General features: G+C 45.6%; 2 protein-coding genes across 3 annotated transcripts; one reads left to right on the top strand and one right to left on the bottom strand.

Annotated features, from left to right (window-relative positions):
- Window positions 1-22,638: 22,638 nt before the first annotated feature.
- On the top strand, window positions 22,639-31,889 carry LOC103629211 (uncharacterized). Of its 2 annotated transcripts, XM_020539721.2 has the most exons (12): window positions 22,639-28,403; window positions 28,521-28,676; window positions 28,857-28,916; window positions 29,013-29,370; window positions 29,486-29,568; window positions 29,789-29,902; window positions 29,987-30,067; window positions 30,457-30,581; window positions 30,666-30,846; window positions 30,935-31,060; window positions 31,172-31,546; window positions 31,637-31,889. In XM_020539721.2, the coding sequence occupies exons 1-11, from the start codon at window positions 28,272-28,274 to the stop codon at window positions 31,289-31,291; spliced, it is 1,536 nt and encodes a 511-aa protein (XP_020395310.2). In that variant the 5' UTR covers window positions 22,639-28,271; the 3' UTR covers window positions 31,292-31,546; window positions 31,637-31,889. The 2 variants fall into 2 exon arrangements, with proteins under 2 accessions (XP_020395310.2, XP_008648607.3); XM_008650385.3 differs by lacking the exon at window positions 29,987-30,067.
- Window positions 31,890-32,383: 494 nt separating this feature from the next.
- Window positions 32,384-33,719, bottom strand: LOC103640546 (uncharacterized). Its single transcript, XM_020539906.1, has 5 exons — window positions 33,611-33,719; window positions 33,164-33,504; window positions 33,023-33,088; window positions 32,806-32,940; window positions 32,384-32,734 (listed from the first exon to the last, which is right to left on the bottom strand). Exons 2-5 carry the CDS (start codon window positions 33,470-33,472, stop codon window positions 32,384-32,386), a joined length of 861 nt encoding a protein of 286 aa, XP_020395495.1. The 5' UTR covers window positions 33,473-33,504; window positions 33,611-33,719.
- Window positions 33,720-72,089: the final 38,370 nt, after the last annotated feature.

Here is a 72,089-nt window from a genome sequence, read left to right on the forward strand (position 1 = left end):
TTGCCGTCGGCAGGCAAGCGTGTCGCCGATTTCGCCACCGACATTTGTGTGGAGGACTATCTTGGTGGTAAGTCGCTGGCTTGTTTTTTTTTAATTCGTTGATGCGTTGCAGGGTCGGACGAGGGCCAGCTTGCTATAGTTGCGCCTGCCGCGGCGATCGCGACGGCTGCCATAGTGCCGAAGGCGAGGGGCGAGGCTCTTGGCTCCGGAGGCGAGGTGTCGGCCCTCGCGGTTGTCAGGGATGAGGCGGGCGCAGCGAACCGCCGGCTGAAGGAGGTGACGGAGGCGCTGAGTCAGGTCCGCTGAGCTATACTCTCCCCCCCCTTTTTTTTTGAGGCACGGCCTTACATGTGCTCTGCAGGTGGCTGACTTCGCCAGCCGTACTGCGTCGGGGGCCCTCACGGCAGCTGTGTCTGCCGAAGTCGAGAGACTTCGGACGCAACATGCCGACGCTGTCCGTGAGAAATCAGCCTCCGACAGCAAGTGCCGTAAACTGACGGACAAGGTGGCCGCACTGGAGAGGGAGAAGGCTGACCTCCGGCGCCAACTGGCGGTGGAGAGGAGGGAGGCCAATGAGGCCATCGCCAAGGAGCAGGCTGCGCAGGCGGAGGCCAAACTGGCGCGGGCGGAGGGCAATCTTGCCAAGGAGCTCGCCGAACATCTACAGGAGCGGCTCACCGCCCTGGAGAGCCGCGCGAAGGGGGCCGAGGCCGCGATGCGTGCGGAGGCCGAACAGACGCGCACGCAGCTTATGGATACATATCGTGAGCTGGGTGCGCGGACCGGTGACTTCGAGGTGCCGGACCGAGAGCCCGGGCTTCGTTGTCTGCAATGGGTGCAGGAGGAGCTGCAGGAACTCCCCGCTGTCGTGGGGGGGTTTATGTCGTACGCCTCCCTGGTTACCTGCGAGGGGGCGATGAACGCGCTCTCCCGCGAAGGGTGCCGGCACTTCGAGGTCTTCGACCAGGCGGATGAAGATTTTGATCGAGATGTCTATAAGGTTGAAGACCTCGTGGTGAAGGATTCTGCCGGGGCCCTCTACGACCGGACGTGGGGTCCGCACGGTCACGAGGTGGTCAGGGAGCGGGCGGAGACGGCGATGGCTCAGGTAACATTTTCGTTTGTTTGGCGTTTGTTGGATGTGGGGTGTGCGTGTGTTTGCTGAATTTTGCGTGTTTTGTCTTAGGCGTTGCGTGGCGAGCGGGTGGACGACTTCGGAGCGTTGAACAGCGCGCTGCCTGACCCGGAGCCGACCCCTGCGGAGGCCGTGTCCGGGGTCGCCCTGGAGCCAGTCCCGGAGACCGCGGAAGACGCGCCGGATGCCCCCACATCCGCAGCGGCCGGCGAAGACCTGCCCCCGAAGGTGGCCGAAGACGCACCTGATGCCCCCGCGGAGGCAGCGGCGGAGCCAATGGCGGAGGCTTCCGCAGCGCCAGGGCCCTCACAGGTGGCGTAGTGGGTGTATAGGGTTGGGGAATTTTGGATATGTTGCTGAACTTTGGTTGCTGCGCAGGTTCAAGATTTTGGGCCTGCGCACGCAACCGCTACTACTGAATTTTTGGCGGCTTCGACCGCGGAAGGTGATAATGAATATGGTGGATCTGCATCTGAGTTTGCTGATTTTACTGACTCTGAGAGCTCGGTTGAGTGGACTGAGGAGTCGTCGGAGGAGGACTTGGACTATTTTGCGGCCTTGGACGTGGCTGCGGCGGAGGCCTCGCCACATGCCGCGGACGCGCGAGGTGTGCCAGGTCCTAGCAACGGGCGCCGACGGCGAAGGGCGGTTGCAAAGCGTAGGGTTAGTACGGAGGAAAGGGCTCGGCTTCGTGTGAGTAGGGCTGGTCGGCAGGAACTGTTGTCTTTGCCCGCCGCCGCGAGTACAGGGGAAGGGGAACTGCGAAGTCTTTTTGCGGGTGAGGAGCTTAGGATAATGTTATTTAATTATAGGGAGATGGGAATTATTCCTAAGGTTGAGCCGATGTAGAGTGTGGCGCCCTCGCTTGTATATGTGTAAAGGCTTGTATGATGAAGTCGTGTGCCCTCGCTTGCCTGTGCCTGCGAAGGCGTTGTGTACTTTGTCTGGTTTGTTATGCTGTGCTGGTGTGATTATAGTCGGTCTTAGCGCGGACGGTTTGATGCTGCCGTTTCTGCTTTTGTTGTACTAGTTCGGCTGCGCCCTTAGGCGGCTTCTGCGTGGATAGTCTTCGAGGTAGACTTCGGTTTTTTCGCACTTGTTGTGCTAGTCCGGCTGCACCCTTAGGCGACTTTTGCTCGGATAGTCTTTGCGATAGACTTCGGGTTTTTTCGCACTTGTTGTGCTAGTCCGGCTGCACCCTTAGGCGACTTCTGCGCGGATAGTCTTTGCGATAGACTTCGGGTTTTTTTTTCGCACTTGTTGTGCTAGTCCGGCTGCACCCTTAGGCGACTTCTGCGCGGATAGTCTTCGCGATAGACATTGGATTTTTTTCGCACTTGTTGTGCTAGTCCGGCTGCACCCTTAGGCGACTTCTGCGCGGATAGTCTTCGCGATAGACATTGGATTTTTTCGCACTTGTTGTGCTAGTCCGGCTGCACCCTTAGGCGACTTCTGCGCGGATTTGTCGCACGCGAGGGTGGCTAGCGCTTAGCCTCGTGGTGACCTCGAATTGGTCGAATGTCGAAGGCCGTCGTCGCTGTCTTTTTTCGACGCATGTTTTTGCGGGGGATTTTTCACACATATATTACATGGCTCCGCCTCGTTAAAAACCTCACCCCCCAGGAGGAAAAGAGTGCGGGCCGGTACAAGATTGTTTTTGGCGAATTACAAGGGCAGAATGAGCCCCGATGAGTCAAACAAAAAATTTGCGGAGGTTGTCGATGTTCCAGGAGTGCTCCAGGTCCTCGCCGTTTGGCGTTGTGAGCCTGTAGGCGCTGGGGGAAGCTTTTGTCTTGACTATAAAGGGGCCCTCCCACTTGGGCTCCAGCTTGCCCCTGGACTCCGTCCGAGCTGTTCGGACGAGTACGAGGTCCCCTTCGCTGAACTCCCTCAGGATGACTGCGTGGTCGCGCCATGCTTTGGTCTGGGCTTGGTATTTGTTTAGGGCCTGTAGGGCGAAGACCCGGTCTCCGTCAATGAGATCTTTTGAAGTTGGCTCGTCCACGTCGGGGACGGCTGACGGAACTGTACGCGGGGACCCATGCTTTATTTCTTGCGGGGTCATGGCCTCCGATCCGTATAGAAGGCGGAAAGGAGTGAACCCAGTCGCCCTGCACTCAGTTGTGTTTAGCGCCCAGACTGCCTCCGGTAACAAATCGGTCCATCTGCCTTTTTTTCATCGAGGAGCATCTTCTTGACAGCTGTGAAGATTTTCCCATTGGCGCGCTCCACGACCCCGTTGGACTGCGGATGATAGACTGAAGCGAAGGCAAGCTTGGTGCCGATGGAGAAACAAAAATCCTTGAAATCTTGGCTGTCAAACTGCTTGCCGTTGTCAACTGTTAGCTCGGACGGTACTCCGAAGCGGCAAACAATGTTTTGCCAGAAGAATTTTTGGGCAGTCTTTGATGTTATTGTAGAAACAGCCCTCGCTTCGATCCATTTGGTGAAGTATTCGACGGCTACGAAGGCAAACTTGAGGTTCCCCTGAGCGGTGGGCAGGGGCCCGACGATGTCCAGGCCCCAGCGCTGGAGAGGCCATGTATGGGCAATCAGCTTTGTGTACTGCGAGGGGCTGCCTGACCGAGGAGAAAACTTCTGGCAGGCTTCGCAGGACCTCGTGACCCGATTTGCGGCGTAGATCATTGCGGGCCAGTAAAACCCTTGGCGGATCACCTTAGCAGCTAGGGCCCTTGGCCCTGCGTGCGAGCCGCATGTGCCACTGTGGACTTCACGTAGGATCTGCATGCCTTCGGTTTCGGTGACGCACTTAAGCATTGGCTGACTGACCCCTTTCTTGTAGAGTTGGCCCTCAATCAGTGCGAAGTCCCGGCTTCGATGTCTGAGGCGCTTGGCCTCACTGACGTCGGTTGGATGATAGTACCCCTGTAGGAACAGGGTTATTGGTGCCCGCCAGTCTTCGGTCATGATTAGGTTCACTATGCGGTGGCCCTCGCTATCATTAGTTATTTGGAGCCCTTCGGGGCTCCGGACGGCTGGCGTGCCGATGGTGTGAAAGAACACGTCGGAGGGCAAGGGCTCGCCCCTGGCGGCAGCCTTGGCCAATGCATCGGCCTCCTCATTCTTGGCCCTGTCCACATGCTGTAAGGTGAATCCCTTGAACTGTCTCTCGAGACTTCGGATGGCCACGAGGTATTGCATGAGCACGGGGTCTTTTGCTGCATAGTCTTTCTCGACCTGGCTGGCAACTATCTTGGAGTCTATTTTGATGATACATGTGGTGACTCCGAGGGCCCTTAGCTTGCGGAGGCCGAGGATAACCGCTTCATACTCTGCTATATTGTTTGTGCATCTGTCGGATTCCAGAGCGAAGCTGAGGCGTGCTGCATATCTGTGTTTGACTCCGGCCGGTGAGGTGACGACTGCAGCGACACCTGCCCCCGCATGGCACCATGAGCCGTCGCAATGGATAGTCCAAACCTTCTCTGTGGACGGGTCTGGCTGTGTTATTGGCCCAGTCCAGTCGACGACGAAGTCTGCCAGGACTTGTGACTTGATGGTTGTTCTGGGCTCGAAGCTGATATGGTAGCCGGATAGTTCGGCTGCCCACTTGGCAATCCTCACCGATGCCTCCGGGTTTCTGAAGAGTTCGCCGAGTCCTCTGTCTGAGGTGACTCGGACCTTGAATGCTTCAAAGTAATGGCGTAGTTTGCGCGAGGACATAACGACTGTGTAGGCGATCTTCTCCAGCTCTGTCATGTTGCACTTGGACGGTGTCAGTACCTCGGAGACATAGTAAACAGGGCACTGTCTGACCGCACCCTCAACTGTCTGCTCCTGCACTAGTGCCGCGCTGACCGCGTGCGGCGAAGCCGCGACATAGAGCAGTAGGGGGAGCGAGGAGTCGGGGCTTGTGAGGATGGCTAGCTCCGACAGGTACTGTTTTAGTGAGGCGAAGGCCGCTGCTTGCTCCGGTCCCCAGGCGAAGTCTTTTGCACCGCGGAGTGTTTTGAGGAAGGGGAGACTTCGCTCGGCGGACCTGGAGATGAATCTGTTGAGAGCGGCCAATCTGCCTGTCAGACGCTGGACGTCCCTGGCGGACTTCGGAGGCGACATGTCTACGATGGCCTGGATCTTGGTTGGGTTGGCCTCGATGCCGCGGTGTGACACCAGGTAGCCCAATATCTTGCCCTGGCGAACACCGAAGACAGTCCGGTGAATTATAGCCGTACGCTGCCGACGAATTCCCGAGAGCAGCCTTTTCACCAGAGCCAGCCTGGCGCACCGGACACTGTCCGGTGCACCACCGGACTGTCCGGTGCTCCCAGACTGAACAGCAGTTGGCTGTACACAGCCAACTCTTTTTCCTTTTGTCTTTTCTCTGATTCTAGCACTTAGACAAATATGTTAGTACACAAAAACCAATGTACTAAGTCTAGAATCATACCTTTGTGTTGATTTGCACTTCTTCCACCATTTGGCATAGTTTCACTCTTAAACTATTTGTGTTGGCACTTGATCACCAAAATACTTAGAAATGGCCCAAGGGCATATTTCCCTTTCAGCGTGCGTGAGTCGTTCGAGGAACGGAACACGGGCGTGTCATTTTTACTCTGTGGGAGAAGGCTCCTCTGCCGTTTCAGGAGAGGATGTGAGCCTGTAGGTGATTGGACCGCTGCTTCCGCACGTCTATTGTCGCAATCACTGCTGGCCCGCCTCTGGTCATATCGATTGTCATGCCTATCCCCGTGGCTGACTGACCCATGATCGTCGCACTTAATTGGCACTGTTGGGTCACGCGCAGGGCTGCCTCGAATCGCTACACTGGTTCTGCAGTCGAGAAGACGCGGTATTGGCGCAAGTGGCGGTGCGGTTTCCTTGCACGTAGCAACCGGCGCGCCGGTTACATGACATGTGGGACCGGGCCTACACGCTGGGCCGCCGGATGTGACGAAGCCGAAAGGGTGCACAACCGCGGTGCGGTTGAACGCTTCTTGCGTGGCGGTCCGCCCTTCCGACCGCTGGTTTCGGTGAGGATGAAGGAATGCTTATAACCGCGGTGCGGTTACATGCATCGCGTGCGGCGGTTTGCCTTCTTCACGTTTCGGGTCAGCTCGTATGACATGTGGGACCCCAGCCCTCGTGTCGTAGGGTGAGAACCATGGAGCACATCGTGGAGACTTTGCCCGTGACGCTTGGGGGTGCGAGTGAGGAGATCTGCCTTTAAAAAGGGGTCGATCCCCGGGGCAGTAGCCATGCCTTCGCACTCCTCTCATTCATCGCGTCCTTCCACCTTTCGAGCCCCCAGATGGGGTGCACCTGTGTTGCCTTCTTTTTGCTACTGTTCGAGGAGCACGGCCCCGTGGGGGTTGGCACTCTTCAGTCATCGCTCGGCTTCAAGGATTTTCATCATGCAGCCCGGCTGCAGTCCCCCGCTGGCGGTCACCCAGGATGATGACCGTAGGCCTCGTGGTGGGGGAAGATCGAGCCGGGTTGTGGCCTCCCCCCTACCCTCAGCTTCAAGGATGTTCATCATCCATGCTGGGGAGGAGGGTGCACCGAGTTGGGTCCCGCTTCCGCGTGGGCAGCAGCCCGCTCCTTCCCTCAGTGATCGGGGGAGAAGGGCGTTCGCCGTCCGTGGTGCTGTCAACTGCCGCGTGTCTGGCTCCCCGGCCTGAGCGGCTCTGGTGCTGCTTCCGGTGCCGCCTCCTATCGCTGGGGCAGAGCGTGGCTGCCCATCCGCCGCATGGGTGTCGGTCGCACCGTGCGTGGGCCGGCCACGTCCAGGTCCTCCCTGCGCCGTCGGCTGCACCGGGGGTCGCACAACACGTCATACGCCGCAAGGGCGGTGCTCGTGTTCTGGGACAGCCTCAGCGAGGACAGGAGTGTGGACCTGCCGGTGCGCATTGGGGCGGCCGCCGTTCGCAGGTGCGGTGTTGGTGGGCAGGTGGCCGCTGTCGTCGGTGCTGAGGTGGTGGTCGCCATAGGTGAGGCTTCCTCTGCCGAAGCGGTTGCCTCCGCCGACGACACCGTCAGTGCCACCTGCGCTCCGGACCTCCGGCTCTTTGGCTTTAATGGCTGGTTCTCGTCCCTCATAAGGGGACGTGAGCGAGGGCCTTTTCATAGTAGCATTTTCCCTGAGGCAATCGCTGCTGCTGTCTAGCCGCCCGAGGCGGAGGTCGTTGTCGCTGCTGGCGCAGGTGTCACCGGCGAGCCGCCTGGACTTTGTTATCCTGCATGCCTTCTGGTGTGGAGGTTGTTCATTCCTGCAGGAATGGAGCCGGAGTCCCATTTGTAATGGTACTTTCTTGGGAGCAGGATGTAACTGCTTCAAGTACTAGACATCTGCCGTAGGTCGGTAAAACCGCCGAGGGCACTGCCGACGTCTAAGTCTAGATACCATAGTTACCCTAAGTATGTGTGTTTGTTCTTTGTGGCTGCTGAGGCCTGAACATTTGGGTATTCGAGTACAAAGCCGTGCTTCTTTCCTCTTATTTCGAGCATTAGGACTTGCCTGTCGGCAGCAGAACCACTCAACCGAGCGCGAGTTACTTTTTGCGGAAGGTGACGAGTGAGGTATTCATATCCCAGAGGCGTAGGAGTCCCTCGGCTCGGTCGGCCTTGCCGTTCAAGGTCTTTCTCGCTCCGTTTAGGACCTTTGGCCGCTCTGTGACGAGCTGAAGCCGGAGGCAGCGGTGGCGCGGACAGAGGCGGTGTCGGCTCGAACAGAGGCTTCGTCGGCCCAAGGGCAGGTGGCTTCCCTGGCCGAGGAGATGCAGCAGCGGCAGCTGGAGCTTGGCCAGGTCATCCGCGAGCAGGACCAATCCCGGGACCAAGATGGTGAGGCCGTGAGCCGTGCTAAGGCCCTCGCGGGACAGTTGGCTGAGGCTACGGAGTGGCTAGCCGAGGCGTCCGCTCGGGCCAGGACCCTTGCGGAGAGCCTGGCCGTGGCCGTCGGGACTGCTCGGTCCGCCCAAGCTGTGGCCGCACAGCAGCGTGCCCAAGCCGAAGGTCTGTTTTGCCCGCATCATGATTTTGTTTTTGTCTTCATTCTTCTCTTTGTATCTGAAGAACATTGTCCGGCTGTCTGCAGGGTTCGAGACGGCTCTAAGCGAGTCCGTCAAGAATTGCCAGGCGCTTGCCCGGGCGGTTGAGCAGAAGGAGGCCGACCGCGTGGCCATGTCGGAGGCCATCTTGGCCTTTTGCCTGGCCTTCGGCCTCGACGACGTCCCCTCGGATAGCTCCCCCCAGAGTCACCTGCGGGCCTTGGGCGGCCATGTGCGCAGCAGACTCCGCGGGGCGCTGCACCACGGCATTAGGCAGGCCTTCGCCGTGCTCGCTTCCCACTACGACGTGGATCTGGAGCGGGTTAGCGAGGGGTACTGCCTACCCGACAAAGAGGAGGCTGCCTTGGCCAAGGTCCAGAGGCTTGACGCAGCTGTCGAGGGCCCAAGCGCGACGCTGGCTTCCTCCTTTGAGGTGGAGATCCTTCCGCCCGTGTCGCCGTCTGAGGCCGGGCCAGATTCTGCCGAGGGTGGGAACGACGCCGAGGGTGCTGCTCCTCCCCCTACCGATGTCTGAGTCTGTAGGAACAATTTGTTTTAAGTATGCGTATGTCTTTTGTGGCCACTGAGGCCTCAACATTTTTATTGTTGGATTATAAAGCTGCGTTTTCTTTCCTCTTGTTTCGTGCGTTAGGACTTGTTCGGTAGCATAATCGCTTATTCGAGCGCGAGTTACTTTTCGCTGAAGGTGATGAGTGAGGTATCCGTATCCCAGAGGCGTAGGAGTCCCTCGGCTCGGTCGGCCTTGCCGTTTAAGTGTCCTCTCGTTGTTTTTAGGATTCTGTTATCGATATAGTTGAAAAGCACGAAAGTCGTTTTGTTAGAAAAAGTTTTCGAGCGTTAGGACTTGTTCGGTAGCAGAATCGCTTATCCGAGCGTGAGTTACTTTTTGCGGAAGGTGGTGAGTGAGGTATCCGTATCCTGGAGGCGTAGGAGTCCCTCGGCTCGGTCGGCCTTGTCGTTCAAGGTCTCTCTCGCTCGTCATTAGGATTCCATTATCGATATAGTCGAAAAGCACGAAAGTCGTTTTGGTAGAAAACGTTTCTGAGGAAATTTTTGACGCAGAGGGGGTTCCCCCCTTCTAGCCCCTAAGGGAGGGTCGGGCTTTGCCGAGGCAAGGCTGATCCTTCCTTGATGGTTAGACTTTATTTATGCATGTAAAGAAAACGAGATACATGAACGACTTGAAACAATTTAAGGATAAAAGCGACATAGCTGTTCGATGTTCCAAGCGTTGCTGTAGACCTCGCCTTGATCGTTGGCCAGCTTGTATGTCCCGGGCTTCAAAATCTTGGCGATGATGAACAGCCCTTCCCAGGGAGGAGTAAGCTTGTGGCGCCCTCGGGCGTCTTGTCGCAGCCGAAGTACCAAGTCTCCCACTTGGAAGTCTCGGGGCCGAACCCTTCGAGCGTGGTAGCGTCGCAGAGACTGCTGATACCGCGCCGAGTGTAGTAAGGCCACGTCCCGAGCCTCTTCCAGTTGGTCTAATGAATCCTCTCGGCTGGTCTGGTTGCTTTGGTCGTCGTAAGCCTTTGTCCTCGGGGAACCGTATTCCAAGTCCATGGGTAAGATGGCCTCGGCCCCATAGACTAGAAAAAACGGCGAGAATCTCGTGGCCCGGCTCGGCGTCGTCCTCAAGCTCCAAACCACCGAGGGTAGTTCTTTTACCCACCGCTTGCCAAACTTGTTCATGTCATTGTAGATCCTCGGTTTTAGTCCCTGCAAAATCATACCGTTGGCGCCCTCCACCTGCCCATTTGTCATTGGGTGAGCTACAGCGGCCCAGTCCACACGGATGTGGTGGTCTTCGCAGAAGTCCAGGAACTTCTTCCCAGTGAACTGTGTGCCATTGTCGGTGATGATGGAGTTTGGGACCCCAAAGCGATGGATGATATTTGTGAAGAACGCCACCGCCTGCTCGGACCCGATGCTGGTTAAGGGTCGGACCTCGATCCACTTGGAGAACTTGTCAATGGCGACCAGCAGGTGCGTGAAGCCCTCGGGTGCCTTCTGCAAGGGGCCGACGAGGTCCAGACCCCATACGGCAAATGGCCAAGTGATAGGTATTGTCTGCAGGGCTTGAGCGGGCAGGTGCGTCTGTCTTGCGTAGAATTGACACCCTCGACAGGAGCGTACAATCCTAGTGGCGTCGGCCACCGCGGTCGGCCAGTAGAACCCTTGTCAGAAAGCATTTCCCATGAGGGTCCAAGGTGTTGCATGGTGACCGCAAGCCCCCGAGTGTATTTCTTGTAACAGCTCTTGTCCTTGGGCAACAAATATGCATCGTTGGAGAATGCCTGAGGGGCTATGGTGGTACAACTCTTTTTCATCACCCAGTAAAACGAACGACTTGGCGCGCCGAGCCAGTCGCCGAGCTTCAGCCTTGTCAAGGGGCAGCTCTCCTCGGAGGAGATATTCTAGGTACGGGGTCTGCCAATTTTGGTTTGACACAACCCCATTCTGCTCTCCCTCGACATGCAAGGCCTCTCCCTTGGCAGCCGAAGGCACCTCGGGCAGGGTCGAGGTTACCTCGGGTTCGGGCGCGTCGTCGAGTTTGAGGGATGGTTGATAAATGTCCCTAGAGAAGACGTCCGAGGGAACTTTCATCCGCCCCAAGGCTATTTTCGCCAGCTCATCCGCGGTCTCATTGTACCGTCGAGCAACATGGTTTAGTTCCAGCCCGTGGAACTTATCTTCCAAGCGCCAAAATTCGTCGCAATAGGCCTCCATTTTTCGATCGCGGCAGTAGGAGTTCTTCATGACTTGGTCAATAACAAGTTGTGAGTCGCCTCGAGCGTCGAGGCGCCGAACCCCTAGCTCAGCGGCGATGCGCAACCCATAAACCAGAGCCTCGTTCTCGGCCACAATGTTTGATGCCAGAAAATGGAGGTGCAATACGTAGCGCACATGTTTCCCGAGGGGTGAAATGAAGAGCAAGCCAGCACCCGCTCCGGATTTCATAAGCGACCCATTGAAGTACATGGTCCAAAGTTCGGCCTGGATTGGAGCTGTCTGCAATTGGGTGTCGACCCATTCAGCCAGGAAGTCAGCCAAGACTTGAGATTTTATGGCCTTCCGAGGGGTGAATGAAAGTGTTTCGCCCTTGAGTTCCACTGCCCATTTTGCTATCCTACCCGAGGCCTCTCAGCACTGGATGATCTCTCCCAGGGGGAAGGATGACACCACAGTCACCGGATGAGACTTGAAGTAGTGCCGCAACTTTCGCTGTGTCAGAATCACTGCATACAGTAGCTTCTAGATTTGTGGGTAGCAGATCTTGGTCTCGGATAGCACCTCGCTGATGAAGTAGACCGACCTCTGGATGAGCAGTGCATGCCCCTCTTCTCATCTCTCGACTACGATCGCGACGCCGACCACCTGAGTGGTTGCGGCTACGTAGATCAAGAGGGCTTCTCCCTCAGCGGGGGGGGGGGGGGGGGGCACCAAGATGGGCGCATTAGTAAGGAGTGCTTTAAGGTTTCCGAGGGCTTCTTCATCCTCGGGGGTCCAAGTGAAGCGCTCGACCTTCCTTAAGAGGCGGTACAAGGGCAATCCCTTCTCGCTGAGGCGCGAGATGAAGCGGCTCAGAGCCACAAGGCATCCCATGACCCTTTGTACTCCTTTCAAATCTTTGATTGGTCCCATGTTGGTGATGGCCGCGATTTTCTCCGGGTTGGCCTCGATACCTCGTTTGGAGATGATAAACCCTAGGAGCATGCCTCGGGGGACTCCGAAGACACACTTCTCGGGATTGCATTTTACGCCCTTCGCTCTTAGACACCTGAATGTTATCTCAAGGTCAGAGAGGAGGTTGGGGGCTTTCCTTGTTTTGACAACAATGTCATCGATGTAAGCCTCGACCGTTCTGCCGATGTGCTTTCCGAACACATGGTTCATGCACCTTTGGTAGGTCGCACGTGCATTCCTCAAGCCAAATGGCATAGTAGTGTAACAATACATGCCAAAGGGTGTGATGAAAGAAGTCGCAAGCTGGTCAGATTTTTTCATCTTGATTTGGTGATAACCTGAATAGGCATCAAGGAAAGACAGGGTTTCGCACCCAACAGTGGAGTCCACAATTTGATCGATGCGAGGCAGAGGGTAGGGAACCTTTGGACATGCTTTGTTTAAACCAGTGTAGTCTATGCACATCCTCCATTTCCCACCTTTTTTCTTTACAAGCACAGAGTTAGCTAACCATTCTGGATGGAATACCTCTTTGATGAACCCTGCAGCCATCAGCTTGTGGACCTCCTCGCCTATGGCCCTGCGCTTTTCTTCATCAAAACGGCGCAAGTGCCGCTTCACGGGTCGGGCACCGGCTCGGATGTCCAGCGAGTGCTCGGCGACATCCCTCGGTATGCCTAGCATGTCCGAGGGACTCCACGCAAAAATTTCGGCATTTGCGTGGAGAAATTCGATGAGCACTACTTCCTATTTGGGGTCGAGTTCGGAGCCAATCTTGACTTTCTTGCCGGCGTCGTTGCTGGGGTCGAGAGGGACAGACTTAACCGCCTCGGCCGGTTCGAAGTTGCCGGCGCGGCGCTTCGCATCGGGCGCCTCCTTGGAGAGGCAATCCAGGTCGGCGATGAGGGCCTCGGACTCGGCGATGGCCTCAGCGTACTCCACGCATTCCACGTCGCACTCATAAGCGTGGCGGTACGTGGAGCTGACGGTGATGATTCCCTTGGGGCCCAGTATCTTGAGCTTGAGGTACGTGTAGTTGGGGACGACCATGAACTTGGTGTAGCACGGTCTTCCCAACACCGCGTGATAGGTCCCTCGGAACCCGACTACCTCGAAAGTGAGGGTTTCCTTTCGGAAGTTGGAGGGAGTTTCGAAGCAGACATGCAAATCAAGTTGCCCAAGGGGCAGGACGCGCTTACCGGGGACGATCCCTTGAAAAGGTACTGCACCGGCCCGGATCATGGACAAATCGACCCCCAAGAGCCCTAGTGTCTCGGCGTAGATGATGTTGAGGCTGCTGCCTCCGTCCATGAGTACCTTGGTGAGCCTGGCGTTGCCGATGACAGGGTCGACGACGAGCGGGTACCTTCCTGGGCTCGGTACACAGTCGGGGTGGTCGCCTTGGTCGAAGGTGATGGGCTTGTCGGACCAGTCTAGGTAGACCGGCGCCGCTACCTTCACCGAGCAGACCTCCCGGCGCTCCTGCTTATGGTGCCGAGCCGAGGCGATCACCACCTGTCCGTCATAGATCATGAAGCAGTTGTGGACCTCCGGGAACTCCTCTTCCTTGTCGCCCCCCTTCTTGTTGTTGCCTTGGTCTTTGCCACCTTCCGCCGAGGGTCCAGCCTTGTTGAAGTAACGCCGGAGCATGTCGCACTCCTCAAGGGTGTGCTTGACGGGACCCCTATGATAGGGGCACGACTCCTTGAGCATCTTGTCGAACATGTTGGCCCCTCCGCGAGGTTTCCGAGGGTTCCTGTGCTCGGCAGCAGCGACGAGATCCGCGTCAATGGCGTCGCGTTTTGCTTGTGCCTTCTTCTTTGCCTTCTTCTTTGTGCCACACTGGACGGACGCCTCGGGGGCGTCTTCCTTCTGTCTTCCCTGAGGCTGCTTGTCCTTCTGGAAGATGGCTTCGACTGCCTCCTTACCAGAGGCGAACTTGGTGGCGATGTCCATCAATTTGCTCGCCTTGGTGGGAGTCTTGCGTCCCAGTTTGCTCACCAGGTCTCGGCAAGTGGTGCCAGCGAGGAATGCCCCGATGACGTTCGAGTCGGTGAAGTTGGGCAACTCGGTGTGCTGCTTGGAAAACCGTCGGATGTACTCTCGCAGGGATTCCCCTGGCTATTGGCGGCAGCTTCAAGGATCCCACGAGTTCCCAGGGTGCACGTACGTACCTTGGAAATTTCTAGCGAAGGCCTTGACTAGGTCGTCCCAGTCGGAGATCTGCGTAGGGGGCAGATGCTCCAGCCATGCCCGGGCAGCGTCGGAGAGGAAAAGGGAGAGGTTGCGGATGATGAGGTTGTCGTCGTCCGTCCCTCCCAACCGGTAATCCGCAAGCCACAACTCTGGCCTTGTCTCCCCTGAGTACTTGGTGATGGTAGTCAGGGCTCGGAACCGGACCGTGAACGGCGCCCGTCGTATGGCCCGGCTGAAGACTCGCAGACCTGGTGGTTCGGGCGAGGGGCTCCGATCCTCCTCACTGTCATAGCGTCCTCCGTGCCTGGGGTGGTAGCCTCGGCGCACCCTCTCCTCGAGGCGGGCTCGACGGTCGCGGCGGTGTTGCTCGTCGCTGAGGCGATCCGGGGCTACGGGCGTCCTGTCCCGTGTGTGCTCGGTGCAGACCGAGGCCTCTCGCATGCGTCGGGAGGATGTTGCACGATGCTCCGAGGGGCACCCCTGCCTTCGGGAGGCAGAGCTCTCGGCTCGTCGGACTGCGACATCTTCCAGGAGATCCTTGAGTTCGCCCTGGATACGCCGCCCCTCGGTGGTGGATGGCTCCGACATTGTTCGGAGCAGCATCGCCGCTGCAGCTAGGTTCTGGCCGGCTCCACTGAAGGCCAGGGGCAGCCCTGTCCTGGCATCGTCAACGATACGGCGCTAGACGTCCCGGGCCCGATGATGCGCTCCTCCGGCGAGTGCCTGGCCTGCCCATTCCTGCTCGATGTTTTTTGGAGCTGCACAAGCCGCCCCGCTTCTTTGTCGAGCTTGGCCTGCATCTCGCGGAGTTGCTCGAGCTGTGTGTCCTGACCCCCCACAGGGACTGGGACCACAACTAGCTCCCGCGGGATCTCAACGCGAGATGCTGGCACAGGGGCGTTGTCATCTTCCGGCATGCCGAGGTGGTTTTCTTCGTCGTGATCCCCCTGATCGATGTCGAAACACTCATGACTTGGGTCGTAACCCTCGTTGCTGAGGCTGTGGCCATCGTCAGAGCAGCCGGAGAGGCAGTAGTCACATGCGGACATCAAGTTTTGCATGGCACTGGGATCACGGAGTCCGGAGAAATCCCAACCGAAGTCGAGGTCGTCCTCTTCCTCGGAACCTGCGGGTCCGTAGGTTGAGACGGTCGTCAGTCGGTCCCAGGTTGACCACATATGGTACCCTGGAAGGTCAAGATATGCCCTTGCAAAGGCGCTCATCGAAGCAGGGTCGCTTGGTGGATCGAAGCTGAACCTAAAGGGAACAGGGTGGAAAATGGATGGTACCTCTTGGTTGATGGACGATGGTGAAGTCGCATCGGGGACGGAATGCACCGTTATCTCAAGTACGAGGCTAACGCCCAACAAGTCCTTCGCGAGGGTGCTGGCGTCATCAGTCCGCTTGGGATTGGCACGTTGCTGGAAATTAACACCCGTCGTTGTCTCAGGTGCGAGGACAACACCCGACGTGTCCCCCACAGGGGTGCCGGCATCGTCGGCTCGCTCTGGTCCGACAGCCGACGAGGTGCCGCCTCCCGCCTAGCCATGGTTGCCCCGTCTTCTCCTCCTCCGGCGAGGAGGGTGGCGGGGCAAACCCGTATGCTCCTCTTCTGCCGCGGGGAGATGCCGTCGTCGAGTTCACCACCGCCGGGCGAGCTGACGACCGTCGTTGTTGCCGTGCTGTGAGGGGAGCAGTACCATGTCGTAGCTGCCGTCGCGGGACATGAACTCGAGACTCCCGAAGCGGAGCACCATCCCGGGTTGGAGAGGCTGCTGAAAGCTACCCATCTGGAACTCAACGGGAAAGTATTTGTTAACACGCAGCATGCCCCTACCTGGCATGCCAACTGTCGGCGTTTTGGACCCACGAGGACCGTCAACCGACCAGTGAATTTGTCGTTGTGTGTCCCTGCCCAGATGGGTTGATGCAAGATGGAACACAAGAGGGGGAATGAGGCTTATGTTATCTTGCACCGGGGTGCTCGTAGTAGGGGTTACAAGCGTTGCGAGAGAGCGAGAGCGAGACAGAGAGAGAGAGTCTAGCCATGAGGTGAGCTGTCTGAGTTAGCCTCCTCGGCGTTTCTCCTACTCTGTCTGCCTCTCTTCGCTCGCCCTATCCCTGCCCTCCTTAGGAAGGCCTTGGACATCCCCTTTTATAGATACAATGAGATGCCCAGCTGTACAATGGGGGTGTAGTTGTGTGCTAATGTGGCTGGCGGAGAAGTGCCTTGAGCCCTGTACACGTGCTAACGTGGCCGTCGGAGAAGCGCTTGAGCCCCGTAGAAGCGTAGCTGACGGTGCGGCCCGGGGTCCTGCTGACGTTTCCTTGCTTCCGTAAGGAGCTGAGAGCCATCGACGTTATGGGCGCACGCGGGGAACCATCATTACCTGCTATCGGAGTAATTTGATGTGACTCCGGTCTTGTTCCTTCGTAGCAAGGGGTGGCTAGCTAGTGGTAGGGTAATGATGTATCCCCTGTAGCGTAGTCGGTCCGAGGCCGGGGTCGGGCGAGGCGGAGGCTTCTCCTGAGGCCAAGGCTGAGGCCGAGGCCCAGGGTCGGGCGAGGCGGAGACCTTCTCCCGAGGCTGAGGCCTGGGGTCAGGCGAGGCGGAGCACCCTGTTGCGCCCGAGGCTGAACTCGGGGGAGGTCGTGACTTACTGTTGTTAGTTTTACCCTGGTGGTTGGCATAGTAGTCGGAACAGGGTGAATAGCACTGTTTTCCTATCAAGACGGTCAGTAAAGGGTCGAAGTGACTGCGGTCACTTCGACCTTGCCGACTGAGGCGCGCGTGTCAGGTTAAGGTGTCAGGTGATCCCTGCATTAAATGCACATGCGATACGGTCGGTTGGTAAGGCGATTTGACCGAGGTCGCTGCACGACAAAGTCTGCCTGAGCTGGGCTTCGGGCGAGCCGAGGGTGCGCCCACTGCCTGAGGAGGCCCTCGGGCGAGGCGTGAATTCGTCCGGGACTACTGTTCCCGCCCGAGGCCAGGCTCGGGCGAGGCGAGGTCACGTCCCTTGGTAGACGAGGCCTTGACTTGAACTGTGCTTATCAGTCTTCGCGGTTTGTTCTGAAGATGTTTTCTAGCCAGGTTAAGGAGCATTGGGGGTAACCCTAATTATGGTACCCGACAAGCACCAATCAAACATCTTTTAGCATTCAAAACTATGGTATTGTACTATCTCCGTTCTTAAATATCTAATGCTTGATAGTTCAATTTTAAACTAGAAAACGTCAAGTAAAAAAATGGAGGAAGTAGAATATTATGGTATCGCTTTAAAACTGCAAAAATATCATACAACAAAAAATTCCCTTGTCTGGTACCCAGGTGGATGGGAGCTAGAGCCAGACTAAGGGCCTGTTTGATTTGTGGCTAAATGTGCCACACTTTGCTTAAGGTTAGTTGTCCAAATTGAATAACTAACATTAGGCAGAAAAGTTAGTCAAAGTATGGCAACTTAGGTAGTGAACCAAACATGCCTTAAGTCTACGAGCACCCCTCTCTCCCGAACAAGGTGCTCGATGACGATGACCTAAGGCTCAGGCTATCTGCAGCGGTTACCCCTAAATATCTCTCCCTATATCACTTTTTTGCGTCACATCATCAACATTCCATTCTCTACTTTTTCATCTCCCGCAGCGGTTCCCCTATTTTCTCTCCCTATATCTCACTGCAACCATAAAATATCATTTCATATACTACTTTTTATCCACTATCATTTTTTCTTCTACTAACAATTACTAGCGAGCCTACGACTACAGTAGCAAACATTGTTAGCGCAGATGAGCAGTGACACACCAGAAATAGGGGAGAGAGAAGCGGTCCGCTGCAACCGATGCACCGATAGAGGAGGTCCTGTAGCCACCATGCAAGGGGAGGGGCGGCCGCACGGCAACCGCTGCCGACAGTCTCAATGGATAGGGGAGAGGAGAGCAGCATCGACATGGACGCTTCAGCCAAAACACCCATCGCGGAGCTGCGGATGACCATCACGGCTTCATGCATCAACGGCGGCATCATGACGACACTAATGATGAGGATGACCATGGCAGGCGCAGACGTAGGCGGTAAGCGCTCGGATTTTGGACACCATGGGGGAGAATGGGTTGCTGCATCCGATGATAGGCACACCCGCTCTAGAATCTAGAACATCGAGACGTGGCGAAGAAGTAGACTACTTTAGGCACGGTGGCCGTCGTCACCACCAATTGTAGCTTCCAGCAGGCTTCGAGTTCAAGCTTCCCCCACTTAAGGTTCTTTGGGCGTTCGAGTCGGACGAGCTACAACAAATGTTCGCTGTGCATTCTGCTGATCTGCTCACTGGACATGTACATAGTGCTATAATGCTAACTCCATTACTCGCGTTCAAGCTTGGCTGAAGAAGTCGATCGACAGCAGAACATTAGAAATGGTTGTAAAATTAAACGCCGAAAGCTACATCAGCGAGGCCTATCAATTTGTAGATAGACTCAACATCTCCACCGCGCCATTGCTTCTAGAGAATTAGGCATGGTCCGCTACTACTATAGTTGCGGGTAAGCACAGTGCTGCAACGTATTCTAGGTGCACTACCAGAGGGAGGGCCAAGCGTTACATCGTTGAAAGAGGTGCAGAAGGCTAGCTCCTCACCAAATGGATCAAATTATTTCCACAACAATTCAAAATACTTTGACAACAATTCAAATTATGTTCCAATAATTTGAATTATTTTCAAATAAAATTTAAAATTATATTGACAAATTATTTTCAGAATAATCTTGAAAATAATTAATCAAAATAATTTTAATTTTTTTGAAAATAATTTGAATTGTTGTCAAAATAACTTGAATTGTCATAAAAAGACGTAAGTTTAAAAATAGGGCAAAACTACAGTTTCAATCTAAAACAAGGACATTTGCGCAGTTGTTCCTTTTAATTTTATCAAGACTTAACACCGTTAAGTATAACTAACGTAGTTAGAGCATACAAGAGTTTTGTTTTGAAAATAGGGGCAAAACTATAGTTTCACTCTAAAACACAAAACTACAGTTTCATCTAAAACAGAGGCACTTATACAATTGTTTCTTTTAATTTTATCAAGACTTAACACCATTAAGTATAAGATGGAGTTGGAGCATACAAGAGTTTTGTTTTGAAAATAGGGGCAAACACGCAAAGTCTAAAAAACAGAGATAAATCTGCCGTTACACCCCAAAACAAGGGCACTAGCTCAATTGCCCCTTTTTTATTCTGCACGTCCCATTTCCGTTGCAATGCTATCAAAACTCGTAATTGATATATATATATATGTATATATATATATATATATAGTATTTAGAGCCCTGGGCTCTCTCTAACTACAGGAAGCCCCGACCAAAAACCGACCAGGTGCTCTGACCGGCCGGCACGCTTTACTGGTTGACTGTAATACATTGTTATGTCAATTATAAATAAGAGTTATGCTCCTTTTTGTTACCGTTTACACTCTTTTGGTGTGCGCACGTCTCGCGGCATCCGGGCCCACGAAAAGATCGTGTTCCCGCAATCTGGGCAGTTTACGTATACCGGGCCCACGAATCAAGGAACCGAGCTTTCATTTTCTCAGCTCATCTCTCCCGTAACTATCGCTCCCGCCGAACCCTAGTCAAATCCGCCGCCGTATGCTGCTTCTCCTCCGCGCCCGGCGAACCCTAGACTAATCGCCTCCGTGAGCATTAAGATTCTCCCCCGCAGTTCCCCCGCCGTCGCATTCTCCTTCACCACCGCAGAGACCCGCCCTCGCCTTATCCGCCGCATACACGTCGTGGCCTTGTTCTTCGTCTCCGGCAAGGGACCCAGAATCGAGGAGGCGGTTGTGCCGCCCCTGCGTTCTCCTACTCGTCAGAGACCGAGACCTCGATCTTCTCCACCGCGGCGGCCGAATGCCGAGTCCCCTACCCCGTCTCGAGGTCCGTCCCCAACGTCGAGTCCCCAACGCATTTGACACAGCCCCGCGTCGCATTGGGTTGTCCCCTGCAGAGGTGTCTCGAATTCAGCCGCCCTCCAGGCCCATCCACATTCCGGTAAGCCATCAACCTTTAACTCTTACAATCTGAATCGTAGATAGAGTTCACATTATTATTTTGCCAATTGCTTGATTTATCAAATACCAAATCATTATAAATTTATAGTTAAATGGAGACACAAATGTATACTATGCAATCTATCACACCTTTATGCAGTTTACAATACTTTGTTTATGCTGATTTGTTGACAGAAGTATGATCCATACATCAATACATTATGCCATAAAACCTATTGCTGTTCAAATTGGGCCAGCTCACACGAAATAACCAGGTTATACATTAATTGATCAAGTTAGTCTCACAAGTTTATGCAATTTACAATATTGTGTTATGCTGCTTTGTTGATACAATTATGCAATGTATGGTCATGAACTGAACTGAATTGACTTGCGCTTATCTTTTTTTGATCCTTTTACGTATTTTATGTATATGTGTTGTTTCATTTGGCAGGAACATCAGTGATGAAGAACGTAGACCGACCACCTTCCAATCCAAAACGGATCATAATCCAGTCTACTCAGGAGTGCTTCAGCGTTGACATACCCCGTGCTCCGGCGGGGACTGTTAGACCCGAAACAAGGCATGCTGCTGATGAGGATGATGACTTTATGCCATTATCCAAGAAGCGTAACTTGGACGACAGCCCTGGGAAAGTTTTGAAGAAGGTAGTCACTAAGCGGAGGAAAGCAGTGCCCCCCCCCCCGACAGGTTAGATATTTATGTCTATGGCAATATATCATTTTATGCGTGAAATCATGTTGTCTTCATGTCTGAGTTAAACATTGTGTTGCGATTATGCAGATGTAAATGTTTACAATATTCATTTTATATATTTTTTCCAGCAGAGGCTGAACGTCAGATGCAACCCCCAAGATGTGTTACTAAGCATACAGATATTAAATGACAGACAGCAACAAGCAATTGCACGTAGGGGATTTTCTAGTATTCTTGATATGAGACTGGACGCACTCGGCAGCAGATCACACTTAGCTTGGCTGATGGAAAAGCTCGACCACAATGACATGACAATTCGAGCTGGCCCTGGAAAGGAGCTGAAAATTACAAAGGATACGGTGCACCTAATTTTGGGTTTACCGAATGCTGGGGGAGGAACTGCATTGGGCATCGATGAAGCTGTTGCTGCCAACAATTTAAGAGCTGAACTTGGTCTATCGAAAGAAGATTTTGGGGTTACTGTAATATCCCAAAAACATTTTTGGAACAAAAGTTGATCTACGGTGCGTGGATGTGGGAAAGGGTTGTGGGCCGTTAGATGCAAAGGCAGAAGTCATCTGGGGCGTCGGTTCTTTTCTCCCACAAAACCCTAGGTGGCCACCCCTTTTCCCTCCACCCCCTCTCTTGGCCGCCAACCTCCCCCCTTTTTTCCCTTGGTTGGCCACCCCCTCTCCTCCCATGGCAGCCGCCCACCATTTCTTCCTCCTCCCTAGATCTCCCCCTCCCCCACGCAGCAAGGATCGAGAAGAGGTGGAGCAAGATGGATTGAAGAGGAAGAGAGGATCAAGGAGATGTTCTACCCCCCATCTATTGCAGATTTTCTTGGGGAAACCCTAGGTAAGGATGAGATCCTTGTTCCTCCATATAATTATGTGCTTTTGGAGGTTGTGGATCATGTGGATTGAAGGATTAGAGGTTGGATTAGATGTGGGGTTAGGTTTTGATCTCGAATTTTATTTCTGCAGAATGGCAGATTCGACAGTTTCTGTTCATACCAGTTTTCCGTGGTCTTATTTGCCTCAAAAAAATAAATAGTCTATATATGAGTCGTAGATAATTTGTAGGTCTTTCCGTGGCCGCGAAGAACACCTCAATCGAACATCAGATCAGAAAGTTATTACAGTTTGATTATAGCAGTTTTTCAGTCTCATAATTCTGTGCATAATCTGTTCTCTTAAGAGTTAGGCAATTTTATCAACAGAATTAAACTATGGGTTGGTAAAAGAAGTTGTAGATAATTTCATAAACTTTCCATATTGTTAAAGAGTGCATTCATATGATTTGTGAAACTCCAGTTATGTTTGTTTTACTGTGGCTGTTCCTGTTTGCCTGACAAAAATGAGCGGGTCTGTTCACTGGTAGGTTTCATCAGGTAAATGGCCGAATTGGCTCTTCCAACTATGGAGACTTCTGTAGAGGAATAAAAGTTCTTACTGCCAGTAGAATTCCATGATTTTGGGTTGAGTAGTTTGTGAGATATCGAATTTTGAAGTTAACTACGCTGCTGTCTGAAACAGATTCAGTCAGTTATCTTGTTAGAGGTTTTAGAACTTGTAGATGGCAGAATTTAATTATCCATTGAATACTGAAGTTGTAGAGTATTTTGTGTAGATACTCCTAGATTATTTGTTTGATATCACAACTGTTATAATTTTAAAGATACAAAATTAACAAACAGCGCTGCTGTTGTATGTCATGTGGTTCAGGGTGGGAGTCTTTCCACCAGGTCTTGGTTTCAAGTGTAGGAGCGATTTGTTGATTGTTGGCAAATGTTTGTGAAATATTTGTACTAAGTTTTATGCCCGCTAGCAGGTGGCTACACTCCAGATCATGCCTAGTACATTTCTTCTTCTTCGATGAAGGCAAGTGAATATAGCAGTGGTTGCTTCCGTTCTGACCTGTTATTTCTATTGCCTACACTCTAATATTCAGAAGTATTGGATTCTTTCATAATTGGACTCTATGGTGATGCTTTAATTGCTTCAATTATGCTGATGCTCAATCATATATTGATGATGATGATGATTCGAGTATGACTCGTGAGATTAATTCACACCCCTGAAGGTAAATGAAGTATTATTTGAGGTTGGTATTGTATCTGAAGGTAAATGAAGTATTATTTGAGGTTGTATTGTATGTGAAGGAAGTGAAGTATATTGATAAATGCAGCATGCCATATACATTGCATGATTCACTTGCATCTGAAGTTTCGTCGTGACCTATGGTCCGACCGTACCGGTACAACTTAGCATCGTACGTTACCCGAGGAGGGGTACGATGCGGCTTCATACCCTTAGAGGTATGAAGGCAGAGGACATATGCATTGCATTCATATGCATTCATTGAAGTGGTATTTGTAGATGGTGTGGTTTTATACTCTAAGAGGTATGAAGGCAGAGGACTTACACATTGCATTACTATGCATACATCGAAGTGATATTTGCAGGTATTGTTGACGCAGAAGAGTGTTATACAACCTATTGTGGTTGTTCGAGGAAATGAGATGGCATTGGTTATTTTGGGACTATTGAGTTCTATATCTACAAGTATTTCTGATCTCAATTGTGATCCCTTTAAAATGTTGATTAATTCAATTTTTTTGGTTTAAATATCTCGTCGAAACAATTCACTTGCTGAGATGTTTCATCTCACTCTTGCATTACTCAATGCAGGTACTTGATTCATGTTGGGAATGAGGGGAGTAGCAGCACGTCCACCTTCACTCTCATAATAACGCTGCCCAGACACAACCATGATTTAATTAGAAACTTCTTGTCAAAGGATGTTTGTTTATAACTAGTCGTGCACACTAGTTAATTCAGTTCATGATGTTATGGTTATCTTTCCATTGCTAGCAGATTATTAATGTCTAGTATGTTTTCTTATTATGATATCTGTTTATACTTTGTTCCTTCCACGTTTATGCAAATTTTCAAAGGAGATGCTGTCGAAATTTTATATATGAATGTTAGTTGTGTAGTTTAGTAGCATTTCGGGGTATTTGTGGATCCCGGGGTGTTACAGTTGGTATCAAAGCACAGGCTTTAGATTCTTGGCAATTTGAAGATAAATTTGACACACTTGCACATATAGGAAGGGTATGGGTACAAATATCTTTGATATATATTAATGTCTTTGAAGTGTAGGTGACAATAATTTCACCCCTCCCCATTCCTTTATGGTGATGTGGTAAGTTGTTTATGACTTAATGCCTGATATAATTTATCTCTAAATCTTTATATTGTTTTATTAATGCGTTTGATATCGATGGTCTTTTGTGAGATTGAAGTTGTTATTATGCCTGTGATATACAAGTATGCGTATGTTGTTTTCACCATGTTTTTCATGGTTGAGTTTTATTACAATAATATTGTTATATATGCTTGATTGAGGATGTTTCTAAGAGGACTGTGAATTGCGTGTTTTGGGTTACAAGGTAACCATCAATTTGAATTTAAGTTGTTGAGCGGTTGGTGGATAGTTCCAACTATCTTTGCAAAGAATGATTGTTTATGTCAAGAAACCAGTTCTGAAAGAAATGAATATTGGTACTTTTATAGGAATTTTGGGGGAAGTCTTTACCTAGCTAGAATGGCTTACATGTCTCTCTTCTATTGTGTGTTTTAGTAGCCACAAAGCCTAGATGTGGTTTAAAGTGGTTGCATGTTAGTCATGCTAGTTGTAGAATAAATCTTTGATTTGCTGGATCCATGGATTATGTATTAATACGTTGAGGATCAGATGGTTCTCTCCCTGATGCATGCTTGTGGAGCCATTGTTGGACCACCTATCTATTGGTTTGAATGAAGCCAGTGCCTAGCCTAGAGTTGGTTGTGTGTGGTTAGTCACCTATTCCTAAATGATGTGGTTTGTACATCAGCTTGAGATGTTTGTCAAATGTGTGAAGGATTACAGGGTTATTATTGACCTTGTATGTCTGGTACTTTGAGTGCATCGTATGATAGAATGAAATGTAAGTTTATGAACTACAATAGATGAAGACTTATATTATGTGTAGGTTAACCTCACTAGTTTGAATATTTTTCTTAGTTGAGTTGTTGGATGAAGTATAGTGACATTGGTTAACCTAATATTGTGTTGTTGTGCTGTTAGTGCTTTTTGTGGAGCTTTTGGCATTTCTTCGATGACCTGTGCCGCGCAGAATGTTATTGGCTTCTTATTGGCTTTATTGCTCCATTAGTTCTGTAGATTTTCTCCCTTTTGCGGGGTGCAAAGGATGTTAGATTACATGATTATCTTTTCATGATGGCAAGAATAAGGTTTAGGAAGATTAGGAGTTTTGTTTCAATAGAACTACTTGTTTCGTGGTGCTTTGAGGTGAGGTATTTGATCTTCTTATACATTCGTCGGGTGTGGATGTTTCACCATTTAATTAAAATTAATTGTTGAAGTTGGTAAGGGTTGTGCTTAGTGCATATTACCCCTTCATAAAAGAGTGTTGTCTTAAGACATTGATGTTGATGTATAGTTGCATCCAAATTCGATGGTGTGAAATTGTAGTGTTGATTGCATCTATGACTTGCTTTGAGCTTCATTGCATGTTGTTCCATGCTTGATGTCAGGTTGTGTAGTTTCCTTAGACAATTAGTCCAAGGTAGAAGTTCTTGTGTTAATTAAGACCAATAATGGACCCATGTTTTGAATGGTGGTGATGGGGTACCTTGGGTGTTTTGCTTGGAGTGGCCGAATTCGAGGACGAATTCTTTTTAAGGGGGGTAGAGTGTAATATCCCAAAAACATTTTTGGAACAAAAGTTGATCTACGGTGCGTGGATGTGGGAAAGGGTTGTGGGCCGTTAGATGCAAAGGCAGAAGTCATCTGGGGCGTCAGTTCTTTTCTCCCACAAAACCCTAGGTGGCCACCCCTTTTCCCTCCACCCCCTCTCTTGGCCGCCAACCTCCCCCCTTTTTTCCCTTGGTTGGCCACCCCCTCTCCTCCCATGGCAGCCGCCCACCATTTCTTCCTCCTCCCTAGATCTCCCCCTCCCCCACGCAGCAAGGATCGAGAAGAGGTGGAGCAAGATGGATTGAAGAGGAAGAGAGGATCAAGGAGATGTTCTACCCCCCATCTATTGCAGATTTTCTTGGGGAAACCCTAGGTAAGGATGAGATCCTTGTTCCTCCATATAATTATGTGCTTTTGGAGGTTGTGGATCATGTTGAAGGATTAGATGTTGGATTAGATGTGGGGTTAGGTTTTGATCTCGAATTTTATTTCTGCAGAATGGCAGATTCAACAGTTTCTGTTCATACCAGTTTTCCGTGGTCTTATTTGCCTCAAAAAAATAAATAGTCTATATATGAGTCATAGATAATTTGTAGATCTTTCCGTGGCCGCGAAGAACACCTCAATCGAACATCAGATCAGAAAGTTATTACAGTTTGATTATAGCAGTTTTTCAGTCTCATAATTCTGTGCAGAATCTGTTCTCTTAAGAGTTAGGCAATTTTATCAACAGAATTAAACTATGGGTTGGTAAAAGAAGTTGTAGATAATTTCATAAACTTTCCATATTGTTAAAGAGTGCATTCATATGATTTGTGAAACTCCAGTTATGTTTGTTTTACTGTGGCTGTTCCTGTTTGCCTGACAAAAATGAGCGGGTCTGTTCACTGGTAGGTTTCATCAGGTAAATGGCCGAATTGGCTCTTCCAACTATGGAGACTTCTGTAGAGGAATAAATGTTCTTACTGCCAGTAGAATTCCATGATTTTGGGTTGAGTAGTTTGTGAGATATCGAATTTTGAAGTTAACTACGCTGCTGTCTGAAACAGATTCAGTCAGTTATCTTGTTAGAGGTTTTAGAACTTGTAGATGGAAGAATTTAATTATCCATTGAATACTGAAGTTGTAGAGTATTTTGTGTAGATACTCCTAGATTATTTGTTTGATATCACAACTGTTATAATTTTAAAGATACAAAATTAACAAACAGCGCTGCTGTTGTATGTCATGTGGTTCAGGGTGGGAGTCTTTCCACCAGGTCTTGGTTTCAAGTGTAGGAGCGATTTGTTGATTGTTGGCAAATGTTTGTGAAATATTTGTACTAAGTTTTATGCCCGCTAGCAGGTGGCTACACTCCAGATCATGCCTAGTACATTTCTTCTTCTTCGATGAAGGCAAGTGAATATAGCAGTGGTTGCTTCCGTTCTGACCTGTTATTTCTATTGCCTACACTCTAATATTCAGAAGTATTGGATTCTTTCATAATTGGACTCTATGGTGATGCTTTAATTGCTTCAATTATGCTGATGCTCAATCATATATTGATGATGATGATGATTCGAGTATGACTCGTGAGATTAATTCACACCCCTGAAGGTAAATGAAGTATTATTTGAGGTTGGTATTGTATCTGAAGGTAAATGAAGTATTATTTGAGGTTGTATTGTATGTGAAGGAAGTAAAGTATATTGATAAATGCAGCATGCCATATACATTGCATGATTCACTTGCATCTGAAGTTTCGTCGTGACCTATGGTCCGACCGTACCGGTACAACTTAGCATCGTACGTTACCCGAGGAGGGGTACGATGCGGCTTCATACCCTTAGAGGTATGAAGGCAGAGGACATATGCATTGTATTCATATGCATTCATTGAAGTGGTATTTGTAGATGGTGTGGTTTTATACTCTAAGAGGTATGAAGGCAGAGGACTTACACATTGCATTACTATGCATACATCGATGTGATATTTGCAGGTATTGTTGACGCAGAAGAGTGTTATACAACCTATTGTGGTTGTTCGAGGAAATGAGATGGCATTGGTTATTTTGGGACTATTGAGTTCTATATCTACAAGTATTTCTGATCTCAATTGTGATCCCTTTAAAATGTTGATTAATTCAATTTTTTTGGTTTAAATATCTCGTCGAAACAATTCACTTGCTGAGATGTTTCATCTCACTCTTGCATTACTCAATGCAGGTACTTGATTCATGTTGGGAATGAGGGGAGTAGCAGCACGTCCACCTTCACTCTCATAATAACGCTGCCCAGACACAACCATGATTTAATTAGAAACTTCTTGTCAAAGGATGTTTGTTTTTAACTAGTCGTGCACACTAGTTAATTCAGTTCATGATGTTATGGTTATCTTTCCATTGCTAGCAGATTATTAATGTCTAGTATGTTTTCTTATTATGATATCTGTTTATACTTTGTTCCTTCCACGTTTATGCAAATTTTCAAAGGAGATGCTGTCGAAATTTTATATATGAATGTTAGTTGTGTAGTTTAGTAGCATTTCAAGGTATTTGTGGATCCCGGGGTGTTACAGTTACAGCTCTTCAAGATCGTTTGAGGAAAGGTTCTGACGATGATTTAAGCATCAGATGCTTTTTCTTGATATTGTTCAATAGGTTGTTGTTCCCTACTGCCAGCTGGGGAATAACAAACCATGAGGTTCTTTTAACCGAGGAGATGGATCGTTTCCACCAGATGGACTGGTGCCAGCTCATTTTCAATGATTTATGCCAAGCTGCCAAGAAGTGGCATAATAGGAGCGTTACGAACGTTTCTACAACCATCTATGGATGTTCCATCGTTATTCTTGTAAGCATATCCTTTTTTGTCTGTTACATGTACCCATAATCTTGTATGCAAAATCCATATACACGTAGTTTATGCTTTTGTTATGTCTTATAATGACTCATGTTATGCCTTTTGCAGCTGTATTATTTGGATCATTTGCATGACTCAGCGGCACCCCGGAACAAACGTGGAACACCACGAATCAAATACTTTGATAGGAATATTATTCAAGCCCTGACAAGAGCTGACAAGGGCAAGATACGCAAAGGAGAAGAAGCATTTGGACATTGCTCGGTATTTTTTTTATGTGTCAATCATTTATTTACATGCATATGATAACGTTCACATATCTTTATGCCCGTTTGTAAGCATATTTGTGATGTTGTTTTGCATTTTCCATTAAACATATGAATCTCATTTATCAATTTAATATGTTTGTATAAGTTTTACTCCATCTTTCACGCCTTTTTTTAGTTCCGAAGCTCCTCAGAGACCTGCTACACAGCTGTACCACCCGTTCATGCACAATTCAAGGCATGATTCTATTTATATATTTGTTTGTCATAGAATTTCAACATAATATTCAGTGATATGCTATACATTTACTTAATAATTTTCAATTTACAACAGCATAAGACCAGGACCAACACTTTTGATGTTCCTCGTCCTGACCCATCTGGACAGCACTCAATTCACATCGAACTCCCGCTCATCAGGGATTTGTTATCAAGCAAGCTGAATCAGCTTCCATCCCGCCACCGCATGGGTTTCATAGAGAAGCTGTCACATTTTGATGCGGAGGTTGGTAAGGTGTGTTCAGTTATTAAACAGAATCTTCAGCAGATTGTTGAGAAACAATTCAATCTATCTGATGTTTTTGGCGAGTTAATTGATGAGGTCCTCCGTGCCGAGGCGGGTGACAACGAAGATGCTTATGATGTGCAGAAAACCACATCAAAATCAGATGATATTCTTCCCCAGACAGCTGGTTAGTCAGTTTAATGTATTTATGTCAATATAAAAAAGTTATGCAATCATTTATCGATATCGTTTTGATGCCATTATTTTAAACAATGTTTTCTTTGTTTACATGACACGTACAGAAGGATGTACGCCCCCCCCCCCAACTGTACCCGATATGTCTACTCCAGTTTCTCAGCTGGATACACAGTTTACAGACACACAGGTACATGAATTACTGTTAAGGCAACAGCATATTCGTGTACTATTAGAAAGTTGCCCCGATGAAGCTGATATTGATCCACTGGTTCATACAAATATAACGAAATAGAACAAAACACCTACAACCTCAGTGGTAATGTTTTTATTATTAATTGTATTTTTTCATTCTAGGGTTGTATTAATCGTTTTATGTAAATATCATATAACCATTACAATTCTTTCAGGGTAAACATGGTGACGGTGGCAAGAACATGCCGACCAATACAAACGTCACTCCTAAAGCAACACCACACATGGATCCTGACGCGCCGATATTTGATGCGACTCCGCAAATCAAGGTATGTCTAAACCCCCTCGTGGTTTTTCTATATTCTCATTAGCAGTTTACTAAATTTGTAATCCATTTATACCATCATTGTTAGTCTACTGGCGGCGTACAACAAGTGGCAGAAACAGACTTGCCTGACAGTGGTCCATGCTTTGATCATACTCCATCTGAACATGTCAGCACAGTAATTTACATTTTCTTTGTAGTGTTCAACTGTTCACAGATTTTGTACAGCCATGCTTCACATGCTAAATAGGTTATGCATCTTACAAATCAGTGTTATGCCCATTTACACATACATATATGCTAAGTAGATGTGCATGCAGTTTTTACATAACTGTTAGCTGCCTATGATAAATTACACATTCATTTTTGCAGTTTGCAAGAATATTTCTTTCTCTTGATCTGTATCAGTAATGTCAGCTCATTAATTTTATACCAGTTTATGACACTTCATTCCACATACGTATATTCCACTTTATGTCAGCTCAGTAATTTTCATTTTCTTTATAGTTGTCAAAATTGTTCACAGAGTTTTCTGTATATTTTCATATATATTTTTAGGTTTATGTTGAAACCGATCCAGCTACAAACACTCCACAGGTTGGCCAGGCTTCTCTTGATTCGGAGATGCAAACTGTGTTAGCTCTACGCGAATATTTGTGTGGTCTGCAATCTGACACCGGCAGGTACGAAGTTCATACTAAATCTAAATCTATTTATATGCTTGTAGATTTACGCGACCTCTCTAATTGATATAAAAAATTCACCAGGACCATAATAGATTATGGTGAATATTCAGCGACATGTTCTGACATATATGAATCTTTTGCCGATGGGAAGTGTCTCGACAATGTATTCATGCAGTGTTTCATCCAATGTGTTATTGATGATGCAAAAAATCAGCAGACTTCCATGAGTTCGAACAGTTTGGTTCTTGATGTTAATGTTGGGGTAAACTATTGTAACTTACATACACCATTTTCATATACAAATTAGATGAACCCAAGTACACTCACTCCATTTATATCGTTTATTGCAGTCAATACTCAACTTTGAGGAACAGGAACGACACAGTCGCAACCCTCAACCTTTTGATGAATCTGTACTCCACACACTTCTAGACAATTCATTGCCTGAGACAGATGAATTGGACCAATGCAAAGCGGTAACAATCGTATTTCATAATCCAAACATAATTCCTTTTAAATGGAACATATCACATTGTTATGCTTTTGTAAGTTACCCTGTTAATTTTATGCTTTTTTTACACGGTCAGATCATGGTCCCCATGGTAAGCAGGGGGCATTGGACATTGTATGTTGTCAACAAGGTCAAGAAGTGCATTCATATTTTAGATTCCAACCCATATGGACCAACACTTGGTGGAACTACATAGGACTATCATTTTGCACATTTGGGCTCAGGTGGCAGAAAGTTACCATGGGCAAAGGTTATTATGAGCAGATTAAACAAAACAATACAACATGTACGGCCCAGTACATGCTTTCCCAAGTTTGGTAACTTCACAATTGACTTGTGCCCAAATTGTCCTAACATGGCAACTGGATCAAATGACTGTGGGTTTTATGTCATGGGTTAGATTCTATTTTATCAATGCGACGAAGGATCTTTGCGGTCAGACATAGAAGCAGTACGTACAAATTTACCATTTAATTCTATAGTTGGCCCATGGCAACATATGGAACAGAGGTATAACTAACTCAGTGTTTTTGTATCGCAGGGCAACACCAGTGAGATACGGTCTCTTGCGCTGCATTACATCACATTCCACCCGAAGAACAAAGCATTATCGCTGCTCCAAGACATCCAAAGATTCAAGGTCTAAAGGATGTAGTTTAGTTTGGTCATGTAATATATTTTGTATACAATGGTTCCCTAAACTTCAGATCAGTCATGTGTGTATATTATGGGCAAAGTCCATAGACGTTTCTTAGTTATGTCAATGACAACTTTGGGATCAGCTTTTTTCTAAACTGGAATGTTGTTCCAAACTGTGTTTGAAAGTAATGTGTGTTTCTTGCATTTGATTCTGCCAGGTTCCTGTACAATATTGTTATGTCAATAACCTCGAAGTATGCATGTTTCTTGACCGAAGTTTACGATATAATTATTGACAGTCTTATGCATGTTTGTCCATACACTTATGATACAATAGTCATCAATATATGCCAATACATTATTATATACATTATCAGAGTTATATACTGCAAACAGGGTCATTTTTTGTACAGTCATGGTTCACAGGCTAACCATCTTATGCATTACACAACGCAGAGTTATGCAGTTTTTCACATACATGTATGCTAAGTATATGTACAGTCAGTTTGCTGCATAACTGTTAAAGCTTATGACAAATTACACAGACATTTATGCCAGTTTGCAAGTATATTTATGATACTTTCTGGAAGTTGTAAAATGAACACAGGAATCACATTTACACAAGGAAATATTTGTATCTTATGGTCTTCTACTCTCTACCAGATGAATCATCTCCGACATCCACCGTTCGTTTTTTCGACATTGATGTCTCATTCCATTGCGGGGCTGCAGCTATGAGTTTGTTCCTTGAACCAGGAGGCCGTCCTCGCTTACGTCCAGATAGGTTAGCCAATCGAACCCTACTATCCTCGATAGTTAAACACGTACGGCTGTTGTGGCCATCAGCTATGCCACATTTCTGGCATTTCCTGCTCATCTTCTTAGCTCCTTTCGCACCCAATTTTAAAACTTGTTGCTCACTACTTTTGATTGTTCTTCCCTTAGGCTTGGCCTTATCTGGTCTTGTTAAGTTTACACCTTCCATATGAAATTCCAGTTTCTACAAAACAAAGATATCAAGTCAGATGTTACATTCTCGTATGTCATCATATATTGTAGCAATGTTTTCACCTTTCTAGCTTCCACATCCATAGAACTACTCTCAACCAGCCGAATGTCAGTGTTATGTTCCAATGTTAATATCTGCATATTACATTGATCATCCTTAGTATTGCATTCATTTGTATTAGAGCCCATTAAAATTTCCTGTGAATTAAAACAAAGTCCAGTGAAGACACAAATCTTATAGAGCAGTATATGTAATACATTATAAAGATTTGTTCCATACCTCGTTCCCATCATCTAATTTGCGTAAGTTGTCTATAGCCATTTCTTCTGTTTCATACGCTTCGACCTATATCATCATTACAATCATGGATCATAATCGATAAGTAATTATGCAAAATTCATAACATCACGAGGTGCGTACCTGGATGTCATCGCAAACACTTGTGCCACAACTCTCACCAGTACCTATATCAGGCTCCACACGCATCAATAACCCTAATAATTCGTCCATCATCTCTAGGGCTTTATCATTCCCAGCTTTAGACAGACTCGCATGGTGTACTACTTTCATTGCTTTTTTAAGCAACATCTTCTGTCTATATGATCTAGTTTCTCCATCTTTTCCTTTCAAATTCCTATCGTCTCTTGAAAAAGCCACATCTTGATGCGCAGAGTATGTGTATCGTTGCAAAATATACTCACTTGGGATCCTTTCAATTTGTAGATGCATGAAAGCGCGTACAAGATGAACACAAAATAGACCTATAATTGATTAAACATACATTATGTCATATATTAATCGTAAACAGCTATGTATTCGAAAAAATTTATAATTTTATATAGCAAAAAATCGTTTAGTATAACATACCTGTATGCTCCCAATGCTTGCACTCACATGAATACTTTCCGGCATCCACATCAGCCCTTATCTTGAATTGGTGTTGACCCCAAACAATTTTATTTGATCTTGTAGTATGTTTCACAACCCAATCATGTTCCTCACCCTCTGTATCACGGTCTATTCGGTATGCAGTTGCATATTTTACTGTCTCCTGAAACCTTGTCATCACAGCTCTAGTGTATGCCCTTGCAACTCTTATTTCAAACATATACAATGTAGTTGTATCCTTTTGACCCTGCAAATTACACAATATAGTATTAATACTGTTTTGTTTTTAATAGCATAAAACATATGTTTATTAATTTTTTTCACTTACCATGCATCCTAGTGCCTCTTTGGCCTCTTTCATCTTCCTACTATGCAGGAGCTTCATCATTTGCTTTGCAAATTGATGAAGTGGTGTGTTTGCATCCACATGGGCACTCTTCACCAACTTGTTCATGCTCTCGCTTCGTTGTGTGGAGACCATAAGACCACAATAATCTCCTTTGAAAAATGCAGGTACCCAATCTTTGCGTATTTCATACAATCTGGCAAGGGTGTTGTTCTCGTGTAGTTGGAAATCATCAAGCATCATTTGCCAGGCAGCCTCGAACTCCATTTCATTCAATGGATGATGTATTATAGATTGGAACCTTGTTTTGAAATCCATGTCCTCAAATCTTGCATATAATTCATTCAAGTGGGGCATATACCTGTTTTGCACATGCCACAAACACAATCGATGTATTGTGTTTGGGAATACTCTGCCAAGTGCAATTGGCATGGCAGGGTCTTGATCTGAAATATATAAATTTACATAACATCATGCAAGACAATATGATATCATATAGTACATGACATAATAATTACGAGCCATTTTATTACAACATACCTGTCAGCATCACTCGTGGTCCGTCACATCCCATGCATGTTTTGAACGTATTGAAGACCCACTCGAATGTATCAACTGTCTCGTCTCCTAGTAAAGCAAACCCAAATATTGTGCATTGTAGGTGGTGGTTCGAGCCAACAAACATGCCTAATGGCTTATCATACATATTAGTCTTATGTGTAGTATCAAATGTAACTGCATCACCAAAATCAATGTACTCGGCTTGCTGGCTAGCATGGGACCAAAATATGCTAAAAATTTTCCCTTCTTTGTCCAGTTGAAAGTCTGAAAAAATTGTGGATTATCTTTCTTGCATAATGAAAAAAAAGATAACAGCTTTGACACATCATTTGCATTTCTCTCCCTTTGCCATGCTTTTTTCCTGTCAAAAAAAGTAATGATTATGCACTATATCTAACTCAACACATTACGATTGTTTATGTAATATAAAATATAATTATTGTCAATGCATAATACACTTACAGGTTACTCATGTCCTGCACGGTTATTGGAACGTTTTCTGAGCCACCATGCATTTCTGTAACAAAATCCATAATGCAATGTGGTGGAATCCTACTTTCTTGCATCGCACTAAGGAACTCCATATATTCACGGTCATGTGTTTTGTTGCATTGCAATTGCCCTTTTTCTGTATCTTTCTTCAAAAATTCATGATTATGCTCATAGTTTACCAAATCAATCCGAACAGAAATAACATTCTCTTTAGCATCATCGTAGATTTTTTTAAGTTTCATCCCAGCCTTGCACTGTGTTCGTTTCGAACATGTGTTACGTATCCTTGGATTTCCAGCTACCCTTTCAGCATTCTTTCCTTCCATTGAACAGTTCAACCATTTACAATTCTTCCGCTCCCTATATTTCTTCAACGGAAATCCTACCTCGTATGCATATTGACTATAAAAATTATACGCCTCGTCCACGTTACTAAATGTCATACCGACTTTAGGTATCAATCTTATATCAATATTATCTGGCTGCGCACAGAAATTTAACATTTATGATTCAATAGCGACTAAATTTAACGTAATATGGGAGAACTTACGTGGCTTTGAAGAATATGAGGTGTGTCCTGTTCATGTGGCCCAATATGTCTCATGGGGATGTGCTTCTCTGCGCCGACCACGTCTGCTGTTTTTGTGTGCTCTTCGATATGTCCAGGTGCCCTCAATGCCGCCGGAGGAGTAACAGAGACACCCTCTGTGTATGGGGCGATTGCAGACAAAACAGGATGCATGTCCATTGAAACAGACGTACCTGCTGGCTTATGCACAGATGTTACAGGCAGGATGTCATCGCCAGCGCCGGTGGTGGACATATTCTCGCCGCCCATCGCCGGCCGGACCTCTCACTTCCGCCGCCGCTAACCGCCGCCAAAAATTCAGATGGACGAGCGAACGTGGACGCGGCTGTAAAGTTGTATTAGTTTCCTGCCGTAACTGTGCCTTTATTTACGCGCACGAAAATCACGTCTTGCCTTATCCCAAATCCTGCCATAAACATTTGCATGGTTTATGCTACCATGTATCACAACGTTATGCAGTCGTAAACGTCTAGCACATGCAGATATTCGTGCGCGCGATTCCTGGCATGCAAAGATTCCATTTATGCATGAGTTATGCTCATTTGTACACATATTTATGGTTGCGTAATTGCATGTCGCGTGTAAGCCGGAAAACGTGGTTATCCTTTGCATAAATGGCGCAGGCTGGCGTCCAGTGGGCCGAACGCGACCCGTTCGGTCTCCCTGGCTGGGGCTTCGCCCACTAACGGAAGCCCAGGGCTTCCATTACCTCTTCCCTATATATATATATATATATGTGTGCGCGCGCGCTAATTGTACTTGTAAAATGAAAAATACATTGATATATTTAATTTAACATATAAACTAATTCTTAAGGAATAAAGTCGACCAAAATAAGAATATATCAGGTGGGGTTCTCTCCCTACGTAGAAAATAAAAAAATATTTATACCTTGAAGCTAATATGATTATCTTAATGAAGACTAGAACTCTATCACATCTATTGCTTCTCATGAAAAGATAGTTCTTCAATAACTTTAATTTTCAGAAACCTCTTTCAGCCAAAGCTACAGTCGCAGGTACAACTAAGAGAATTCGATAGGCAACTGTAACATTTGGATATAAATCTACATCCATATGATCAAACTTTTGAATCTCAGACGCTGACATCTAAGAATCTAGCAAACTCACTTGCAACACCATTAATGCTGAATAAAAAAAATCATGGATCTCAACATCGGATGAGTTATCATGAGTAAATTTTTCTTTAAAGATCTTGTAGCGCGACCAAAGATTTAGTTCATCTGTGCGTGCCAGCGTGTTTGTTGGATGTTCGGCAAGCAACCCTACCTTTACTATTCTATTAGAAGTTGGGCACCTCTCCTTTCTAGGCCCCGACGGTCGCCTCTGCTGCATGGCACTAAGGCTCGTGGGACACTACTCCTATGTTTTTTTTTTCTGCACACCTAGGCCGAGGCCCAACAAATCCAAGATGGCTTGGCGAGTTGAGAGGGTTTTTATGACTCGTGAATCAAAACTTTGATGAAATGTGTGAGGGTTAGACTAGGCAGTGAGATGTGTCACAGGTGCATGACTTCGTTCTAACCAGGAGACCAAGCTTGCCAACATTGATTGGTGCACTTGTTGTTGCTTTTGGGACTTGGCGACAATGTTCGGACAGTGGGCAACTGGGCATGCAGTCCATCTTTCAACCTCTGCATGTATCGGAACCTTACTACTAAGTTTGTCTCCAATACTATCTTTTATCTCATCCTATATTTCATTTTCTATTTCAAACTTCAATATGAAAATAGTATAATCTGGAGTGTAAATCTCTTATTTTTACACAATCTTCTGTGGACAGACTAAACACAAACATCATTCTTTAATGTATATTAACTTCCCCCTCATGGATGCACGATCTTGGCGATACCGAGGATGTCGGGAACATACGGCACATTTGAAGGTGCCACTACCTTGACCTCGTCACAAGCAGCAGAATCACACAATGAGGGCTGCACTATCCTGCACCTGCATCCATGGCCCGCAACAACTCGGCTCGGCCGGGACAGTTGCCGTCGCCCTTGCCAGAATACGTGGGATAAAAGGAACCAAAGGGATTGAAGCATGCATGTGTTGCCTGCTTGCCATGCTGTGCATGCCTTATAGTAGTCTCTTATTCTTATTTGGCCACGTCTTCTTGACTGCCTGCTTAGGCCTTGGCTAGATCATAGCTACATGTCTCTTTCGTTTCGTCTGTATACTGATAGAGCCCACCTGCATCCAATTGGGAGGCAGGCTACGTTTTTTTATTATTTTTGAGTTTGGTGTTCATATATTCCACTCCCCTATGGATATCTGACTACGTAATATTATTTTTCTCGAAAATATTATAACTTCTAAAGATCTACAAAGTTTATATTGATTGTTTAGTCATTTATTCATCCAACATAGTGGTTCTAATTAACATTATTAAAAAAACTTATACATCCCTCTTTTAGTTTCATAAACTACAAGAGAGATATGTAAGTTTTGTGAACAAATTTATTTTTACTTTGTCATATAAAGAAATGGCCAAACTAAAAGTTGTACATATTGACGAGTTATACAACCTTGTAGTTAAAACCTTTTTCACTTAAATTAATTTCCTGCTTCAAAATGCGATTTGACAGTTGTCTTTGTCTAGTGTAAAAAGAAAACACTCGGCAAAGAATTTCTTTGTCGAGTGCCAAAAAGAAAACACTCGGCAAATAAACTCTTTGCCGAGTGTTTTTCCGACACTCGGCAAAGAACCGAGCGCCCGAAAAAAACACTCGGCAAATTATTTGACACTCGGCAATGATTCGTTTTCCGATAGTGCAACCAACATTACCAATTTAGATTCTGCTTTTAGATAATAATATAAAGTTGAAGGTAATTAGAGTGTTAGACACAAAGTGGAGTTGACGTGTAGGATTGGTTCCTGTATGACACTACTGTGGATAAAGACAAGTATGTTATACTCTACGAAGCAACTAGTGACAAATAACAAACTAGTTGTTTGAACTAGGATGAAATGCATGACAGTGGTGACTAGCCACTCATAGTAATGGTTTGACGAAATGCATGACAATGGTGACTAGCTACTCATAGTAATAGTATGATAAATGCATAGCTATATGTTACAAGTTGGATTGAAAACAAGAGACATATTATATAATGTATGCATTTGCATGGGAAGATTTATGTAGTGCAAGTAGTATGCAAACTATTGTTAGCTCGGTACTTATACATTCATGACATTATCTTGAGACATTGGAGGCCACCAAAACTTAAGAAAGGCAGGCATGCACAAGAGCTAATATCAACATATTGGGTGAATTCTTGATCTTTCGACGAGAGAGTGTGTCGTATGAGGTTGTGGCTAGCAGTGGTTGTTCAGCACAAGTGCCAACTAATGACACTGACGAACATGAACTGGGTAAGTGCTATTATCAATTACAAAAAACTATGGTCTGTAATAATAAATATTTGTTTGACACTTAATTCTTCTCTTATGCGCCATAGATATAGAGAGCGAGGATAGTAAGGTCAGTGTTGGTAATGCTGCAAAACAATCACACGATGTTGTGGGAGTAGGTATTGACTGTATTTTCAATCCTGTTAAAGTGTCAACTGAAGCCAATCTTGGAACACAACCGGGTAGGCTCTCTTATCTACACTCCTAAATGTAAATATTGTCTTATGAGTACTCCAAAAAATGCTTTTGTCAAGAGACTTATGTTTCATTTACTCCTCATACAGATATGATACACTTGACATCTTTGGATGTTCAAAATGAATCAAGTCAAATAAGTTCTGATGCAGATATGCTAGAGCAGAACAAACAAGATGCTTTGGACACACTTATTATAATATCACAACATAAAAAACCAAAGAAGTTGAATGTAGCTCGAGTTGTCTCTGAAGGTAATTTTTTATTCTTGCCTTATTGCATCTTATTGGTTTTCGCATATATCATTTGCTTATTAAGTATAATATTTTTCATTGTATAGATTATAAGTGCACCCTAGAAGATGTTCAGCTTATTGAATACATTAAAACATTACCGGGGAAATAAGTTTTGGTGAGCATCGACAGTGCATGGTTAAACAGAAATGGTATGGAATGTCTTTTTCATGTTGACATTCAATTGTCTGGCGAAGTAAGTACATCTGTATGTCCATATTATATATAGTAATAAAGTATATATATTTATAATTATCCTATTATACAGTATGGTATACAAATTTAAAGCTAGCATGTATATTTGATCTGCTAATTGTATTCTTTTGGTGTACAGGTCCTCAGTGCATATATACACTGTATTAGGGATGAAGAGCATTTACTTCATAGAGAAGGTGGAAAGGTCTTCTTGGAGAACACATTCATTTCCAGTCTGCTTAAGCGTGATGGTGACCCTAAGGTGCTCTTAAATTGTAAGGAAGACACAATTGAAAAAAGGGTGGACAACTATTTATAGTCTGACATGGTTGACCTAAAACTCAGCTCATTTTTAATATATGTAATATGTAATATATTGGTGCACAATACTTACAAATTAATGTTAATGTATATGTTCTATGAAGGTGTTCATTTCAATAAATATAGAAAATTGTCACTGGTACCTGGCAGTTCTAAATGCAAAAAAAAGTGAGGTACATGTACTCGATTCTATGGGACAACAAATAACGGATCGACGAGACCTTTATACTACAGCGAGTAATTATTTATTTTATATTATGATTATTTCATCATTACATTATTTGTCATCTATAAATCTTGATATGTTTTATATATACACATAGTTAAAAGGTCTAGAAAGACGGATTAAACATGCAGCAGAATATAAAGAGCTTTACCAAGGCAAGTGGTCGAACCTTGATGTTGCATCATGGCCAGTTATAGAGAAGATCACAACACAAATGCAAACCGATGGGTAAAATTCATGTGACCACAACTCTACAAAATTGGTTGTATTTATTTTCATATATACATAGAAACTCACCTGATCTGTTAAATTTCATATTAGGGTATCTTGCAAGCTATGGATGATAAACTATATGAAATAATGGACAGGATCTTCCCTATCTGATAACGTAACTCAGGTAGAGGACGTATATTTATAGGAACAATGTTTCTTTTGTTCTAATTTATATACTTGCAGGATGATATAACAATGTTTAGGTTTAAGCTACCTGCAATATTATGGGACTCGAGATTAAACACAAAGAAAATACATCAAAATCTTGACCACAATGTGGATGAAGATGGAGAGAGTTCAAGTGATGTTGAAATAATCGATACTCCATGTGAGTTACCTAAATCGTCAAATACATCACATCAGATTGAACCATATATATCTCCATGCATTCTACCTGCTAAAGTAACATCAACAAACACACAAGAACTGATGTTTGTGTTATGCACATATATCATGGGGATAGACAATGCCAAATATTTAAAGTAAGTTAATTCCCATTTAATATAGTATATGCATGGTAAATATTCAACATATATGTTCTTGCTTTAACTATAAAAACAAATGTTTATTTAATAGGAAACATTGGATTCAGAGCACTAAACCTTATCCAATTTCTTTAAGTGTTCAAAAACTTAAAGATATATTGGATGTAAATAAGCCGATGGATACAAATTGTTTTAACATGGCTATTCGGATGATCACATGCAATGATGCCTTGTTCTTGTTGGAAGACAAATACCCCTACATGGATCTACAGTTCTGTGTAAGTTGAAGTAATTAGTCTTTATTCATATAAGTGTGTTCATTATATCATCATTTTACTAACAAAAAGTAGTCCATAACTAAATTTGGTCGAGACTCTCGCCTTCGTGCAAAGCCAGATATCAACATGTTGGCAAAATTATTAGAATGTTGGCCTGCCATGGAGTACGATTTTTCAGATTGCAAACAAGTAAGCTATACTCCTTCATCATTTTTGTAATCTTGTTTTTTCTCTTACTTGAACTATTTTTTAACTTGTAGATTCTATTGCCCGATTCTTTCTTGGGTCACTTCACCTTATATGTGCTTAACATGGACACTAGAAGCATCTATATAATGGACTCCATGCCTATACCATCATGGTTTAAGGGTGATCATCCTAGCATGCATTATATCCATAAAATACATTATATTGCCAATAATATGAATGCTGCCATGGAATTGGCCAATCCTACATGGAAAGACGATATTTATATGTGGCGTCGTATAGTACCAACATAGGTTCCAAGAACATTAAACTGGTAATTTTTTGTAACCCGAACAACTTATTAATTTTGTCTACATATATGTAACACGTATTATTTTAATTTGTAGGGATTTATCTGGCTTTCTTGTTATCAACTTTATGCATGCTTGGAATGGTATAAGGTTACCCTGCATTTGCACCATGAGTACCCTATTTGTTCTAATACTTTGTCAATATCGTTCTTCTATAATTGATTATTAATCGAGTTCAATGATATGTAATAATAAATGTGCAGAATGGGAATGTCTTGAGGATCAAAATCTTAGTAGAATTATTGAAGTACAAGGACAATGAATCCAAAGACAACATTCCAGAAGAAATACAAGAAATTATTAGGCACATCAGATAGATATGATTTTATTTGTAATGATACTCAACTTTTACAGAAAATTATTATCCTTAATGTATATTCACTTCATTTTAATTTGTCGTCTTACCAAGATTTCAGCGCTTATTAATAATAATAAACAAAAATTCATGTTTTTTGCACATCTTATTATACTAATTATTTTTATTGCCTTTTAGGTTCGTTGTATCGTTAGTACGGGCATCTTACTAGTATAATGTATGCATTTGCATGGGAAGATTTATGTAGTGCAAGTAGTATGCAAACTATTGTTAGCTCGGTACTTATACATCCATGACATTATCTTGAGACATTGGAGGCCACCAAAACTTAAGAAAGGCAGGCATGCACAAGAGCTGATATCAACATATTGGGTGAATTATTGATCTTTCGACGGGAGAGTGTGACATGACTCAATTCATGGAGGAGATGACATTCACTGCTCGACTACTACCATGTTGCGTCTTAGCAATCAATACACCATCTCATATGGTTGCGACGATCTTGTGAAGCACAATACCTGGCCACTACGACACTTGTCCTGCAATTAATTGAAGAACTACCAATAACAAGTAAGACAAGTACTGAATTAAGGTTTCAAACTGAATCTCCAATAAGATGGGATTCCAAACACAAAAAATGGGAGCTGGTCTAGCACGCGTGCTTACAAGCAAGTAGTAAGCTAAACTTGATCTAATCAAAGCCCAAGAGTTAATGAGAGCGATGCCTACTATTTAGTGTTGAATTATTAGACATTTTCCAGATTAAATTCCGAATATAATTCATGACTGTCAAATCATATGATGCGTACTGATCAGACATACTGGTAGACGACGCGGACCAGAAGCAGCACGGTCGACGACGTCGAAGCAGCGGGGCCGATGAAGTCGAAGCAGCAGGGCCAACCAAGTCAAAGCAGCAGGGTTGACAGCAAGATCATGAGAGTCGCGTGAGAACGCTTCCCAAAAACCTTATTCCCCCTCTCCCGGTACAGGATCTCGAAGGCGAAGGGTTCCGGAGACCTGCTCTCCCGAATGCAGATGCACGTCGGCGGTCAGGATGAAAAGAACTACGATGGCAGCGCAGTTGTGAGCAGAGGCGAAAATCTAACTTGTGTTGGGATGGGTTTGACGTTGGCTGCCAGGCGCCTTATATAGGACCGTGTCCGCGAACCGATAACGATCCGCGATTCAATCTGCATGTTATCCACGAACCGATAGACTCGCGTTCCGTTGGGGCTCTAAACTTAACAGCCAAGTAACAAAAAATAAAACGACAAAAGGAAGCCGCGCCCTCGCAAGGCGAGGGGCCAGATTTCGGCGGACCGTTCACGCGCATGTCGTGTGCCCTTGCCCTTCGCCCCGGCCCGGCCAGGCGAGGCAAGGCGAGCGAGCAAGCGCACACATGTGGTTCTGCACACTCACTTCTCTCATCCATAACTTGTTGAGTGAGTGTAGCCTCCATATTTAAACTAGTTCCACTCCACTTGGACTAGCAATATGGCACTATTTGTTCCACCATTCCCTAGCCACACCCATACATGGGCTTTTGAGATTTTTCTAGGATTTAACTGAATTTCTCAATTGGGCCTAGCCCATAAATCCAACAATCCCCCACCAGATCTCAAATGCCCATCTGCAGTTTTGCCACTATTCACTACTGTTTAATACACTAGTGTTTCAGCAGAGACTGTTAAGTTGAACTTCCGCCTAGAACTCCAAGCTACACCAACCCACAACTTGGACAATGGACTATGACTTGAATTGCAAGTTTTGTGTGAATGGGTTTCACTTAAAGCCATAACCAGTACCTGGCTACCAGTAGTCCCCTTCTCGGGTGGAGCATATACCTCGTACTCCAAGGTCTCTTCATGAGTTTACTAGAGATCACCTAGATCTCATAGACTACGACGTTAGACAGTCTAACTCATATAGGTGTGTTCTTTCAAGAATGTTCTGTAGGACAACATATTTGCTAATAAAAGCCAACAAAACACATTGAGGCACAAAGCCAACCTGCCTTACAGAATTTGAGAGTATTGCATCTTTACTTAGAGAGGGTCAAATGTTACTCTCCTCATTTTGACCAATGGATTGTTCTTCCTAGGACCTAATTCACGGGATCTCCGATCACATAGACTGGGTTTCAACTTATACGGGTCTCATACCCATATCTCTCGATGTGATTTCTATCACATTACGTGGTAGTCCCTTTGTAAAAGGATATGCCAGATTTTTATCTGTTGAAATATAAGTCACACTTATAACTCCAGAGTTTCTCAACTTTCTGACAAACTTCAATCGTCTTTTGACATGTCTTGATGACTTCCCATTATCCTTAAAACTTGTCACTTTAGCAATCACTTTCTGATTGTCACGGTTCATAAGGATAGCTGGTATTGGTTTCTCAACCACTGATAAGTCCATCAAGAGTTCACGCAACCATTCTGCCTCAACGGTTGCTGTGTCAAGTGCAGCTAGCTCGGCTTCCATGGTTGACCTCGTCAAGATGGTCTGCTTGCATGACCTCCATGATACTGCACCTCCACTAATAATAAAGACATAACCACTGGTGGCATAAAGCTCGTCTACATCAGATATCCAGTTCCAATCACTGTATCCTTCAAGTACTGCATGCTGACCAGAATAGTGAATTCCATAGCTCATTGTACCGTGCAAGTAGCACATAAGCCGCTCAAGTGCATGCCAATGATCAGTCCCGGGGTTTGACATGAACCTACTCAATTTGCTCACAACAAACGAAATATCGGGCCTTGTTGCACTAGCAAGATACATGAGTGAACCGACGATCTGAGAATATCTCAATTGGTCTAAACCAATTCTCTTGTTCTTTCGCAGTGTCACACTGGGATCATAAGGTGCTGGAGAAGGTTTGCAATCAGAGAAGCCAAATCGCTTCAAAACCTTTTCAACATAGTGAGATTGTGAGAGAGTAATCCCACCATCTGCCTTAATCAGCCACAATGGGAGCTACAGTAATTTTCGACGGCCAGGAACCGCCAAAAATAAGGCCTTTGCCGCCGAAAATAAGCTATTTTCGGCGGCTTCAGGCCTATTTTCAGCGGTCCCTGGCCGCCAGAAAAATAAGCCGAAAATAGGCTATTTTCGGTGGGCGGCTGCTCAGCCGCCGAAAATAAATGTTGACTAACGGCGACTGACACGTGGCCGTCGGAAATAGGCTATTCCCGGCGGTCAGTTGCTTATTTTCGGCGGCCTTATATGGCCGCCGAAAATTAATAATTTTAGACAAAAAAATTGAAAAAAATGCAAAAAAATAACAGAAATTTCATCAACATTATAAGCACAATAAATAGACAGAAATATAAATCCACAATTGCACAATTCACAAATAGTCCACAATTCACAAATAGTTGATAAATAGTCCACAATTCACAAGTAGTTCATTACAACATCCGAGAGTTCACAAATAGTCCATACTACATAAAGTTCACAAATAGTCCATTGCAACGCACAATTCGGCACAAAACATAAACCATCACATATCGGGGTCGTTGGAGTTGTGTCCACTACCTCCAGAAGCGAAAAACTGGTTGATGAAGTCGTGTGACGGGATTGGATTCTAAAGAAAAACGAAGACATTAATAACGACATTGGTTACATGTATGACGACTATTAAAACAAATTGTTTCTCAAACTAACCTCTCCTGGAGTAGCTCCCTCCCCTGCATAAGCTCCTGGTGCTGGTATGACCGGTGGTGGCGTGTTGTGGCCCATGACCCCGGATCCCTACAAAAATCAAGTTTAGTAAAGATTTGAAATTAGGTTGATACAAACGACAAGTCTTAACTAAATTGAAGAACCTGAGGTGGAGGTGGAGGCGGCGGAGCATGTAATCCCCACTGAGGCATCGGCGGCTGAAACTTAGGGAAAACAAATGGTTGTTGTTGTGCCTGCTGTAGAAACCAAGACTGTTGCAAATATAATATATTAGTTATAGAACCAATTAATATTGAGCGTGTTAGGAATAAATAAGACACTCACGTTCATTGCTTGTTGCGCCTGTGCGTTGTAAGCAGCCATGTACTCTGGTTGTTGTTGGAGGAATGTCATTTGTTGTTGCCGCAGCTATTCACGAAACTTTTCTTGCTGCTCCCTCATAGCTTCCTCCATGTTAGTGGCAAGTAGCGGAGCTGCTTATGTGCAACATCTGTCATCACCTTCTCACCCTCATCATTAACAACTTCCACAAATCTAGATTGTCCACATTTCAGACATTTTTTCTCTTCCGCATGCTCCTTCATGAAAAGCATACAATTATTTTTGCACACATCAATCTTCTCATAATCCATACCGAGACCTTTGATAATTGTCTTTGATTGGTACATGTCTTTAGGCAACTTATTGGGCTTTGGGAGCACATCTCCTAATAACTTTAAAATCTCATTGTAACAATTGTCCGAGAAAAAGTACTTGGACTTAATGGCCATGAGCCGAGTCACAAAAGCGAGTATACTCACATCTGTGTGTTCATGCAACGGCTCTTCAGAGTCTTTTAGTAGTTTGAAAAATCTAGAAACCTCTGGTGTGGCAGGATCCTCGGAGCCTAGGTTTAATTCTGGACGTAGCGAATCTAGCATCTCATGCATCGCATCATCGCCAGCCCAATCATTGTTCTCCTCCTCTTCTACATTCCGGTTGGGTACAACCTCACCATGATGTTCCCACACCTCATATCCGGGCATAAATCCAAACTGACAAAGATCTAGACTAACTCTTTCCTTATTAAGAAATATATTGTTTTCGTGCCGCCTACAAGGGCATCTGACAGTGCCGGTTAAGGACAAGGAGAATACGTGGTCCACAAAATCTTTGGTCTTGGCTACCCAATCATCAGAATGACGTCCATTCCTACTCCAACCATTGTACATCCATGCACGATCGGCAGCCATTCCTGAGACTGTTAAATGGAACCATATCGTGAAAAATTTATTCAACTTCGTCAAGGGTATCGGTCCTACATGTATAGACAAGGATAGGTTCTAAACCCACATGAACCTAGCAGGACCCAAAAAAAATTCGACAGCATAACTTCGCTACTACTAAATAATATTACTTATATACAAAACAAACAATGATATAATACTAATCAAATCAAACTAAGTACCACATACACTAATTATGCAACTATTATACGTACCAATATAATATACTATTAAAGCTAATAATATAATAGTAATCAAACAATAATACGAAAATAAGAAATAAAATACTTGCATACTAATAATATACTATTAAAGCTAATAATATAATAGTAATCAAATTAAACAATATAATATACTATAAAATACTTGCATACTGTTGGGACCATGCTTCGTTGCCGAAGGTCGTGCAAAAAGAAACAGCTTCGGCTGAAGCTGCTCGTACGTGACGACGAAGGCATCATTCATGAAGCTTCGGTACTATAACATATCCGAAGATGAAGGGTCGAACCGACTTAAAGATAGAATGACCTTTTAGCCCATAGGGGTCTGAGTCATTGTGGTAAACTTTTATGAGGGGCATGATTGTAATTCCTCAAAGACTGTGTTCTGTGCCTATAAATAGTGAACAGTATTCCTTTACTGTTCACGCATTCCTGTAATTGCTAACGCATCACTCGGGAATTATTGTTTGTCAAGGCAAAGGTATAAATGTACCTAAACATTGTATTTAGATATTCTAAATTCATTTAATAAGATATGTGAATAATATCGTTTATTCTCAATGTATTTAACTTTAATATTTCATGTTCTACTTTACTTTGTATTATTTTTATAAGTTCACTTACGAAGGTGAAAACCTTCGTAACATTATGCCTGTGACCTTCGTCCGAGGTTCATTAGATCCTTGTGGAAATAATGCTTCGGCAGACGAAGGGCATTTATATTTAACATTTATGTTGCCTTGTTCTTAATTCATAGCATTTGAGAACAAGTCCTCAACATTGGCGCCCACCTCCGGTGAACTCACTTCCACTTTTTTGAGCTGATGGCTTCGTTCAACATTCAAGCTGGAGCTGCTTCGGCTCCGAAGCTGGTACTCCCGATAACAGGCGGTTCATGCTCAGAGCCAGCCAACAAGAAACAGAAGGAGGCACAGAGAAGGGTACAGCATGTCGGGGTGCAGGGACCCTTCATCAAGTCAAGATGGTCTCACATTCCAATTACCTTCTCCCAAGAGGATCATCAACTCAAGGATTACCCACACAACGATGCTATGGTTATCTCTTGTGTGATCAAAGGATTCCTGGTCCATAATGTTTTGGTTGATACAGGCAGCGCAGCTGATATCATATTTGCTAAGGCCTTCAGACAGATGCAAGAGCCCGAAGACAAAATTCATGATGCCATGCATCCCCTTTGTGGCTTCGGAGGAAGGCAGATTGTAGCACTCGGCAAAATCACAATGCCAGTGACCTTCGGATTTATCAACAACACAAGGACTGAACAAGTTGTGTTTGATATTGTTGACATGGAATACCCTTACAATGCAATCATTGGTCGAGGCACTCTTAGTGCCTTCGAAGCAATTCTTCATCCAGCTTATCTTTGCATGAAGATACCTTCGGACCAAGGGCCCATAGCTATTCATGGAAGTCAGGAAGCTGTCAGAAGGGCCGAAGGAAATTGGACAGACTCAAAAGCAATCCATAATATAGATGGAGCTGAAGCTTGTGAGCAATACAAGTTCAGAAGGGAAAAAGCTGCTTCGGCTGATCAACCGAAGCCCATGCTCTTATGGGAGGACATAGCAGAGCAGAAGGTGCTATTGGGATCTCAACTGTCCGAAGAACAGGAGAAAACCTTGATAAGGTTTTTGTTCAACAATAAAGATGTTTTTGCTTGGTCAGCTAATGATCTTTGCGGAGTTAACAGGGATGTTATTGAGCACTCGCTCAATGTTGATCCATCCTTCAGACCAAGAAAGCAAAGGCTTCGGAAGATGTCTGATGACAAGGCCGAAGGTTCTCGGAACGAAGTGAAAAGACTCCTCAGTGCCGGAGTTATCAGAGAGGTAAAATACCCAGAATGGTTGGCAAACACTGTTATGGTGAAGAAGGCCAATGATAAATGGAGAATGTGTATCGATTTTACTGATCTCAATAAGGCCTGTCCGAAGGACGAGTTTCCATTGCCAAGGATAGATTCCTTAGTCGATGCAGCAGCTTCATCAGAGCTTATGAGTCTGCTGGATTGCTATTCAGGCTATCACCAAATCTGGATGAAGAAGGAGGATGAACCGAAAACCAGCTTCATAACCCCCAGTGGAACATATTGTTACCTTCGGATGCCTGAGGGGCTTAAGAATGCTGGAGGAAGTTTCAGCAGAATGACAGCGAAGGTTCTCCATTCTCAAATAGGCAGGAATGTGCTAACTTATGTTGATGATATCATTGTAAAAAGCACGAAGCAAGATAATCACATTGTTGATCTGCAGGAGACCTTCGCTAATTTTAGACAGGCTGGTTTAAAGCTGAATCCAGAAAAATGTGTCTTCGGAGTGAAGAAGGGGAAATTTCTTGGTTGGCTAGTTTCAACAAAGGGAATTGAGGCTAATCCAAGCAAAATCGAAGCTATACTTCGAATGGAACCACCAAGTACAAAAAAGGGGGCTCAAAGATTGACAGGAAGGCTGGCATCTCTCAACATATTCATATCTAAATCAGCAGAGAGATATTTACCATTTTTCGAAGTGTTGAAGTCAGCCGAAGTTTTTCAATGGGGACCAGTCCAGCAGAGAGCCTTCGAAGAACTGAAGCAATATTTGATAGAACTAACAACACTAACTCCACCAACGCCAGGGGCTCCTTTGTTATTATATGTGGCAGCTTCGCACTCAGCGGTAAGTGCAGCACTTGTCCAGGAGAAGCTTGAAGGCCAAGGCAAGAAGCAGGCCCCAATATATTTTGTATCCGAAGTTCTTAGCTTATCAAAGAAAAATTATACAGAATTGGAGAAAGTACTGTATGCTGTTTTGATGGCCTCCAGGAAGCTTCGGCATTATTTTCAAGCTTACAACATAATTGTTCCTTCTTCACAACCTTTGAAGGATATTATGAGAAACCGAGAAGCTACTGGAAGGATTGGAAAATGGGTTGCAGAGCTCAATGAATTTTGTATTGATTATGTCCATAGATCTTCGATTCAGTCCCAAGCGTTGGCAGACTTCATTGTTGACTGGACGCCAGGGGCTCAGGAGGAAGAAACGAATAAAGATGCCGAAGCTTGTACAGTGTTTTGCGATGGGTCTTGGGGAACCTTCGGAGCAGGAGCAGCTGCTGTGTTGGTTTCACCTTCCAAATTTAAAACTTGTTATGCGGCAAGACTTGATTTCAGTTGTACAAACAATATTGCTGAATACGAAGCTCTGCTCTTGGGTCTTCGGAAGTTAAAGGCAATGGGGATCAGAAGGGCCATTCTTAAAACTGATTTCCAAGTTATTTCTGATCATATTGACAAGAGCTATAAAGCAAGAGATCCGAAGCTTGAAAAATATCTAGATACAGTCCGAAGGATTGAGGCTTCTTTTGAAGGATTCTCTGTTAAAAATATTCCTCGTGGAGAAAATGAATATGATGATCTATTGGCCAAATCAGCAGCACAGGGGCTGCCTTTACCTTCGGAAGTATTCTTCGAAACAATAAAAGCACCTTCGGTCGAGCTTCTTGAAAGAGCGGTCCTCAACATATCCCCTGTCCATAGTGAAGATTGGAGAACTGAAATCATCTCTTTCCTTCAGGGTAATTTTCTTTCAGACGACGAAGCTTATAACAGAAGGATAGAAGCAAGAGCTCGACCATATGTCATAATAGAAGGGGAGCTATACAAGCGTGGGGTCTGTTCCCCGTTGCTCAAGTGTTTATCCAGATCCGAAGGTATAGAATTAATGAAGGAAATACACGCAGGCCTGTGTGGATCTCACATTGGATCTAGGCCTTTGCTCGGGAAAGTTTTTCGTCAAGGATTTTATTGGCCAAAGGCAGCTTCGGATGCAGCGGATTTAGTCCAGAAGTGCGAAGGTTGTCACAAATGTGCAAGAGATCAAAAACAACCTTCGTCTTTAACTCAATTAATACAACCCACCTGGCCGTTGCAAAGGTGGGGCCTTGATTTACTAGGTCCATTACCACCAGCACAGGGAAACTTAAGATATGTTGTAGTGGCAGTGGAATATTTTTCTAAGTGGATTGAAGCAAAGCCTCTAGCCACAATAACTTCGGTTACTATTCAAAAGTTTTTCTGGCAAAATATTGTTTGTCGCTTCGGAGTGCCGAAGGCCATTACTGTGGATAATGGGACACAGTTTGATTCTGAAGCTTTCAGAGAATTTTGTGATCAAATTGGCACGAAGATCCATTTTGCATCAGTTCGACATCCGGAGTCAAACGGACTTGTCGAAAGAGCTAACGGGATCATAATGATAGGAATAATGAAGTCAATCTTCAATCAGCCCAGGGGAAAGTGGCCAGACGAGTTAATCAAAGTGGTGTGGAGCCATAACACAACCATGTCAAGATCAACAGGCTTTACGCCATTCAAAATATTGTTTGGGGATGAAGCAATAACCCCAGAAGAGGACAAAGCAGGATCGATAAGAACGGTAGCTTCGGCAGAAGGTGAAGACGAAGCTGATTGCTCTGTGGAAAAAGATGCTATAGAAGGGATCAGACTTCAAGCTGTGGAAAACATCAATAAATATCAAGCCGAAACAATAAAATGGCGTGACAGGAAGGTTAAGCTCAAGAACATTGAACCAGGACATCTGGTGCTTCGAAGAGTAGCCAACCCTGAAACAGTAGGCAAATTACAGCTGAAGTGGGAAGGACCTTTTTTGGTAGTATCTTCGTCAAGACCCGGTTCCTATAGATTGAAGGATATGGACGGCAACGACATTCCTAGATCATGGAATGCGGATGAGCTTCGGCGATATTATGTTTAGTTTGATGTAATTTTTTCTATTCTTTTTTGTGGCACCCTTTTCCTTTCCAAAGAGGGAGAAAGGTTTTTAATGGGGCCACAACATGTAATTTTTCTTTTCCTTATTTCCATTCTATAAAAGTAATATCCCCAAAAAATGTAAATGTAAATGCCAAGGGAAAAGAAAAGAAAACAGGGAGAAGCTCAAAAGTTGTTCCTAAGGGAATGCAGAGCTTACAACGAAAAGTCAACGCTGATTCCGCTGAAAGTAAAAGGCGAAGAAGCTCCTAAGGGAGGCTTACAGCGAAAAGTCAACGCTGATTCCGCTGAAAGTAAAAGGAGAAGAAGCTCCTAAGGGAGGCTTACAGCGAAAAGTCAACGCTGATACATCGAAAAGTAAACGATGAAGCTGAAAAGTAAAAAGATTTGAATCATTCCCAAGGGGATGAAGGGCTATGACTATGGTTTTTGAGCATGTGTCCCAATATTCATCTACACAATACATTTCATCATGTCATTTGCATTCATAAACATTCATTTAGACATATATAGAATCATCATCATACCACACAAAAAAGATAGGTGCTTCGGCATTGAGGAAAGACTTCGAAAAAGGAAAAAAAATTTATGCTTCGTTGTGTACGAAAAGAAGGGAAGGTGTTTTTCGCCTTCGGCTCAAAAAGAAGTTTCGTCCACAGCAAAGCAGATTGTACACAGATAGCGGAAACAAAATATATTACAAGGTATGTACAAATTTACATGAGTTTTTCCATAATGATATTACAAAAGTCTCTCCAGAATTTTTGCAGGAAGGAATATTGTAGTAACTATCAAGCTCCAGGTCGTCATACTTCAGCTTTATCAAACTTCAGCTTCGTCATACTTCAGCTTCGTCATCCTACGTATATTAAAGAGCAGAATAAGAAATGTGCACATTTCAAGGAGAAGGTAAAAGTAATAAATATAAGTTTCTTACCGGCTTAAGATGACTTCGAGCTTCATCACCCACCATTTTCCGCCCGCCATTTACCCAAATCTGGGTCATAAATCTATTTCCGATGCTTCGGGCTAGGCTTGGAATATCTATCAGATCTGATGATGATAAGCTGAAGTTTGGTATATTCACAATTTTTCCATGCGTACAGCCAACCTTCAGAAAAGCGGTAGCTGTGCCCCGAGAAGCTACCAGGGCGCTGAAGTCGGCATGGCCACCAATAACTTCGTCAAGAGCATCAACCTCGCCTTCAATATATTCTAATGTGCTGGGCAGGTTTTCAGCTGAATGAGTAAATTTTTCAGAGTTGGCTCCGATAGAATGAAACACATCCTTCAGTCGCTGCACGCATCGTCTGCCGAAGCTTAGGCATTTCTCTTGAAGTTCCTTCAAGGACGATTGCAAATTTGAATTCTTCTCCATCTCAGTTTCAAGACTTGCTTCAAGGTGTTTCTTTTCCTGCTCAGATTTTTCTGATTATTTGAGCAATTCATTCTTTAAACTATCATTCTCGGCTTGGACCTCAGCCAAGGAGCCTTCCATAGACTGAATAACAAAGTCTTTCTTTTCTAATGCACCTTCGTGTTCTTTAGCCATGATTTCAAGGTCCTGGATGGTGAAGTCCTTCTTTTTCAGAACAGCTTCGTAATTTTCAACTTTTTCTTCCAAATCTTTAATGATAGTTTTGTTCTTCTCCTCTTCGAGATCTTGTTGCATTTTTAGAACCTTACTCAATAGTATACTCTGCCAAAACAATCTTCATCAGAAAACGACCTAAAAAATAAAAAATATATAATAATAATAAAATTTGTTACCTTAAAATTAGCATAGAGCAGGCTTCCGGCGATATGGTGTCGCTGGTACCTGCAGAGGTCCGCTTCTAGCTTCGGCAGACCAACGCTTTTGGAGAGGGTTCTAACAACTTTAGCCTCGGTGCGGTTCCGAAGGCATCTAAGCTTCCCTTCGTTAACCCCACCAAATAGCGTAGCCCTTGGCTTATACCCGCAAGATATGGCATATTTTTTCAACTCTTCTTTTTCGGCGCCTGTTAGCTCTTGTCCAAGCAAATCTTGAAAGTTAAAACTTTCTTCTTCTAAAATGTCATCGATCTGCTCTTTTTCCTTTTCAGTTGTCATGTTTATCGCAACCACAGCAGCTTCTTCTTCAGCCATTTTCAGGAGAATATTGTCAATAACTTCAAGAGTGGTTTCCAGATTCGAACCTTCCGTGGTCCCGGCTTCAGCCCCAGCAGCTTCGGCTTTGCCGGTTTCAGCTTCGGTGGTTTCCACTCTGGTAGCTTCGGCTGTGGCGCCTTCGGCTTCAGCGGTCTCGGCAAAAACAATTTTTGACACTATCGCCGGTGGCGGCGTCTGATGAATCACATCTGCTATTTGAATAATTCTTCGTTTTTTCGGCAGTGCAGGACTTTCTGCTGCCGAAGCTTCTTTGTCCTTCTGAAAAAACTTCGTCAGTTCCGGCGCTAGCGGACTTAGCTTGACAGGCAAGGGTTCAGTCATTACCTTCAGAATCTCTTCTACTTCAGCAGCAGAAGGTGTCGCAGGAGTGTCTTCTTCTCGAACCAACGTTTTTGGTTCTGGAGATGCAGTTTTCCTTTTTCTTGCAGCGACCACCTTCGGCTCAGGGCTCAACTTTTCAGGGCTCAGCTTTTCAGAAATCTCCTTTTTCTTTTTGGTCACTTTGGTGCTCTCTTCGTCAACGGCGCTAGCAATTCTTTTTCTCTTCGGGCCTCCAGCATCTCCGCCCAATCGCCCGTAATCAGGATATTCAAAGCCTATAGCATCAAGCACTCTGTTTAGCCTTCGTTTCGGCCGGGTGCCGAAGGCTGCTGTCATCAATTGGTCCTCTTTTTTAGAGTAATTTCCAAGAATTTCAGTACTCATTATTTCGATTGTTTCGAGCCATTCTTGGCAGGGTGCCTTAAAATATTTCTTGAATTTATAATGATAGGGTAGTCGAACAAGCTCCCCCTCTTTCTTCTCTCCTTTAAGCTTCGGCATAGACCATTCCTTCATAGTTGGAAATACTTTGAAAGCCAAAAATTCCTGCACCAAATCCCTAGTGCCAATGTGCTCTGCAATAATTCTGAATTCGGCCAACGCCGTTTGGGTTGGACCTTCTGGTGTCATACTGCACTGGGGTTGGGTTTTTCCGAAGATTAGTTCAAGCGGACTCTGTACAAGCTTCTCCTTGTCGTCATCAACTTTGATATAGAACCATTCCGATTTCCAGCCTGCCGGCCACTTGCTTCGATAGCTGATCACAGGAAATTTTGTAGTTTTCCGATATGCAAAATTGTAACAACCAAAATTTTCATGTAACCCATCCTTTCTGGCCTTAGTTTGGTAGTGTAGCTCGTGTACTCGGCAGAAACCTTCGGCAAATGGCTCCACCGCCTGGCTTCGGAGAGCCCAAATATAAACACTAAGCCTAACAATAGCGTTAGGAGTTAGTTGATGAAAATAGATCCCAAACTTTTTCAGCACATCGGCAATCATCCTATTCAAAGGAAATCTCAAACCAACTTTGAGGAAACTCTTGAAAATCACTATTTCATCTTTTTGAGGCTTCAGGGTAATTTCTTCTCCACCGAAGCGAATCAGCTTTTTCTCATCTTCGCTAAAGTAGCCCGACTTCACCATCTTTGGGAAATCAGCCTTCGAAACAGTCGACTTTCTGAAGTCCAGATGACTAGGCTTGCTCGGTACTACGATATTGTAATCACCGTCAGAATCAGCCTCCTCAATATCTGCTTGTTCTGCTTCAGCAGCATGGATGTCTTCCGATGTCATCAATCCAGATCGCTTCATTGCTTCAGAGATAGGAACAGTTTCCACACCTTCGGCTTCATCTCCCTCGCGCTCAATTCTAGTAGTAGAGCGCACCCTGGCCATTTAATTTTGAATTTCTTGAAAATTTTCTTGGAAATTAATAACCTTTTTTCTTCCGAAGCTTTTCTTCTGACGAAGCAAACACCAAACTGATGCTTTGTTTGAATGCGGAAGTCAAGCTTCGGCTATGGTTAAAAATTTTGGCAGCAAAACAGTGCAATAGCAATGAATGTTGTGGTAACTTCACACCTACCCGTCTGTTTATATAGTGCTGCAGGTAAGAAGGTGAATCGTCAGGATTTTTACACCAGGCAAACAGTTGCTCGCACCCGCTGAACGGTGGGCCGCAAAAACCAGAATAGTGAACCTGCATGGTGGGACCACTACGCGCTCGAAAGCTGTATCGTTTCTCGACAACGAGCTCAGGGAAGGTGTTTTTCGGACCTTCGGCTTCCTGAAGCCTAAGAGACTTTTTTCACGTATCAAGCTCGTTACGAAAAACAATCTAGCACCGCGAAGGGGCTACTGTTGGGACCATGCTTCGTCACCGAAGGTCCTGCAAAAAGAAACAGCTTCGGCTGAAGCTGCTCGTACGTGACGCCGAAGGCATCATTCATGAAGCTTCGATACTATAACATATCCGAAGATGAAGGATCGAACCGACTTAAAGATAGAATGACCTTTTAGCCCATAGGGGTCTGAGTCATTGTGGTAAACTTTTATGAGGGGCATGATTGTAATTCCTCACAGACTGTGTTCTGTGCCTATAAATAGTGAACAGTATTCCTTTACTGTTCACGCATTCCTGTAATTGCTAACGCATCACTCGAGAATTATTGTTTATCAAGGCAAAGGTATAAATGTACCTAAACATTGTATTTAGATATTCTAAATTCATTTAATAAGATATGTGAATAATATCGTTTATTCTCAATGTATTTAACTTTAATATTTCATGTTCTACTTTACTTTGTATTATTTTTATAAGTTCACTTACGAAGGTGAAAACCTTCGTAACATTATGCCTTTGACCTTCGTCCGAGGTTCATTAGATCCTTGTGGAAATAATGCTTCGGCGGACGAAGGGCATTTATATTTAACATTTTATGTTGCCTTGTTCTTAATTCATAGCATTTGAGAACAAGTCATCAACACATACTAATAATATAATTGCATACTAATAATATAATAGGAATCAAACAATATAATATATTATTAAAGCTAACAATATAATAGTAATCAAATTAAACAATAATACGAATCACAAACAGTAATCAAACAAACAATATATAATAATTTCTCGGCATCTAAATAACAACCGTCGAAAATAAGAAATAAAATACTTAAAAAAATTACCTCTCTCGATGCGGTGGCTTGACGACGGTGGTGGAGTGGCGGGCCAGCGAACGAGCAGCGCGGGGACGGACGGCGTGGGGACGGTCGTCGACGGCGCGCACGAACGAGCGCAGGACGGCACGCGCGGGCGGTGCAGGACGAGGGCAGGGCGCGGCGGCAGCGCAGGCAGGACGCGGCAGTGGCGAAGGCAGGAGGGCGCGGCGTCGGCGCAGGCAGGGGCGCACTGGTGAGATGAGAGGAGGAGAGAAACAGAGAAGAAGACGGGCCTGACAGTTTTAAAAAGTTAATTTTCGGCGGCTATGCATGGGCCGCCGAAAGTAACACACTATTTTCGGCGGCTGTGTCAGAAGCCGCCGAAAATAGTACTACTTTCGGTGGCTGTGTCAGCGGCCGCCGAAAGTAGCTCTATTTTTGGCGGTTGTGTCAGGCCGCCGAAAATAGTGTGTTACTTTCGGCGGCCCTTCCCTAGCCGCCAAAAATTGTGCGGGCCACCGAATATACTAGTGTTTCAGCAGAGACTGTTAAGTTAAACTTCCGCCTAGAACTCCAAGCTACACCAACTCACAACTTGGACAATGGACTATGACTTGAATTGCAAGTTTTGTGTGAATGGGTTTCACTTAAAGCCATAACCAGTACCTGACTGCCAGTAGTCCCCTTCTCGGGTGGAGCATATACGTCGTACTCCAAGGTCTCTTCATGAGTTTACTAGACATTTCCTAGATCTCATAGACTACGATGTTAGACAGTCTAACTCATATAGGTGTGTTCTTTCAAGAATGTTCTGTAGGACAACATATTTGCTAATAAAATCCAACAGAACACATTGATGCACAAAGCCAACCTGCCTTACAGAATTTGAGAGTATTGCATCTTTACTTAGAGAGGGTCAAATGTTACTCTCCTCATTTTGACCAATGGCTTGTTCTTCGCAGGACCTAATTCACGAGATCTCCGATCACATAGACTGGGTTTCAACTTATACGGGTCTCATACCCATCTCTCTCGATGTGATTTCTATCACATTATGTGGTAGTCCCTTTGTAAAAGGATATGCTAGATTTTTATCTGTTGAAATATAAGTCACACTTATAACTCTGGAGTTTCTCAACTTTCTGACAGACTTCAATCGTCTTTTGACTTGTCTTGATGACTTCCCATTATCCTTAAAACTTGTCACTTTAGCAATCACTGTCTGATTGTCACGGTTCATAAGGATAGCTGGTATTGGTTTCTCAACCACTGACAAGTCCATCAAGAGTTCACGCAACCATTCTGCCTCAACGGTTGCTGTGTCAAGTGCAGCTAGCTCGGCTTCCATGGTTGACCTCGTCAAGATGGTCTGCTTGCATGACCTCCATGATACTGCACCTCCACTAATAGTAAAGACATAATCACTGGTGGCATAAAGCTCGTCTACATCAGATATCCAGTTCCAATCATTGTATCCTTCAAGTACTGCATGCTGACCAGAATAGTGAATTCCATAGCTCATTGTACTGTGCAAGTAGCACATAAGCCGCTCAAGTGCATGCCAATGATCAGTCCCGGGGTTTGACATGAACCTACTCAATTTGCTCACAACAAACAAAATACCGGGCCTTGTTGCACTAGCAAGATACATGAGTGAACCGACGATCTGAGAATATATCAATTGGTCTAAACCAATTCTCTTGTTCTTTCGCAGTGTCACACTGGGATCATAAGGTGTTGGAGAAGGTTTGCAATCAGAGAAGCCAAATCGCTTCAAAACCTTTTCAACATAGTGAGATTGTGAGAGAGTAATCCCACCATCTGCCTTAATCAGCTTGATGTTTAGAATCACATCAGCTTCTCCCAGATCTTTCATATCAAAACTCTTTGATAGAAAAGACTTGACTTCATTAATCACATCAATGTTTGTGCCAAATATCAATATATTATCAACATATAAGCATAATATAACTCCTTCGCCCCCACCACAACGATAATATACACACTTGTCTGCCTCATTAATGGCAAAGCCTGCAGACATTAGAGTCGTGTCAAACTTCTCAAGCCACTACTTTGGTGCTTGCTTCAGACCATACAAAGATTTCAATAACTTGCACACCTTGCTTTCTTGACCCTTTACTACAAATCCATCAGGTTGTTTCATATAGATTTCCTCGTCCAGCTCTCCATTAAGAAAAGTTGTCTTTACATCCATCTGATGGACAAGGAGACCATACGAGGCAGCCAAGGAAAGTAGTACTCGAATAGTAGTCATTCTAGCAACAAGTGAGTAACTATCAAATAAGTCTTCTCCTTCTTTCTAAGTATAACCTTTAGCCACAAGCCTAGCCTTGTACTTCTCAATTGTACCATCAGGCTTGAGCTTCTTTTTAAACACCCACTTACAACCCACATATTTACAGCCATAGTGTCGATCAGTGACTTCCCACGTACCATTTGAAAGAATGGAGTCCATCTCATTATGAACTACTTCTTTCCAATCATCTTCATCTGGAGATGCAAATGCTTCCACAATGGTAGTAGGATTATCGTCCACAAGGTACACAATGAAATCATCACCAAAGGATTTTTCAACCCTTTGTTTCTTTCTCCTTTTAGGAGCATCATTGTCATCCTCCTCTAGGACAATTTCATGTGGTTGTTCAGAACCCTCAATAGGTGTACTATGTTCAAGAGTTATCTCAGAAGAGTATCTAGAATTGCTATGAATGTCTTTCATTGGAAATATGTGTTCAAAGAAAGTAGCATCACATGATTCCATAATAGTATCAATATACACATCAGGAACATCAGATTTAACTACTAAAAATCTATACGCTATGCTACACGAAGCATATCCAAGAAAGACACAATCCATTGTCCTTGGTCCGAGCTTGCGGTTTTTATTAATTGGTACATTGACTTTCGCCATGCACCCCCAAGTGCGCAAGTATGAAAGTGATGGTTTTCTCCCAACCCACTTCTCATAAGAGGTTTTCTCTTCTTTGACCATAGGAATTCTATTCAGAACATGACATAAAGTCAGGACTGCCTCCCCCCCACCATGCCTTAGATAAACCACAAGTGCCTAACATGGCATTCACCAGGTCAATCAACGTACGGTAATCCCATTTGATTCGGGTGAATAGAGAGGCGACCTCTCATGAATAATGCCATGTTCTGCACATAAATCATCAAAGACTTTGGGAAAGAATTCGCCACCACGATCTGATCTAAGACGTTTGATCATTCTCTCTAGTTGGTTTTCAATTTCAGCCTTATAGATTCTAAAGTAGTCTACAGCCTCATCTTTAGTTTTTAGCTAGTATACATAGCAAAATCTAGACGCATCATCAATCAATGTCATGAAGTATCTCTTGCCACCTTTTGTCAACACACCATTCATCTCACAAAGATCAGAATGTATGAGTTCTAAAGGTGCCAGGTGTCTGCCCTCAGCAGCCTTGTGAGGCTTTCGAGGTTGCTTCGACTGCACACAACTATGGCACTTAGAACCTTTGACTATGGTGATATTAGGAATTAAACTCATGGTGGAAAGCCGAGACATAGAGCCAAAATTAATATGACACAAACAAGAATGCCAAATACTCGCAAGATCAACAACATTAGCGCAAATATGGTTCACAGACTTATTATTGAAATCTAACAGAGAAAAGCAGAACAAGCCTCCGCAATCATAGCCTTTACCAATAAATTGTCCATACTTAGATACAACTAATTTATTGGACTCCAAAACTACCTTGAACCCATCTCTACATAGAAGGGTTCCGCTAACGAGATTCTTGTGTATAGAAGGGACATGCTGCACGTTCTTCAGCTGCACGATCTTTCTCGAAGTAAACTTCAGATCCACCATGCCAATGCCATGAATAGAAGCATGTGACTCATTCCTCATTAGGACGGAGGAATCCCAGGCACCCTGATAAGAAGAGAACAAATTAATGTCAGAACACACATGAAATACTGAGAAGACGAAAGGTAGATTACCATACCCTTTGTCTCCCTCATTGCTAGCGATCACTGTGTTGACATTGCCCTTTTTGCCACGGCGATCCGCTCGACCAGGACAGTCCTTGGCAAAATGACCCATCTCACCACATGTGAAACATGCCAGTTCAGCCTTGATCTTCTTCTTCTTGAAGTTGGTAGTTCTGTTGGGCTTGTTAAATTTTGTCTTCCCTTTGCCCTTGTTGTGGTTCTTCTGAACCATGTTGGCGCTGGAGTGGCCCTCGCCTCCTTTAGATCACATGTCCTTAGCCCGAGCTTTCCCCTCAACATCTAGAGACGCTATCAGATTTTCAACTAATATATCCTGTCTCTTATGTTTTAGAGATGTGGCGAAGTTCCTCCATGTAGAAGGCAACTTTGCAATAATGCATCTAACCACGAATCGGTCAGGAAGGACAATCTTAAGGTGGTCGAGCTCCTTGGCTATACACTATATTTCATGAGCTTGGTCTACAATAGAGCGATTATCAACCATCTTATAATCATGAAAGCTCTCCATGATATACAGGTCACTGCCAGCATTTGATGCACCATACTTAGTAGTAAGTGCATCCCACAACTCTTTATCGTCTGTGTGCTATATATTCGCATCAACCAGACGGTCAACAAGGACGCTAAGAACTGCTCCCGTAAAGATAGTATTGGCATGGTCGTACTTTTTCTCCTCTTCGGGAGTCAGTCCTGTCACACCCGGTTTTGAAGGTAAACCGAATGCGAACCATGTACGTGCCAGGATCAGAAATTCACGTACACAACGATTACATAAATGACTCATCATAGCACAATGCTTAGAATAACAATAAAGAGTAAGTAATAATATTACAGACTAGAGCCATTTACATAATATGAATCAAAGTACACATAATCGAAATGTAGCCAACGTAATAAACCCACCATAGGCAGCTGACTGATGGAGGTCGCTAGCCTAATCCTCGAACTCGTCGACGTTCTAGAACTCCTAGAGATCCGCCTCGACACCTTCTTCTTTACCTGAGCATAGATTGCACCAAAGGCAACCTGGTGTTTTATGAAAGCAAGGGTGAGTACACATCAACTTTCTCATCAATTGTCCCGTTTGGCTGTAGTGGACTAGCTTTATGTGGGGTTGAGGTCAAGCAGTTGCTTTTAGTTGGTCAGGTAATTATTAATAGTAGAGAGCCATGTTTTAGCATTAACCCAAGTTGTTAACCCCAAAAGTACCCTTTCCAAACAGAAAGAATACAAGAAACCAATACCATAATCATAATCAAAACCATCATCCTCATTATCACCCATAAACAAAACATCTCTGATCAATGTGTCTCTAATCAATGGAGCTCCCTTGGCCGATCATAACCGTGAGCACGACTGATATATCAGTTTCATAACACTCTGCAGAGGTTGCACACTTTACCCATGAGCCGTGATTCCCTTTCTGCCCGAGGATCACGACTCCCCATTGATCACTTCCAAGGTGAACTGGCAGGGTCTCACTACGTGGCTTGTCCCTAGGGTCCTCACTATGTGAATGTTGGAAATGACCATCGCATAGAGACCATCTGGCATACCAAACCTATACCTCCGTCCTCAGGGAAAGTCATGGGACGATGCCCGTACCAAAATCCCTGAGCGAGATACAGGAGCCATAACAGATGCCTATGTTCCCCAATGACCAAAACCAGCACCCAACATAAGACTTCCCTTATTACTTGGCCAAGGGCGTCCCATACCACCCTCATGGTTGCACTGTTTTCCCGGGCGGTCATCCAACGAACCAGTCCTTACGGAGAGGCACTCGAGAAACCACTCGAGTCCCCTTTAAAGTATCACCAGTCCAACATCATATTCATAATGACAACATCGTATCATAAGTGTTCACATCATATTCATTGATTAAAGTAAAGCAATAGCATGAAGCTAACCATAGTAACCCAAAAGGTAATCAAGGACAAGGTAAATACAAAGCTAGTCAATCCTTAGGTTGATCATGGTATGCGGGTTGATGAATTGTAAAGTAAATGGGACATAATAGATCAGAGGACACTTGCCTTCACCAAACAGATGCTCAGGGTCTTCAACCTCGTAGAACTCGAAGAACTTGATCACTTGGTCGCCGAAGCTTGACCGTCGATTCCTCGAAGCTCAGGAAAATATCACAATCTATTCGCGACGTGCAACGAATACAAACAGGCACAAATAAACAAAGATATACATGCATAAGAACATTACACCATACAAAAGAAAACATTATAAAAACATGCAAAACGAAATAGAGCGTGTTACTACGGTCACGCGAGGAAAAAGAAACGCGACGGTCGGGGCTACGGTCGAGAAGTTATCGCTTTACGTTAAACAAATATTAACTATAACATTTAATTCGACATTATCATATATAAATAATCTCTACCATTTAGTTTTGATTACTCTGCTACACTAATGGCTATCAGTTAAATAAATAATTTAATTAACACGAGAGGTTCTACACGAGGCGAATTTACGATACACGAATGTAATACTCAAATTGTAAGAAAGTGTAAAAGGAGAAAGAGTTTTCCCTTACATATATGTGTTACCTATATTCATCAATTCATGTGAAAATTACATTTAAACAAATAAATAATTAACAAAAGACACTCAAATAATACATGCATCATGCTGGTGTTTATTGGTTTGTGCATTTGTACACAGTGGTAATGATGATAAGGATACATAAAAGAAGAGAATTAGTTCTAACCTTATTTGCACTCTAGAATTTAGAAAAGAGGAAAGAAATGAAGATTTTATATAATACAAAATAAAATCATAATTAAATAACTTCACCACACTTGGTATGATCAAATTGATAATTAGTATGAGTACAAATGTCCCACAAAGTTGAACTTAAATGGAGGTTTTGAATTTGGAATTCAAAATAAGACAAAATAGGAAAATGGAGACATAAAAGAAAAAGAAAAGGGAAGAAGGCTTACCTGGGCTTCGGAACCTGCTTTCGGCCCACCAGGAATAAACCAGCCCACTGGCCCATCCTCCGCGCGCGCGGACGCTCCCTGCTGCGTGGGCCCACGAGTCAGCTCCCTTTCCCCCTCCTCCGACCGAGTCGTGCGGCATGAACGGAGTCCGGCGATGGCGGAACGTTCCGCGGGTCTCGGGATCCGTTGCTCGACCTCGCGCACCCACAAGTATATAATGCGCCGCGATCCTAAGCCGTTCCTCTCCCCTTTTATCCCCAACTCCTCGCACCATCATTACGCCGCCGCACACCGCACGGGAGAAGCTCGCCGCCGCCGTTGAACTCGTAAACCGCGGAACTTGGGCCACCGTGGAGCATCCGGCCGCTGCGCCGTGCACTCTAGAAGCTTCGGCCGTCATCAATTTCGTCATTGACGTCACTGTGACCGCGCGATTGCTCATCGGTGTGGCAAGTTCCGCCTGGATCCGCGCTGCGCCGTGGTCAGTGGTGTTGCCCTGCTATTGCCGGTATGAACCCCCCCCCCTCCAAAGTTCGCCGTCGGGCCAATTACATTTTTCGGGTGGTAGAACTAGCTGCGGTGCACCGTTGAGGCGGATTCGATCAACGCCGGTGAGCAGCGCCGTCGCGGGTGTAGCCTGCCGCCGTGCATCGCTCGGGTTAGGGATTGGATCTGGGGACCGTCGGATGACGCTCGGACGGTCCCAATTAGATCGAGCTTACCCCTTCGTCCAATCGAACTGCGTCCGTAGATGCGAGATCCAGTGGTGCAGAGCAGTTTTGCGATTCATTAAGTCCCGGCCGTCGATCTTGGATCGTACGGTTCCTGTTCCATACCGGTTCAGATGAAGAGTGATCTAATCTGCGCCATTGGATTTTGATCCAACGGCCCAGATACAATCATACCCCTTCGGCGTGTACATTTCTTAAAGAACCCTTCTGTTTATAGGGATTCAACCCGCGGTCCGTCCTGGTAGATGACTGAGTCTAGGAGTTTTTATAGATTGACCCCTGTGCTAATCAGGAATCGAGGCCTAGTCCAGACAGTGAGAAATCTTATAAAACAATTTAGAAAAGAGATTTTTATGTGTAAAAATAATCCTAGAACTTGTTTAATCCATAGAAAACTCATTTTAAGTCCAAATGAGTCCATTTCAATTTCTATAATTCTATAATATTATTGTTTATCATATAGTACCTCTGTTTTGACATGAATATCACATTAAAATTAATCTTTTATACAACACTTTAAACTTTATAAATTCATAACTTCTTCATTTTAACTTCGATTTGATCCGTTCAAATTGTGTTAGCCTCATATAAATATTTACTATGCAGTAACAACATTGATTATACCATGTCTCATACTTTTATAATTAGATATTTATTTATCCTATGTTAATTGGATTAACCTATGTCTATTGGATTAACTTCTGATCTTATGGTTATAATTTGACTAGATGATCCTTAATCAAATAATGACTTAGATTAAAGTTGAGATAATTGTTTATAGAATAACCTCTTATATGAGTTATATTAACCAATTTATAATATAGTTTAACATTTTAATCACATAAATCCTCTATAAAATCATAACTCCTTAATCGTAACTCCGATCTTAGTAGTTGTCGATCCCACGATCTCGTAGCGATGCGTAGATCATTATTATTCAGTTTGTACTTATGATTGGTGTGATGTTAATTTTGTCTATACCATGTCTGTTTGTATTGCTACGACTAGCAGTGCGGTTGCGAGTCACCTGAAGTTCATCCTGTTATCTGGATTCTCAAGTGCCAGGCAAGTTGTGCCCTTGATCACTTTTGTTACCCAACAATGTTCTTTATAATCATTTACCATGCATAGGCTTAATTTTGATGGGACCCGATAGGTCACCCTAGATTGTTATTCCATTTTACCTTGTTTTCCCTGAATCACTTGGGTAGTTTTGCTATTGCTTTACATGGTTTTGGGATAATATTTTGTTATATCCATGTTCCAGTTATTTTGTTATTCTATTTATGTTCATTTCAAGATCATTAATGTTAATTGGAACATGGAGCTTAACTTGAGAAACACGTGCCACCAGAAGGGTTTAATGGGTCGCCCTTGGCCAACTAACTAGGAAAGCTAGTGGAAGACTACCTTACCCGAAAGGGGAAAGGGCAGTAGGGGATTGCATGCAAGGAAGTTCTTGGATTGATTTTGCTACGATGGCGGTCAGACGGGGGATTTTTGCAAGTGCTCTTCCCATAAACTGTAGCGGGCTTTCGGAAGCTAGTGGAACTTTGTAAAGGCCTCGTAGTGGATCCATAGCCATTCACCTCGGTAGTGTCTAAGGGTCTAGCTAACCCTGGCGACATGTGATACACGACTTGTGGGTAAAGGGTACAACCTCTGCAGAGTGTAAAATTGGTATACTAGCCGAGCTCACGGTCATGAGCAGCTCAGGACTCTCTGATGATTAAATTATGGAGCCTAAACTCAATTTGTCATTTGCATCTGCATGGGATTATTTATTAAGTTTGTTGTATTATTTTTATTAAGGTTTGGTATCTACTTACATTTAGTAATTGCTAATAAAATTTCGACCAACTTTAAAAGCAATGCTCAGCTCTAACTATCCTCTTTGGTAAGCCTTACACTTCACGTTTGCTCCCACCTTTGGCGAGTTCATGCACATTATTTCCCACAACTTGTTGAGCGATGAACGTATGTGAGCTCACTCTTGCTGTCTCACACCCCCCCACAGGTCAAGAACAGGTACCACAGGATGAGGCGCATGGAGGATGCTGCGATGTGTTCGTGAGAGGTCTAGGTCGTCGTCTCCCAGTCAACTTTGGGTTGCTGGACCGTTGTCTCCTTATAATGTAATTATTTATTTATTTTGTATAGAACTCCTGTTATGTAGTAAAGATGTGACATTCGATCATGTGCCATGAATCATCATACGTGTGAGACTTGGTCCCAGCACACCTGGTGATTATGTTCGTGCCCGGGTCTTGGTGCCCCGAAACCCGGGTGTGACAACGAAAAAACATGACAGCGTGTAGAATGACGCGCGGACACGCACAACATAACACGCTGACGACACACGAAACAACGTGTGCGACCAGCGTGAATGACGAACGAATCAACACGCGACCATAGCACATCACGCACGAACAGCACGCAGACAGCACCTACGGCACGCGATAATTACTAGTAATCATCACGTTTATACTAAATAAATATTAATTCACAAAACATTTGAGGTGACATTAATCATGTTAATCGGTATTTTCAAAGCGCCAATTAAAATTATAAGTTAGGGTTAACTAGATTCCTAGTTTAATAATTATCATATAACTAAATAATTAACGAAAGCATGTGCCGCGACAAAATAATGCTACTAACACGCGGGGTAGACGAACGGGTTCGGGGGGTAGACGAGTGTTGTCTACGGGTAGACGAACGTCGTCTAGGGGTAGACGGATGTCGTCGGGACCCCAACGACATGCTGCGCGTACGCGAAACAACGCGCACAACAGCGCGCGACACGCGCGAGTCTACGCGACTACGCGCGCGAACAGCACGACGACGCGTAAACGATGCGGCGTGTGAACAACAACCTATAAATAATTAATTAAAAGTATTTAAGCTGATATTAATCAAGTTAATTTATATTTATATTTATAAAAGCTCGAGTTAACACTATAGACTCGTTCTAATTAAATTGTTATTTTATTAACCCTTGAACAAACCAATAATTAAATATTCAACTAAAACATGCGACACTATGACAACGAGTGCCACACGTGGGAACAGCGCGCGCGTTACGTGCAAAGGAGCACATGGAAAGCGCGCCCGACCACATGTGACCACGAGCAAAAGACGCGTGACGATGCGCGTGAACAGCCCGCGACAACGTGCATGCCAGACGCGTGGAGCGAACGCGCGAGCGAACAACGGCGACGCGCAAACAGCGCACGATTGACATACGAAATAATGTGCGTGACAACGCGTGAACAGCATGCGCGACACACGAGGATCACTAACAAATATCGTGTTTATTATAAACGAGTGTGTCGGTGGGGAAATCCACCGGCCGGGTGGCGGAATGCACCCGCCCTAATCCTAAGATGAGGAGGGGGCCTAAGCGGTTTGCCTGTTTGGTGAATTCGGGATGAACACAAGAGGACACGAGGGATTATAGTGGTTCAGGCCGCCGGAGCGTAATACCCTACCTCCACTGTGTGTAAGTTGTATTGAGAGTATGTCTGAGCCTGTGAGCTTGTCTAAGTCCAATTGAGCATGTCTCTTGTAACGCTGCGTGCCTTCCCTTTTATAGTTTAAGGGAGGCACGTACAAGGATGCTGAGCCCCGACATGCGGGCCAAGGAGCATAATGGAAGAAATACATTATGTGAATAACTAATGCTGACAGAGTATGTAACGCATGAGTAATCAGCGGGAGTCATGATGGCTGCAGTCCATGCAGTATTAATAGGCCGTTACCCTTTCCTTGGTAATGCGGGAGTAATGGTGAGTAACTGCACGGCCCACGTATCGTGGACAGGTTCCGCCCGTTGGCTTATGCCGCGCGTAGTATGCCACATGGCAGCATCGGGTCTCCGCCTGAGCGGGGAGCAGAAGTGTATGCGGATAGATCCGGATCCCACCAGACTAGGTCTGGACACGTGTTGGCTCCGGACCCCCGCCTGGACCCTGATTAAGGCCCGGGTGTGTTCTGTCCTGGAACCTTGGGACCCTACTGTGGGCGGCCCGGACCCCATACGGAGGGGTCTGGATCCCATTCTAGGGGTCCAGTCCGTACACATGGGGGTCCTGGACCAATGTTGGTGGTCCGGACTGTATATCCAGGGGTCCGGCACTTTCCCATGGGGGTCTGGACTCACTATTGACGCCTTGGAGTATATCACTCTCTATGGACACATGGCGGCCCTGGACCTGCCCATGTGGTGGGGTCAGGCGCTGTAGCTGGCACAGAGTAGTCGCCCAAGGCTGTGGCGAGTTATGGCCTGGTCCCACATACAACACTTTTACCACGCGACTAAAGATAGCCGTGCAGGTACTGCGTCTTTATACAGTAGTAAGGGGTACCCTAGTTTCAGGGTACTGACAGTATTCCCCGGGCTCGCCTCAGGGGAGGATGCGAGCCTGCACGTGGGGCCAAAGCTTGCACCTTGCCTCAACATGGCCTGATTGGTGATTGACGCGTTGTTTTAGCATGTCTGCTGACGCGCCCGCTGTCAATCTGCCTTCAGTCACGTCAACTGCCATATCTGTCCCCGCGGCTGACTGACTCGCGGCCCCCACGCCTGGTGGTTTCGTCGGGCCACGCGCGGGGCGCCTCGTTCCGCTGCATTGGTTTTAAAGGTAACCCTTTGTCTTCTGCAGCGGCCCCAAGGCAAGGCGGCGCGCTATCGCGTGCGGCGGTTCACTCTTTCCGCATCTGAAATCCAGCGTACAATCTATATGACTTGTGGACCCGGGCCCCCATGTCAGAGACTGGGCTGCTTGGGTCTTAGGTGCCCATCGAGCGGGATTTCCTACAGCGATTCAAGGGCGTGCGGAAGGGTTTCCCTAAACAAGGACTCTGGTTTCCTTGAAAAAGGATTCACCCCGCGTGCAGCAGTTACCCTTTCGCATTCTCTCCCAATCGCTTGTGCCCCTTTGCCTTCGTGCTCCTTTGTTCCACGCCCGCGCCGCCGCACACGCCATGGCTTCGCTTGGTCATCCTGACCGCTTTCAGTCTGAGGAGGCGCTCAACCTGGTGCGCGGCCTGCTTGGGTGGAGCGAGGCGGGGCTCACCGGAAGAATCCGCGTCGGCGCTATCCCCCTTGGCGATCTTGCCGCCGGAGAGTTCGTGCTGTTCACCTCCTACATCTCCTGCGGGTTGGCGCTGCCAATCTCGCCCTTCTTTCTGCTGCGCCTGGAGGAGTTCGGGCTTCAGCTTCAACACCTCACGCCCCACTCCGTCCTCCAGGCAGCCATCTTTGTCCAACTCTGTGAGATGTTCGTAGGTGTGGCCCCCTGTACGTCCCTCTTCCGCTACTTCTTCGTGTTGGTCAAGTCCGTGAAGACTAGGGACCACATTGGTGCCTACTACTTCCAGACGAGGCCAGATCCAGCCGTCGTCTACATCCCACCTTTGGCGGTGCGAGGTGGGAGAACTAGCGCAGCGACTAGGTGATTGCCAGCGCCAAGGCCAACGACCACCTCGTCCTGCCGAGCGATGGGCCAGCGCTCGACCGCAAGCTATGGAGGACCAAGCCGTCCCTCTCACAGAAGTTCCTGTCCGTATTAGACAGGATCAAGGGCTTGTCTACGGGCGGCCTGAAGTCGATGCACGTGGTCGGCGATCTCCTGAAGCGTCGGATCGCGCTGCTGCAAAGGAGACCACGCCTGTGTTGCTGGTTCACCGGCCCGAACGACATCGGTAGGATCCAGCGCGGACCGGGCACCGATCTGTCCTGGGACGAGCTGGCAGTCCTGGTGGGAGGGATTACTGGGGAAACCTTTGTCCCTGAGTCCCTGATCCTCCCCCAGAATATCCATGCGCTCTGCGATGACCCAGGGCTGAGGACGACGATCTTGGCCACACTGTCGACCCTCCATGAGAGCGGCGTTGTGGTTCGCCAGACCGGCGACCGGGAACCCCACCGCGGGATCCGGATCTCCGATGCACCGGCTGGAGGTCCCCAGCCTGCCGGTGCAGCTCCCAGTGCCAACCCCGCCGTGGCCCCCAACCCCTTGGACAAAGGCAAAGGGGTGCAAGCGGTGCCTCCGCCCCAGGTAGCTCCGGGGGGGTCGGAGGAGGAGAGGCGATGCAGGCTGCGTCGCGCTGACGGGTCGCTCGTTTCGGAGCCTCCCTAGAAGCGCTAGAGGACCGCAGGCGGGGCCGAGGAGGCGCGCTCCTAGGCCCACGGCGCGCAGAGGCGCGTCAGTCCTCCGGTCCCGCCGCCACGACCACCATCTGGGGGTGATCGCCCTCAGGGGCACCAACAGCAACAGCAGCAGCCGCAGGAGCGACGATCGTCTCGCTTCCAGGGTCACTGGAAGGTCCAGGGCCCCAAGTAAGTGTAGCCCGTTTTTCTTTGAGCTTAATCGTCATGCCGACAAGTCTTAACCCATCGTCTGTTTTTCAGGGATTCTTACCCCTCTACTCCCAAGGCCACACCTCCTCCGCTAGATACCAGGCCCACCGACGGGTCTGTCTCTTAGCTGTAGGCATCTGCTGGGAGTGGTGCCAGTGATCCGCCCCCGGCTGCTGCCAAAACAGCGCCAGCGGCTTCCCATGCCTCAACCGGGAATCCAGCGGCAGCGGCGCCAGCGTCGGGCGGTGTCATAACGGCAGAGGAGGTCCCAGCTAGGGGATCTGTGCTCACTCCCGACACTGGGGGTGACGCAGGAGGCGCGTCTAGCTCCATCCCCTCGCCTACAGCGGAGGAGATGGAGGTGGTGTTTGGGCGGCGCCTCCAATCAGGTGCCGAGCAAGAAGCGGCGCCAGTCCCCCTCCCTCGCATGTTGTCCTGTGCCCACCAGGTCCTTAATGACACTGGGCAGCAATCTTGAGGGAGTGGGAGGCGCTAGAGGCTGAGCACAAGCGCCTCAGCGACTGGCGCACCCAACTGGAGGAGCGCACCAAGTCGGCGTCCTGACAGTTCCTCTCCGAGCGGTCCCAACTCGAGCGGGACAACAAGGTGTACAAGAGGGACCTCCAGAAGGTGTGCGCCAGGGAGCTGGAGGCATCCCGGAGGGAGAAGAAGGTTACCAGGAGGGAGGAGGCCATGTCTCAGTGGGAGGCCCTC

This window comes from Zea mays, chromosome 6 (genome assembly GCF_902167145.1).
Source record: "Zea mays cultivar B73 chromosome 6, Zm-B73-REFERENCE-NAM-5.0, whole genome shotgun sequence".
NCBI lineage: Eukaryota > Viridiplantae > Streptophyta > Magnoliopsida > Poales > Poaceae > Zea > Zea mays.

Excerpts from the sequence above, each read along its gene's own strand:
- LOC103629211 (XM_020539721.2), top strand. The coding sequence starts at position 28,272 with ATGGATCGTTTCCACCAGATGGACTGGTGCCAGCTCATTTTCAATGAT. Across the intron at positions 30,068-30,456 it reads ATCATACTCCATCTGAACAT|GTTTATGTTGAAACCGATCC; the intron begins GTCAGCACAGTA and ends ATATATTTTTAG. Across the intron at positions 30,847-30,934 it reads TTCTTGATGTTAATGTTGGG|TCAATACTCAACTTTGAGGA; the intron begins GTAAACTATTGT and ends CGTTTATTGCAG.
- LOC103640546 (XM_020539906.1), bottom strand. The coding sequence starts at position 33,472 with ATGCATCTACAAATTGAAAGGATCCCAAGTGAGTATATTTTGCAACGA. Across the intron at positions 33,089-33,163 it reads GTGTTTGCGATGACATCCAG|GTCGAAGCGTATGAAACAGA; the intron begins GTACGCACCTCG and ends ATGATGATATAG. Across the intron at positions 32,941-33,022 it reads AATTAGATGATGGGAACGAG|GAAATTTTAATGGGCTCTAA; the intron begins GTATGGAACAAA and ends TTTAATTCACAG.